Genomic DNA, 55,621 nt, shown 5'->3' on the forward strand with positions numbered 1-55,621 from the left:
AACTAGCCTATAACACAGGTTCTCTGGCTGCAGGGACAAAATTTTCTCCAAATGAGGGGAAGGAAAACTGGGCATAAATGTAGAAAGAAAAACCAGAGATCTTCAGACAGCTGCAGGAGCCACCTTAGAGATTCACTAGGCAAAGGGCCACTGTGGGCAGAAGGGAATATTTAGAGATGAAGTCATCTAATCACAGTCATTTTACAAAAGAGAAATCTGGCTTGCCCTAGGCAGCTAGAAAAGCCCTATGCAGTGAAGAGTCTAGGACTGCCTGGCAGGAGACCTGAGTTCTGGCCTCTTGTGCCACTAAGCTTCAGACCAACCCACTTAGACATTAACCTACAGACATTTGAAATTGGATGTCCCACAAGCGTTTCAAATTCAAGTCCAAAATTATTTCCCTCCCACACCAATCATCCACCTCCTCCATCTCCAGTGGTGATCATTCAATAAAGGGCCCAGAGCAGGATCCTGGGAATCATTCCTCTCTCTCCCCCATGCCCTCTCAGTTATACCAAATTCTGCTACGAATCTTCATATCCACCACTACCTCCTGCCTGTTTCTTCTGCCACTGTCTAAGCTCAGGCCCTCACTATCACTGCCTGGGTTCATTTACTACAGTTGTCTAACAGGTCTCCTGGCTTCCACTCTTGCCCTGTTTCAACCCATCTGCCACACTACCTGCCACCACAAAGAGCTTTCTAAAACAGAAATTGTCTGTCACTACTCTTTCCACCACCAACTAAATGGAGCCTAAAGTTCCAAGCAGGACACCCCAGTCTATTTGTGATCTGGCCTCTGCCTTTTTCTCTCACTTCATTTATCACCACTTAAAACATCAGCCAAGTTTTGCAGTTCCTTCAATGTCACCTTTGGCTTTGACACTAATGGTTCACTCTTCCTGGAAGTCTCCCCCTTCCCCTACCCATTGCCTGGCTAAAATTAGCTCAGCCTTCTAGACTCAGCTTAGGTTGAAATTTTCCTGGCACCCCTTTAAATGTCCCTTTAATACTACCATAGCATCTTGTGCAAACAAAAGTGTCACTACTTACCTTGAACTGTGTTTGCTCACACATCTGTGTCCCTCACTAAACCCTGAGCTGTGGGATGGCATTCTATTCAGTGTTTGGTACTGAATATTCATCCAACAAATATTTGAGGAACAACTTTATGCCAAATGTTGTAATGGATACAGCAGTGAACAAAGTAAAGATACCCTTTGCTATCAAGTGACAATCAACATCATAAATAAACAAATGAAGAAATTTTTAAAAAGCAAAAGAATAGGAGAGTGGAAAGTGCTATGCAGAGAATTAAAACAAATCATGTGATGTGAAAGTGACTACTTTAGATTGGGTATACCAAGAAGTTCCCTTTGAGGAAGTGACATTTAAGCTGGTAAGTAAATGCCAGCATGCCAGGTATTCAGAGAGAAGAGCACTCCAGCAGGGAGGTCTACCGGTACAAAGGCCGGAAGAACCAAACGCGGCTCACGTGGCTTAAAGCAAGCGTGGGAAAGTAGTGAAGATGGGGTAAGAGAAGAAGGCAGGGACCACATTATGTAAACTTTGCCGGCCAGAGTAGAGTTTTGATGTTGTTCTAAGTGTGGTTGGGAGTGACATGGTCTGATTTACATTTTCAAAAAGATCTGTAGTACAGGTACGTGAGTAATGGGCTGTGGGTAGTGGAGACCGAGACCAGTTTGGAAGAGAAACATCGATGGCCTGGACAGCTGTTTTGGAGAAGGTGGGCGGATGTGAGATACAAGTGTGAGAGTGGCTAGGACTGCTGATGAGCAGATGAGTAAGACTCAGGGCACGAAGATTTTTGACTTGGGAACAGAACAGGCGCTCCGCGGCTAATAGGAAGAAGGCCATGAAAAAGCCCCTCTTCGGATTCAGGGACCGTTCAGGTCAGGCAGCTGGAGACAGACACGCCCAGCCCCGCCGCGGGTGGCCCGCCAGCTCCGGGACGCTGCGAGAGCCCGGCTGGCGGCGCGCGCGGACCCGGACTCCACGTGCCCCGTGGGGATTTCCGTGTCCTCCGGGCGGGGCCGGAAGAGGAAGTTCGCGCTGCAGCGGCGGCTCCAGCAGCCGCGGCGGCCCCATCCCAGCCCCGCACCCGCCCCTGTCCGGCCCGGCCACCGAGGCAGCGCTGCCACGGGACCCGGAGCCTCCCCCGCCGAGCCTCGCCGCGCCGCGCAGCCGGGCTCCCACCAGTCCGATGGGGCCGCAGCGGGCGCTGCCCACCGCCGCCGCCGCCCTGCTCTGGGGCTTCCTGCTCCCGCTGGTAAGGGGGGCGGGCGGGCGCTCGGGCCTCCCCGGGGCGGGGCCGGGGCCCCTTCCCCCACCCCCTCCTAGTCAACCCTGGGCTCCCGCCGGACCCCCCACGGCCCGCGCCTGTGCGGCCTGCTCTGGTGTTTCGCCTTCATCCCTCTCCCCTTCCCTTTACTCCCTTTCCTTCCAGCCCGCATTCCCGTCCTTTGAAGTCCCCGAGTACCTTACCCCCAAGAAAGCTACCTGCGGAGACCTCAACACTACTTTGACCTTGGCGCTTCTCTATAGTTTTTCACTGTTCCGGGCGTTGTTAATTGACCTCTGAGTTTTAATGTTCAGCTTTTCTCACCGCTTCTTAACCGGCACTATCCCCACCCTAACCCTGAAAGAAGACGAAAAAAGTATACATGATCCCAGGATACTTAGCGGTTCAGGGACTGCGCTTTAGTTTAATTGCTCTCATACAGATATTTTCCCCCTTCCTCCTCTGTAGTTCATGCTTCGCCTTAGGGCTTGTTTGATTTCTTTCTCTTTTCTTTTCTTTTCTTTTCTTTTCTTTTCTTTTCTTTTCTTTTCTTTTCTTTTCTTTTCTTTTCTTTTTTCTTTTTCTTAGTGGTAGTAGTAGTAGTAGTAACAGTTTAAAATACTTTTTTAAAGAACGCACCAAAAATGTAATACTTTTAGTGGTTTTCAGTTCTCTGCCTAGTTTAAATGGGAGGAGAGTCGGTTAAGTAACAGTAACAAATATGTGTTCACAAGTTTCTTTTTATGAGTAGAAAAAAGTAATGATGTCTTAAAATTCAACACCGAACAGTTGGAGCTTCAGTGGGTGGGGGTCAGGACGCCAGTGTTCAGTGTTTCAGTTTTTGTTTCTTGTGAATTTCACTTAGGGAGTTTCAGATTGGAAACTTTCATGAGCTTTATTTATACAGAATTGGTATGCTGTATGCCTGTCTAGTTCCATTTCCATTAGAATGTGTAACTTCTCTGAAAGCGAATATTTTGCTTACTCTCCCGTTTAAAGGATTACTACTAGTGAATGTATTCAATATGAAAGTGTCTTTAACATTTACTGAGAAACCAGAATTGAAGCTTGAAGTGGTTAGTGCCTTTGGTGTATTCATAACTTGCTAGACAGCATTAGGGACATGAATAGGGGACTGTATCTAAAAATTTCTTGGAGTTGGGGGAGTAGGATGTAAAGAGAATAACAGTAGCAGTGTTGGTCTGAATCTTTGAGGTGCTGTTTACCTTGTAATCAGACATGTCCAAAAGATAACAATTCGGATAGTATTTAAATGCACATAAAACTATGAGGTAGATATGAAATTTGTTTGAGTGTTTTTGCACTCATTTTCGTTTGAACATTTTAAGGTAATTGTAAGAATATGCATGTGTGTATAAGTTCCTACTTATCCTTTTTCAACACAAATTAATAATTAACCTAATAATACATCAATTACTCATAAACTCATGTTGAAATTCATATTAAAACCTCTGAATCCCCTCACTAAAAAATGTAAGCAGAATTTTTGTGTAATTTCAAGGGCTCCACAAATCTAAAGTTTGTCCCTATTCTAAACTGTAGCTAGCCTGTCTCTCCCACATTCTAAATGTTATTCTTTTTATATTGCATGCATGCATTTTGTTGCATTTCACCACGTTAATCTTGAATTCTGTACTCCTCAGATGCATGGTTATTGTGGGGACTTAGTAACATTCTTTCACTCTACAAATACTTAGTATATATCTCTTATATGCCAGGAGTTGTGCTGGTAACTGTGAAAAAACTGACAGGATCTTTTTAAATTGTAAAGATGTTTTTCTGTGCCAACTAGTATTATTGACTGATTGTTTCTTGTTGGTTTCCCAGTAGATTTGTTTTTTTCTTCACTCTTCCTTTATTTTCTTGAAATGGTCTCTTTCTCATTCCTTTCCTTTTCTGAGGAACTCTAATAAATCTGACATCCTTTTCCTCAGCAGGAGCTCTCACTCTCTCCTTCCTTCTGCTTACTGGATATCTAGTTCCTTTCCTCCAACACAGTTTATTGTTGTTTTAGTGCAGCTTCTCCCTGGAGCCCGTGAACTCAAGCTACAGCACTTCTGGATGTCTTAATGACTTCTAACCCCATTAGGCATTTAAATCTAGAAATAAAAAGTGCCTGGCAGGTAGTTAATTCTCTCTTGGCTTTGCCATAATTACATATCACACTTGTCCTTTCCCAGTCCAACCCCTACCCCAGACCCAACAGTTAGACCTTTATTTCACAGTGTTATTTGGACTCGGTCACAGAGTTGCTTCAAAGAGAATGAGTGAAGCTTAGCCTGGATCTGATTTTACAAAAGTTCTGTTCAACTTTTCATTACTTCAAAGAATCTTAAGTGCTGTATAGCCACATCTTGGACAGTGAAGTGATAAGCAGGGTCCCCAGGAGAATAATCTTTTGCTAAAATCTACATTCCTTTGTACACTACACCAGCTCAAAAAATATTCTTTAGTTCCTTCTCTTCTGCCCTTCTCTCTCAACCTTTTGGAGAAACTAGGTGTCTGCTACCCAACCTATCAGAGACAGGCCTAGCTACCATGCTGTGGACTGTATTATGTCCTTCCAAAATTCATATGTTGAAGAACTAACCCCTCAATGTTGATGGTGTTTGGAGATGGGGCCTTTGGGAGATAATTAGATTTAGATGAGGTCAGAAGGTAGATCCCTTGTGATGGGATTGATGCCCTTATAAGAAAAGATACCAGAGGGCTTGCTCTCTCTCCCTGCCCAACCCCCTTCCTCTGGTATTTTGTTATGCAGCACAATCTAACTAAGACAGATTTTGGTACCAGGAGTGGGCTTCTGCTGCAACACATGCAATACACATGTGGAAACAGTTTTGTAATTGGGTAGAGGCTAGAAGAGGTTTGAGATACATGCTAGAAATATGAACATTAAAGGTGATTCTGTTGAGGTGTCAAATGGAAATGAGGAACGTGTTATTGGAAACTAGAGGAAAGGCAGTCCTCGTTATAAAATGACAAAGAACCTGGCTGAACTATGGTCTAGTGTTGTGTGGAAGGAAGAACTGTAAGCAGTGAAATCAGATATTTAGCTGAGGAGATTTCTAAGCAAAATGTTGAAGGAACAGCTTGGTCCTTCCTGACTGCTTATAGTAAAATGCAAAGGAGAGAGAAGAATTGAAGGCATCATTAAGCAGAAAGGAACCAAAATTTGAAGATTTGGAAAATTCTTTTCTATCCATATTGAAAAAAAAAAGTTTGTTCTGGAAAGAACACTTTACACTGTGGCTGAACAGTCACTTGATAAGGAGCTTATGGGATTATATGAGCAGAAACACTACCACTTTGAACGGTTGGGGATGGAAATGGGACAAAATGAAGAAAGGCTGTTGGACTTCTTGGATCTGCCAGGACCGGGTGATAGAGCTATTTGGCTGTGAATGTGCATTATTCTTCACGAAGAGGGAGAAATACCTCCCCAAAGTATTTCAGAGATCATCAAGGCTACCACATCAGTTTCCACAAGCCTTATGGTCTATGCCAGGAGCCTTTGGGGTGGGACCCCACATAGCCCTGGGGGTGACATTTCTACCCCAGTCGGCCTGGAAGACGGAACGTAGAGCCAAAAAGGATACTTCTCAAGTCTTAAGAGCTAATGGAATCTGTCTTGCTAGGCTTTGGACTTCCTTGGGTCCTCTCACCCGTTTCTTCCTTCTGATTTCTCCCTTATGGAATGGGAATGTCTACCCTATGCCTGGAATTTTGGAAGCACATGACTTGTCTGGTTTTACAAGCTCACAGCTGCAGAGGAATTTTGCCTTGTGATGAAATCTTTGAGTCTCACCATGTCAGATTTAGGTGATGTTTAGATGAGATTTTGGACTTTAGAGTTGATGGTGCAATGAGATAAGACTTTGGGGGCTGTTGGTATGGAATGAATGTATTTCGCATGTGAGAAGGATATGACTTTGGGGGCCAGGGGAGGAATACTGTGGATTAAATTGTTGTTTAAGCCACCTAGGCTGTGGTGTATGTCTAAGCCCACACTTTGACAAGCTAGTTTTATCACATTCCTCCTTTAACTTTTATATTCTTCACAATTTTTCTTTTCCCTTCTCTCCTCTCAGCTGTCTTTGTGAATTCTGCATCTCATTGTACAATTTTTAAGTCACTGATGGCTGTCTTATCTCCTTCCCAAAATGTAACGCCTACATGTACATTTCCTTAGAACCTCAAAATAATCCTGAGAGAAGTTTCAGGAAGATTATGACTTGTCCTAGATCATATAGAAACTCATCAAAAGGGGACTTGAACCCAGTGTTTTTAGACATTTCTTTATACCTTTCCACTAAGCTGTGCAATAATGATTTTTCTTTTTCTTTTTTTTTTTTGTGGTTTAGAGATAGAACACAAGACTGATCAGATAAATTTATACATTTATACATTTGCTTTCATTAAAAAAGTTCTAAGGATTGAAGACATGTTTATTATATATTTAATAATTTGTTTTTGTTAAAAATTTACCTGAAATTGGGTCTTTTAACAGCAATCTAGACCATAAAGACTCCAGGTATGGGCTGTTATCCTAAGATACTTTTTTTTTTTTTTCAATTTGATTACCTTTAGGCCACAATTCGCCAAACATCACCATGTCCTGTGGTCTTGAATCAACTCTAATTTACCTGTCTGGCCTTTCAGGCATTTGAGTTTGTGAATTCGAGTGTAAATAATAAATTCTGTAGTAGTTAAGTGGTAATATTTCTTAAGAAAAACCAGGAAGAAGGCTGGATCTAGGTAACAAATAGCATGTAAGCCCCATGAAGGAAAAACTCTTACTGACTCATTCTCTGCTGTCCTCCATAGAACTTCATAGACTGCAGAGTATTGAATGAATGAATGGTTACCTTGTCTCCAGTACCTCTTAGCCTGTACATTACATGTCCCCAGATTCTCCAAGTGCAAGGAATGATCCTAGCTCTACATTCCCCATGGCCCACACACTGTTCTGATCCCTGTACATCCTTGTTCTATGCCCTAACTCCCAATGAGCCACTAATTAAGAAATTAAAGATTACACTTAATCTCTGTGGGTCTGGGTCTAGTCACTTTTCAGTGCATCATTTCCATAAACCTTGCATACTGAAAGTAGGAGTGGAAAGAACATAGATTGTCTTAATTATATAACTTATTAAGGAGGGAAAAGGCATAGAAAATATAGAGAATGATCAGAAAGTTATTTTGGCCTGACTTTGGAACATGTCATTCAAACACACAACCCCAGTTCTGCCTTTCCTGTAGAGGCCCCTTTCAACTCTTACTGAATTGCTGTTGACTTAAAACTCATATCTGTATAAAGAGAAAGATGTTTGTGAAGAAAAGGACACCTTCTACATTGCTGTGATGTAAAGGTAATGGTAGGTGGCTGCTGCTCCTCAGCGTTTACCATTCAGTGATTACATTGTAACTTTTTTCTTCTGGTTTAGTAGTAAACTGATTTTTTTTTTTTTTTGCTAGTTATCATTTTAAATAAATTCTATTTATTAGCAAAACTTGTCCCAAATCCCCAGGCCTTATATTTGGTATCTAAAAATAGAGGAATAGTTTAATTTGTAGATTTTATGAAGAGAGATTGCAGTGAGAGGCAGGGGGTTAATTGGAGAGAGAGTTAGTCAAATTCACATACTGCCCCTTGACACAGAAGGTTTAAGTATGTCTAATGAATAACAATACAAATAACATGGCCCACGTTTAACAGACAGACTGTGGAGGCTAGTGGGGAAGCTGGGACCCAGTGATGCATATGCTGAAGAGTTTTCAATGAAATTATGGTTGAAATGAGGGAACTGCTGGCCAAAACATGAATGATGCTATATCAGCATACTGCAGGTACAATGTGACTTTCACCTCTTAAGAAAATTCCTAGGAGGACCTCAGTAATGTCTAGAAGCCTGGTGAGTTTCACTGCTAATCATGATAAAGTCTGTAACTGTGTAATCTTTATACCAGCTTCAGAGCATCACCTGGAAGCTTGTTAGAAATGCATAGTCATAGGCCCCTCCTAAGAACAGCTAGATCAGAATCTGATTTTAACAAGAACATTAAAGTTTAAGAAGCATTTATCTATAATAAAGGGTAAGAAATTGCTGCCCACACAATTTATAATAGCCAAGACATGTATGCAACCTAAATGTCTATCAACAGGTGAATGGATAAAGATGTGGTATATATACACAATGGAATGCTACTCAGCCATAAAAATGAATGAACTAATGCCATTTGCAGCAACATGGATTGACCTAGAGATTGTCATACTAAGTGAAGTTAAGTCAGATGGAGAAAGACAAATACCATATGATACCAATAATATGTAAAATAAAATATGACACAAGTGAACTTATTTACAAAACAGAAACAGACTCACAGACATAAAAAACAAACTTATGATTACCAAAGGAGAACAGGGGGAGCGCAGCGGAGGGATAAATTAGGAGTTTGGAATTAGCAGGTACAAACTACTATATATAAAATAAACAACAAGGTCCTACTGTGTAGCATAGGGAACTATATTCAATATCCTGTAATAAACCATAATGGAAAAGAAAAAAAAAAGAAATTACTGCCAAAATTACTGAGCATAATCTCTAGGGAAAAAGAACCATGCTTGACTAATCTGTTAAGGTTTTTTAAGGAAATATATACATGGGTAAAGATTAACATTGCATTATGCAGAGCTCAATCTTGATCAGGTAAAAATGGACCAAGATACAGAATCCTGGTAGACTCAAAGGATGGCATGGATACAGAGTAGAGGATAGTATGTTAGGTAAAATTTTATCTAGAGAATTGTTATTTTCAGAAGGAATATGTGAAGAACTTACATTTGGAAAGTAGATCCAATATTAGCAGATACCTTTTGAAGGAGAAAGAAGGGTAGAATACAGACAAACCAAATATGTGAACCAAGGAAGAATATGCTAACTGTACTATTAGCTTGGACAGGAGTAGAAAGGCCTGTTTCCTAGGTTAATGTTAGGCTGGTGAGTCAGCATCAGGAGGCTATTTGAACAGAGGCCAGGAATTCAAATACCCATGATTGGAACTACCAGAGGACTGGAGTATAAAGCAGGGATGTAGCCCCAAGAGATAGGGACATGAAGGTCGGTGCAGGACTGTTACGGTGTGAGCAGGCTGATGAAATAAAGCTTTTTACATGTCCCTTTGTTTAAGGGCTGATTGGTCTGGGAAAATGGGGAGATGGTACACCTGCAAGGATGTGAGTATAGTGTACATCATTATAGTTCTTTTTCAGACTTTTCACTCATCATTTAACACTTGTCATACTGCAAAGTATATAGGAGAAAAATGATCAAAGGAATAGGCAACTATAACATTAAGATAAACTTAAACATCAATATTAATGGGATTATATGGAATATGATTGAAGTCAGGTGATCTGAATAAGGTAAATTAGGAAATGTTCATTAACAACAGGCATCCCATGAAGTTTTATGTGAGGTAAATTTGAATCAGAAAAAAAAGAAGTGCTGCTTCACACCTTGGGCTAGTAAACTTGCTTCCCTTGTATGTGAGGATCAAGTAAGATGCAGAATATGAAGGCACTGGTGTGAGGCTGATGATTTGATGGTTGTGGAGAACGCTTGATTTCCCTACCAGTGGTTATTGGGACTGTCGTTAAGAGGAAGAATTTGGGATGAGCAATAAGGAGCAGTCATCATAAGGAAAGGAAGTCCATGAAGCTCTAGAGTCCTAGAAGTGGGGGTATTTAGAAGAGTATAAGGAAAGGACTTAGAGTTTGTGGTATTAAGAATGTGGGAGGAACTAATGGTTATTAGAGGAATTTGAGTGGTGGTAGGAGACGCATGCCCAGTATCATAGAGAAGGAGTTAGCAGCTAATGTAGAGCTATATGTGACTAGTATTAAAACTGGAGGGGGATGGTTGGGTACTAAGAGGTGCTTGGGGTGTCCAGCTGCATGAAGGAACTTGAAATGATAGCAGATTTGAAAGATTGCTGGTCTGGGTTTTAGAGAGCTCAATTCTAATTCTGGCCCCTGAGACCACTTCATTGTGATCATTTTGGACCTGACTGAGCTGTAGAATGAAGGGACTAGATTATGTTATCCCCAAATCCCTTCATGTTCTTGATACTAAGCTTCTTACTAAGAGAAAATATTTTCATTATTGGTTGAAAATATAAACAGATACAATGAGGTGTCTCCTCACACCAGTTAGAAGGGCCATCATCAAAATGTCTACAAATAATAAATGCTAGAGAGGATGTGGAGAAAAAGGAACCTTCCTACGCTGTTGGGAGTTTAAATTGGTGCAGCCACTACGGAAAACAGTGTGGAGTTTTCTTAAAAAACTAAAAATAAAACTACCATATGATCCAGCAATTCCACTCCTCAGTATATATTTGGAAAAAGTGAAAACTAATTCAAAAAGATACATGCACCCCAGCAGCACTATTACATATTTATATGTAATAGCAGCATATAGCATAGCAGCACTATTTACAATTGCCAAGACATGTTAGGAACCTAAGCATCCATCAACAGATGACTGGATAAAGAAGATGTGGTATGTGTCTATATATATAGACACACACACAGAGAGAGGAATACTACTCAGCCATAAAAAAGAATGAAATAGTACGATTTGTAGCAACATGGATGGACCTAGAGATTGTCATCCTAAGTGAAGTAAATCAAAGACAAATATCATATATCACTTATATGTGGAATCTAAAAACCAGTACAAATGAACTTATTTACAAAGCAGAAATACACTCATAGACATAGTAAACAAGCTTATGATTACTGAAGAGGAAGGGAGGGGTAAGTTGGAAGGATGGGATTAACAGATGCACACTGCCATATATAAAACTGATAGGATTTATTATTTAGCACAGGGAACTATATTCAGTATCTCAAAATAAACTATAATGGGAAAGAATTTTTAAAAAAGAATGTAGGTATATACATATGTAGAACCCAATCACTTTGCTGTACACCTGAAACTAACACAATATTGTAAATCAATTATATTTTAATAAAAATAAATAAACTACCCAGAGTTTCTGATTCAGTAGGTCTGGAATAGAGCCCAAGAATTTGCATTTCTAACACCCTAGAAACTACTAAAGTTTTTACTAGAGACTCTGACTTTAATCATATTCTGTTTGTGAGTATCTATTTCATGTTTGTTTTTAATCTTCCCAGTAAGACTATAACTTCTTGTTTAGTGTTTCTTTGGGGAGGACAGCTTTGTTGAGGTATAATTCACATAACATAAAATTCACCCATTTAAAGTGTACAATTCAGTGGCTTTTAGTATATTTACAGATATCTGCAGCCATTACTACAGTCAATTTTAAAACATTTACATCACCTCAAAAAGAAACCAAATAGGTAGAACACAGAGGATTTTTAGGGCAATAAAACTATTTCGTATTCCATGTGATACTGTAATGGTGGATACATGTCATTATACATTTGTCAGAACTTATAAAATGTGCAATACCAGGAGTGAATTCTAAATGTAAACTGTAGACTTTGGGTGGTAGTGAATTGTCAGTGTAGCTTCATTGATTGTAACAAAGGTTAACAGTGGAGACTGGGGGAGGTTATGCATGTGTGTGATAAGGGGATATGTGGGAACTCTACTTTCTGCTGTTTTGCTGCTATGTCTCTCTCCACATCCTTCTTCAAGTTCATGTAAATATACAGCTACAGATAGGAAGCTTTGAGGGTTGGTCTTTTTTTTTTTTTAATAAAAATAGGATACACTATAAATATCTTTCTGGGACTTGCTTTTCTCACTATGAACATCTGTTTCTACAGGTAGATCTAGTTCTTTCTTTGTAATTGCTGGGTACTATGTGTACCATAATGTAATGGATCCGTATCTGTGGAAGATGTTGATTTTTTTTGTTGCTATAATAATATTGGATAATATTACAGTGAATATCCCTGTACATTTATCTTTGTGCATTTGTGTAATACATCTGTAGGATATGAATCAGAGGATTATTTGTATTAAAAAGCTTGATTGATATTGCCAGTTGTCTATTATAAAGGTTGTATCACTTCAGCAGCAGTGTGCATGGTTAAAACCCAAATCCTGATCTAAATACATTCCTCTCCAAAAGGAGCTTAGTAGATTGATGGATTCCAATCTGTGGCAGGTAAAGGGTAAAGTCAGCCTAGAGACAAGGAAATCCTCAAAGACTAATGAGGTCTTGTCAAAAGGATACAAAGAGCAAGCTGGAAGAGGTTCTCCTGGCCAAATTTGGGACAGTTTGAACCTCATAAAAATAATGGTAATTGCAACTATGTTGAATTTTTAAAAATCAGTGGATCTCTAGTAATACTAAACAAAAGGTGGAAGAGGGAGAGAGTAAATCTCTTTTTTAAAGAATACTAGCTGATAAATGTAGAGGATTGACAGTATGAAGAAACATTCACCAGTTCACAACCCCCAACATAATCTGTAAAATTAAATTCAGGTATGGGTCATCAGCATCATCAGTCATGAAATACTAGGTGAGAGGTTGTTGAACTGTTCACATGATGCTACAGATTACTCACCAATCACAAGGGGAAAATATATTTATTTAACTTTACACTGGAGGAATCCTGCAGTTACTGTGTTAACCAAATAATCAAACTCAGCATCACTAAGGCAGGACATCCTGATAATGTGCCATTTCATTGGATGCAGTAAGAAGTACCCAACTCACTTACAAAGTATTCTTTCAAAAATGTTTGGCCTAAATCTAATCAACCCTCGCAATTATCCACAGGATTCCCTTCTGTAGTTAGAACTGTGGGTGTTATACTATATGACCTAGGTAGGTTATATTAGTGACTTCTCTGAGTCTCAGAGCCCTCATTTGTAAAATGGTGATAATGAATCAGATAAATGTATGGTGGTAGCCTAAATGTACTTTGTTGAATTTGTATAGTTTGTTTATAACATAAAAATAGTTTGGTGTACAGTAAAAATTTAACATATTCGTTCACATCTGCTGTCAGAATCCATTCACAGCCACCAAGTATATAGCTAAATGAAGACTACATTTCTTTTTTTCTACAGATAATTTCCTTATGTAACTATTTTCTGTAATCTGATGGCATGTTTCGAGAATCCCCTACACTTGCCTAGGTGCATAAGCTCATGAAGCCCCAAGTATGCCAGAAAGCCTTCTAGTGAAATATTCAAGGGAGATTTTAAGTAAGAGAGCATGAATTAGAACATTTCTGTACTCTTTAGACATTTAGATTGACTTGTCTGAAATTTTATAGTTCAAAAATGGTCAAATAACAGCAATTTCATGTGCCTCAGCCTAATGCATGCGTTGTGGTAGAGGCTTAGTACACTACCTTTATCTGCCAAGCAATCCTTTTTCCCCCTTATGTTGTAGTGCAAGATTTTCTCAGAGGAGGAGAGAGGAAGGAGCTGGATTGATCCAAGTCTGAGGGGAACTGTGATGTGGAGTGGTTTTCTAATTATCTTAGAATGTTTCATTTCCTAGGCTCCACTCCCACCTCCCACCCCCTTTTCTTTCCAGGTAGTGGGGAATGAGGCACAAGGAAAGGACAGTTTTCTAGTTCTTCTTTTTCCTGACTTTAAATTCTGGATTGGTCTATTTGAATAAGCAGTTGCAGGGTCTTAAAAACTTGAGATTTCCGGTTTCTGTGGTTTTTTTCCAAAGAGAGCACTTAGAAATACTGGTGTACCTTTTATTTATTTACTTACTTACCCTAGTTACTCATAGAATATGGAAGGAAGACAGGTTGAGGGATTTCAGGGGCATTTTCTTTTATAGAATATAAGCAATAGAGTAATAACTGATAAGAGATTGGGAAGTTTCAGGCTGTAAAGGGAGTACTGCAGTTGTCACATCATGCAAGATTCCTCCCTGGGATATGGCCCTTATAACAAGGGTCTGTAAGAGAGTGATTTATCTTCCTTACAGTTCCGGGCAAATGCGTATAGTTTCAGTATTTCCTCAAACAAGAAGAAATTAATTCATTGGAAGACCTTCCTCCTTAAGGAAATGTGGTCAAACCTTTATATAAATAGCTTTATTAAAATCCTTAGTTCTTGGCAAGCCAAGTTATTGTCACTGTGAAAATGATTGTTCACGCCCTAGGCAGCTGCTCAGGAAGCAATTCTGCATGCGTCTGGAAATGGCAGGCCTTCACCATCTAAGGACTACTGCATGCTGTATAACCCTCACTGGACAGCTCTTCCAAGTACCCTAGAAAATGCAGTAAGTAAACCACAGCTTCTATTCTAAAAATGGAATGATTTGTAAACATAAAAATATTGAATAATGAGAATGAGTATTTTTCTGTGTAAACTAGTTGTAATATATTGTGATTAATACATAATAATTTTATTCCTCTTGCTTAAGTAGTTTTCTCTCCGTGGGAAAAACAAGTTAGTGGATTTTTAAAAAATACTTCCTCAAAACCTGATTGTCATAAAATATTTCTAATTTGAAAGAACGTTGTATTAAACCAGTGTTAATACTTCATTACTGAATGTATTTAGGGTGACATATGATATTTATCATGTTAAAGGCATTTCTTCTTTCCAGTCTTCCATTAGTTTGATGAATCTGACTACCACAACACTGTGCAACCTTTCTGATATTCCTCCTGATGGAATAAAGAATAAAGCAGTTGTGGTACAGTGGGGAACCTGCCATTTTCTTGAAAAAGCCAGAATTGCACAAACAGGAGGTGCTGAAGCTTTGTTGGTTGCCAATAACAGTGTCCTAGTAAGTTATAAAATTATGATTACTTCTTTTGAGTTCAGGGTATCAAATTTTAGAGGAATTAAACTATTCTCTGTGTGTGGTTTAGGGGCTGAATTTTGAATAATCTGATAGTAGGATTCTTTTCAAATAAACATTCTGGTTATGTTGAGCATTTAATTGGAAATTTTTGTTGTTTCTTTTTCATTCCTAAAGTAGACAAGACTATGTTAGGAACAATGTGTGTGTGTGTGTGTGTGTGTGTGTGTGTGTGTGTTGCACATACATATATATGACATACCTCTGTTTGTGTATGTACGTAAAATATCAGTTTAAGTTTATGCTAAAATCATTCCAATTTGAGAATTTGTACTATAATAGTAAGAAAGAACCCATGAAACTTTGTTTTATAACTTAAATGTAACATTTATATTTAATGGAATTATTTATGTTTTATTTTATAAACACACTAGTCGTTCCTAAGTTTTCATAATATTTTTTTCTTTTAGTTTCCTCCCTCAGGGAACAAATCTGAATTTCAGGATGTGAAAATACTGATTGCTTTTATAAACCACAAAGACTTTAAAGATATGATGCAGGTAAATTAGTAATTATATATTTGACAAAGTTTATAAATAGTACAACTCTTTTAATCCTTGATATTTTATTTAGATTATATCTGCTTCATTTGCTAACAAGAAGTTATAAAAGCCTATCGTATCTTTATTTGGAAAGTATTCATCCCCCTCAACCTCCTCTCCCATTTAGCACAAAGTGTTTCAGAGCACTGACTTTAGAAAGGATAGTTCTGTTTGGATTCCTTTTAAAAATCTTTGTGTCATATCATTTATCTTAACTTTAAATCCCTGAACAAAATGTGATTGTGTTCAATGCTGCACTTTCAAGATCTAATAAACCAAAGCACAGCCTCATGATTTTGACAAGAGACCACAGTATCTTGTCAATAGTTCCAGTATTGTTGACTGTCTTGTGTATAGTGTCCATTCCAGAATGACATTGGAATATTGCTGCCATATGCTGTAGTAAAAAGAAAACACTGTATTTACTATTATTTTGCTTTTCAGACTCTCGGAGATAATGTTACTGTGAAAATGTATTCTCCTTCGTGGCCTAACTTTGACTATACTATGGTGGTAATTTTTGTGATTTCTGTGTTCACTGTGGCATTAGGAGGATATTGGAGTGGACTAATTGAATTGTAAGTTTAATTAAACTGTAGTGTTTTTAAGAAAAATGGGTAAAAAATTATTGTTTGGTAATCATTTTATCATGTAACTACATTTAAAATTCTAATTGTTTCCGGAATATAGTGCTGATTAGATTAGATTGCAAGTTTGTCCTCATATCGGTCATTTAACTCCTCATTGAGAAGAAGCGAGTCATAGGCTCCTCCAGTTCTGCTGGCGCGGAAACGGTGAAATTCCATCAAAGACTCTCTTAAATTAAACTGTTTAATTATCTCTCTCAGAAAATGTGAAGGTAACTAACATCCTAATGTGCCTATTTATTTGAATTGGAAGAAAATAAACAAGAGAAGCTGGGGAGTCTTTCAGCTCCTCCTGAATTGAGTCATTACAGTGTGACCTCACCATTCTGTTTAATGCTTTAGGAATTCTAAGGATATTAATTAAGCATGTCCATATTTTAATTTAAATATAGAAATTCCAACTGTACATAAAATTTGGGTTTCTCTATTTAATAGCAACCTAAACCCAATCTTTTTACAGTTATGTACCTTTGGCTTTAGATTACAATGGGCAATATAGTTTAAAAGGATCAGTTCACATTTATAACTCTGAGTGAAAAATCATACTCAGAGCATATTATTTTATGTGTAAAAAAAATGTATTCACTTTATAAATTGATCTGTAGGTTCCATTAAAAGGGGCTTATTTGAAGCTAAATGAAGATAATAAGCTTATTTCTAATTTCTTAAAATACTAAAATTTGATTGGCTTATATTAAGAGAGAAATCTTACGGTTTGACAAGCGTTAAACCTGGAGTATTGAGCTTTAAATGTTTTACAAATTTGGAAAACACATTTCAACATGCATTAGGCACATGTTTTCACATGAGTAAGCATTGTTTTTCCTTCATTATTAATCTTTATGAAACATAGTATCTTAGATCTCCAAAATCATTTTCTAGATTTTATGGTGAAACTTTATAAATAAATTTCCCCAAAACTACTGACTCATTGAAAACATTTTCCCATTTAATATAGATTCTCACTATACTTCCATTACTATGTAAATTGTTTCTTCTGTAGAGTAATGCTTCCCAAACTGTCAGGTGCATACAAACCGAAATCTCATTAAAATGAAAATTCAGTTTTAGCAGTCTTGGGATGGGTGCCCAGATTCTGCATTTTGAACAAGCTCCTGAGTGATTTTTCTGGCCCATGTTTGACACTTTGAGTTAGCATGGCAAGCGTCACATGCACGTCAGGGCAGGCTCTTCTTCAGGAAAGTTGAAGATGAGAACATATAAGTTATTTTGTTCATAAAACATGGTGATGGGCAAAAACAGTATGTTGCCATCAGTAACCAATTGGGAGAGTAGATGTCCTTTACATGAGGGATTGTGGATTTTGAAATTGAGGTGACTGATTATCTAAAGACAGAAATAACTAAGTGTTTGTATGTATTTGGGGATGAGGCGGGTGACAGTATAGAGAAAGAGAGTGATGATAATCAGTGATAAAATGGAAAAAGTTTCATAAAAAGTAGAATTATTGAGAACATAAAAACCACTTGCAACAACGTGGCTGGATTTTGATGGCATTATACTAAGTGAAATAAGTCAGACAAATACCAAATGATCTCATTTATGTGTGAAATCTAAAAAAAAAACCAGACTCATACATACAGAGAATAGATTGGTGGTTACCAGAGGTAGGAAGGTGGAATGTGAGCAAAATGGGTGAAGGTGCTCAAAAGGCACAAAATTCCAATTATAAATAAGTCCTGGTAATGTAATGAAATATGGTGATAATAGTTAATAATTCTGTAGTGTATATTTGAAAGTTGCTAAAAGAATAGATCTTAAAAGTTCTCGTCACAAGAAAAAAAATTGTTTAGCTGTGTGGCAGTAGATGTGAACTAGACTTATTGCAGTGATCATTTTGTGGTATGTACAAATAGCAAATCATTGTGTTGTACACCTGAAACTAATACAGTGTTATATGTCAGTTATATCTAATTAAACAAAAATAACACAAGGACTTATTTAGCAAGTAAAGAGAGACTGAAAGAGAAGGGAAAAGAGAGTAAGACTTAGGGGAGGGAAAATTTGCCAGAACAGGACCTCATAACCCAGAATTATCTGCCAAATGAACAATGTACTATGTGCAAAAGGGAAAAATGCTTTGGTTCCATATAAAGACTTTCCAGTGGAGAGTTAAAATCTTATTATAACGAGATCGCTGGTCCTCAAGCTTCAGAAATTCAAGATGGCATGAAAGAAAGCTTAGCTTCCTGTTGCATATGGCTATTGAGCTGATTTAAGAGTACAGTTTTTTTAAAAGATGAATTGTATTATTTTAACATGAAGTAAGTCTGATACATGTTTCCCCTCAAGAAATTATCTGATGCTTTTTAGTACACTTAATATGAATATGTAACTTTTTTATTATCATGACTTTATGTGTGCTATGATGAAAATGTCTTTAAATGTATCTGTTTGCAATGATAGATACCAAATGTTGGCACATTTTCCCACTCAGATACCACTTTCATGAAACTTCTGTTAATGCCCTGTCATCCAGCTCCACATGTCAGGGAGGTACTGTGTGTCTCTCCTCAAACTCTCTCCCTGCTCTTTTCCCAGGCAGCCTCCCTAGAGTCGCAGATGCCTAGAATAGTGATCATCCCAATCAGCAGTTTTCTAATAAGAAAGTAGCAGGTTGGTAAATAAGAAGTTTGGCGAATGTACAGTTTGATAGAAATAAGTCTTTTTTTAACCTAAAGTTTGTATTGAGCCCAGACCTGGTAAAAAAAAGGGTCAGGATATAAAAAAAGGGAACAGAGTTTGGTAGACCAGAGTTGAGGAGACTGGAACCAGAAAAGTATCAAGTGGATTCTGTGTAACTGGGAGAGAAAACAAGGTGAAAGAACAAAGACTGCTCCACAGAGGACACTTGTGACTCTTTCCTCTTCAACTTCTGTGTTTGCCTTTTATTAGCTGGGTAACCCAGCATGGGTTGTTAGGAGAAATAGAAACAATGTTTTGCTATCTTAAATCAAGGGAGGACAAAGCTATGTGTTGAAGTTCTTTTGAATCCTTCATAATACATTGATGGGCACCAAACAGATATGTAGTAAATTCTTGGCTGTTTGGTAGAAGAATTTAATGTTTACATTTAGAAGAAGCTAATTTCAAAAGTACTTTACTATCTGTAAGTTGGTAACATTAAGTGTGAAAAAGAATTGGTTATCATTTGAAACTTATTATGTCAGTATAGTTTCCAAATTAGATAATATAAACATCCATAAACATTAATTTATTTATATAGTAAATGTCATCTGTTTTAACAGTTCCGCTTCCAGGAAAAAAAATGCTGTTTCAAAAGTTAGTGGTTAATAACAGATCAACTCTGGAGACTAGAACTATAGGGAGTTTCCAGATTAAAAAATTATTTTTGGTATGCAGTTTTTTTTTAAAGTATATTACTTTGTAATAAACTAATTTAAGTCAGTGTTAGAGATAGATTTTTAAAAAACTGTACTTGGCAGAGTTTTGCTTAACTTCCTGTGTATATTTATGCAGGGAAAGCATGAAGGCAGTGATGAACACTGAAGACAGAGAAATGAAGAGAAAGAAGGAAGAATATTTTACTTTTAGTCCTCTAACAGTTATAATATTTGTGGTCATCTGCTGTATTATGATGGTCTTACTTTATTTCTTCTACAAATGGTTGGGTAAGAAATCATATTTTGTATTTGCTCCTTTTAGCATACAGTCTTTTCATTTACTTTGCCAGATTTTTTTTTTTCCTTTAAGACATTCTACCTGGAAAACTTAAGTGAATAATTAAAAAGTGATGTTAACTTTTTAAACTATCAGAAGTATTAGGTTCCCATTACTCTGGGGTAAAAAAATATTCTGATTAAAAATATAGTGTGTCTTTAGATAAGAACACTTCTTCATGGATGACTTGAAAGAATTGCTGTTGTCCCTAAGTTCCCCTCTTTGCAGATAAAGCATGATAGCCCAGTATCTAGGCAGCAGTCTAAGGACTTCTTGGTGGCTATATTTAGTTACATGAAATGGAAGATTATTCACATTACTAATTTATTGTTTCTGCTTACCCCCAGAGTGTGGTTTGTCCTTTTTGTCAGTTTGCAATTCAAGGTTTTGTACTGCTTAAATTTTATGTTGCTTGTATAAACAGTTAAGACCACACTACATCTGAAGACACACAGGTACTTGTCTGTGGTCTAGAGAATAACTGATCATTTTTCCTTTAAGAAGGTAAAGATAATGGCTTGCCCATCCCTTGGACAGTCTTCTTAGTGGTCTAATAGGATGGAAATTTGCCATCTGTGGCCAACGCTCAGCAAAAAGAGGAGGGAGACCAGGGAAAAGGAGAGTGTGCCTGGTGAGAACTAGCAAAAACCCTTCGTAAGAACTACCACAGGCTACAGTGCTTATTTAGAGAATATTAGTATAATTTTCTGGACTAGAAAACTGAGGCCCTAAGGTTCGTTTTAGCTTATTGTTCAACTTCTCCTGTCCTATGGCAGCAATTTTAAAACTATACCTGTGGCATATATTTTCAATTAGGAAAAAATTATTCTTTGAGTATCACTCATATTTTGGTCTGTTGCTGGGAGGGTTGACACTAGGGTGATTTTGTATTATGTCGTCATTGCGCAGCTAGTTTTTCTGATTTAATTCTCAGCCTTCATTTATTTGTGTCTGACCCCTAGTTGATATATTTCATGGCCTTTGATAGAAAAAAGAGATTTTTGTTCTTTACTCTTAAAGCATGTTTTGGTAAGAAATTTCCTTAAACTCATTGCTATTTAAAAAGTTGACCCTGTTTATAATTTTCAATGTAAAAGGAAGATCATCAAACCTCATGGTTATCCCAGGACATGGGATCTAATTGTGACTCTGACAACGGTGTATAAATTGCAAGATCTAGTGTACCTTCAAATGGTTGCTTATGGTTAAATTGCTGCCATTTCTTAATGTATCTAACTTACTAAATTACTAAGTTTCTCCTTACCACTTTAGGCTAAGTCATACTCAAAAAACTACCTAAGGATAGTTATATTAACCAAATTATCATGCCTAATCATTTTCTTTGATATAGCCTGACATTGAATGAGACACCTTAAAACTCTGTTAGGGCCTCCTGAGCATGATTTCCACTAGAATTTTAAAACTTGGGTTGGAAGCTGTTGGTAGATGACTCCCCAAACTCAATTTGGCAATCTTTGACTGTCTATCTTACTACTCAGATTACATATATATATATCCAATAATAAAAATAACAAATAATAAGCTAGTGAAAAAGTAATTTGTCCAAGCTCACCAATTAGGAAGTGACTATCCCTGATTTACTATTTCCGTTTACTCTCTTTTCTCACCTGAAGAACAGAGTTACAGTTTTCTGAAATCTAGTGGAATTTGCAAAATTCAGGTAAAATTTGTATTTCCATTGTGATATTTTGAGAAAGTTCAGAAAACAAATACTTTTATTTTAGAGTACAATAAAGAGTACAATAATTTCTCCCCCTTTTTAACAACAGAGAGATCAAATGTTTTTAATTTTAAATAATTCTCAAATAAGTATAGGTAATATAGAAAAACATTTGTGAATTTTAACTACCTTAGTCTATCTTGACAAAGAGATTTGTTTAAATGGATTTGGTTTTGCCACAAGTCAAGTTATTAGAGACAAATTCCACCATAGGAAAATATAGATAACATGGTTAACATAGGTGTTAGTTTTCATCTGTAAGCTGCATTTTACAAAGCATTTATAATGGTTTACTAATTCTTCCACTTGCTACATTTAAATTAAATACTCACAGATGTCTATAGCTCACTTCATAGACATCTTTCATAAACATGTGAGTTTGAATCACTGAATTATTGAAAATGTAGAGCCAGGTTTAGCCCCTTAAGCAATCCTATCAGTATGTAAGGGAACTAAAGCAACACATAAAATACCCACTCTTAAAACTCAAGATCTGAGTATTTTCAGCTTAGTAACCAGTTCAGATTAGAGTCTGGTAGTTGCATTGAAAATATAATCCCATAAGAAAGCCAAATAATTAATATTGATCTTATAAATATTTTCTTATCATATTTCCTTTTGTTCTCATATAATTTAGTGTCTTGTTTTTTTCTAGTTTATGTTATGATAGCAATTTTCTGCATAGCATCAGCGATGAGTCTGTACAACTGTCTTGCTGCCCTAATTCGTAAGATACCATGTGGACAATGCACGTATGTATCTCTTATGAGGAAGCCTACAATGTTGGTATTTGTAACTTAAAACAACACAAGGAGAAGTAGGAGTGTTATTTTAAACCTGCGCAGAGCAATATACACATTGCTATTTAAATTTAAATTAATTTTAAAAGTAAATAAAATTAAAAATTCATTTGCTCAGTGTCATTAGCCACATTTCAAGTGCCAAATAACCACATGTGGCTAGTGACCACTGTATTGGACAGCATAGGTATAGAGCATTTTTATCATCATGGTTCTACTGATTAATCTAACTGATAAATATTTTATTGTCTATCACTTGTTGTACTTAAAATCAAGACTTTTAAATTGGTATTTCAATAGCTTTCTTGTAACTTTGTTCATTTGTCATATTAAGTGAACACTGTATTTCATCTATAGGGTAAATTAACCTATTTCAATCTGTTTTTTAGGATAGTGTGTCGTGGCAAAAGCATTGAAGTGAGACTTATTTTTCTCTCTGGACTATGCATAGCAATAGCTGTTGTTTGGGCTGTATTTCGAAATGAAGATAGGTATGAGTACTCATTGTATTTGCTTTTAGATTAGACAAAGGGTGGATTATTTTATATCTTGCCTTGCTAATTATTCATTATGATTATGATGGATTTTTTTACTTTTTCCCAAAACACCATAGTCTTGAAACAAGCTAAATAAATTCTTAAATAAACAGATCTTGTGCTCATGGATTTGAGGTTGTCTAAAGAAGGAAATATGAATTAAGATTTAAACATCTAAGCTGAAATAGGCTTCAGAAATGTACTTAATTGTGGTATGGCTACACGGAGGAGTGCAATGCAGCTGTTAAGAATGAAGAAGAGCCTCTCTCTCTCTGTGAATTAATATGCAGTGACTTCCAGGATATATTTTTAAGTGAAAATAGCAAAGTGTAGAAGAATATCTAAAGTATGCTATCTTTCATAGAAGAAGAAGGAAATATAGGAAAATATACAGGAATCTGTCCATTTGTAGGAAGGAGAACCAGAAAAAAAATTTAACAGTTTCTTAATAAAATTATTAAAACCCAGAAGGGTTTAATGGCCTAAAGTTTGGGAGCAAAGTTCATATAATTTTAGGCTGCTTCAGGTATGATAATCAATTGATAATTATTCATGTCAGTTTCTTATAGTTCTCATTTCTTTATGCTTTAACTGTCTAGATGTATATTAACAATAATATCCTTTGTTATGAGCTACCTTTCTAAAAAGAGACATATATAAATCCAAAGATTAAGGATAAATGATGCACTTGCGTCTGACGTATGTTCTTCTGAGGTAGCCTTTCAGCATTTTCTTGGCAGAGTGGTATTTGTTTTTCTACTAGGACAGTAAATTACTAAATATGGGGAGTATGAGAGGTTTTTTTGGTTGTCATAATTGCTGCTTAATAATTGATTAAGTTATTTAAATCTTAACAATTGAACAGAGTTACTTTAGTGATCTGTTTCTTTTGAAAAGTTCCATCTAAAAATAACAGAGTAAAGCAATAGAGTAACTTCTTTTGATTTTAGGTGGGCTTGGATTTTGCAGGATATCTTGGGGATTGCTTTCTGTTTGAATTTAATTAAAACATTGAAGTTACCCAACTTCAAGGTAAAGTATACTACGCTAGCTAAAATAATTTTTTCGCTTCTTTTTTCTTAAATTGAAGTATAGTTGATTTGTAATACGTTAGTTAATTTTTTCTTTTTAAAACAACTTTATTAAGGTATAACTTACATATAATAAAATATACCCATTTTAAATGTACAGATTATTGAAATTTTATAAATATATAACTTTGTAACCACCATCTCAATTATAGAATATTTCTTATCTCTTCAAAAACTCTATCGTACCCTTTAGCAATCAGTCCTAAACCCCAGACCCAGGCAACCCCCGATTTGCTAGCTAAAGTATTCTTAGTCATTTATATAATATGCCAAATTCATAAAATCCATACGAGACTAGATATCAGGGAAGAACATTTCTTTGATTCAGTGATTTTTTTTTAAAAGAATGGGTTAAAGGAGATAAGTTTTAATATGACTTGTAGAATAAAACTACAAATAGTAATAAACATTAAATCCCTTAAAAATAGTTTTTAAATGTATGTTCACGTATTTATTTGTACTTATAAAATAATGTCTCTTAATTTAGATATAGGAAGTTTGACCTTTAAATTTGTTTCTTCCTTCAACAGTCATGTGTGATACTTCTAGGCCTTCTCCTCCTCTATGATGTATTTTTTGTTTTCATAACACCATTCATCACAAAGGTATGATATTTTTGAAATCCGTGAGAAACATGCTAAAAGATGAAGCTCTTAAACATGCTCTTAGAGTTCTGGTTTTACAAATATTTACCATTGAGTGAGTTCTAATTCTCTTAAGAGAATTGTCATTGAAATTGGCCTTTTAATAGGGGATATTTTCAAGCCTTTAGGCCATTCTGCTAAATAAAAAATATCTCCTGATTGATGTAAACATGAGAATGTCTATAAATCTTCTTGCTACCCATTTTAAAGTAACTTTTCTTATTATAGAGTAATAAATATTTGCTGTAGACAGTATAGACAGCAAAAAGAATAGAAATGTGTTATTGCTACTTTTATTTCTGTAACCATAGTTTGAGACTAAAAAAGAGCACCACACTGAAAATCTGAAGACCTAAAGTGTAGCTCTCTAACCTTGCAACCCTGGGCTTAGTCACTTGGCCCTCAGTTTCCTAATCAGCTGAGTGATTGCTGGCATTCCATTCTCCCTTTCCATCAGTAGAATTCTTTTGGTTGCAACTGCCAGCACCCAACCTACCCTTTCTATATGAAAGAGGACCCATCTATCCAGTATATGTGCAAAGGCCAGGGGGGGCCTGGCCTCAGGAGAACCTAGACCCAGGGACATGTGCTCTCACTTTCCGCTTCTGTCCATCTGTTCATTGTCTCAGAGTGGGTTTTTCCATAAGGTTAAAATAATAGCAACTGGAAGCTCCCAGATCATCTCTTCCCCGCGGTGCCACTAGCTCCTCAGTAAAATCATGGTGCTGTTCTTAGAGTAAGGGAGAAGTGCTGGACGAGTGTAGTAGTCCTTCATTATTTGCCCAGTTTTTCTACTTTGTCCCTGTTCCTGTCTCATGAATATATTATTATTGCTTGATTCTTCAACTTTCCCCACTCTGAGTCTTGCTTTGTTAACTGTGTATCATTTCCTTATCCTTTGTCACTCTATATTTAATTTGATATTATAATCACTGCTTTTCCCCCCAGTAGTTCTTTATTCTTTAGCCCCTACTATCTGTGAAATCTCTGCATTTCTGGTATTTGCCGTAATGGCGTAAGAGAAACATGTACCCCATGGGGGAGCTAACATTGCAACTAGGTAACAAATGTAGTTAGTTAGTTAGTTGTCCCAAATTACAGCCACCCGAACCATTTTACTAGCACCTTTCTGTGCTTTAATGATGAGCCATCTGGCTCACTGACTTCATTTGTACTAGTAACCTAAAAAAAGCATGGTAGTAGTATTGTGGACTCTAACAGAAAAAGTTAATTTACTATAGCATTTTTTAAAGTTATATCTAAAGCTGTTCTAGCTTGTATCAATTTATTTGGTTCAGAAAAATGTCTCTATAAGTTGTTCCATCAGAGATCTCATAATGAAAGCATCTCTAAAAGCCACATGTAGTCATAGCATATGACACACATATTACACAGTGGATATAGCTTTAAACTATAACTAAGCTCTTTTAAAATATAATTCTTCCATTCTGTTTTAATACTAGTATCACTTTATAAATGCCAAACATGTCTGCCAGCAAACTGTTTCCATTCCCTACACATAAAAAGTTTCAGAATTTTAAAGTATGTATGGTAATAATAAAAGATGTCTTTGAGTCCTCTTTCTTCTGTGCTTAGGAAATTTTTCATCTTCTTTTTTTCTGTCTTAGTTCCCACTGACTAGGAATGTGATTTCTAGTAATTTGATCCAGTGGAAAAGATTGAAGTGCTCTTTGGAGTTCACTGTTGTAGATTTATTTTAACACCTTCTTCTCAGTCTGATTTGTTTTTTGTTTTTTTTTTTTTAAGCTATAGATCTTACTTTGGTAGGTAACTCAAAATGAAAATCAGATATTACATGATTTATGAATTTTTGTTTTTCACTGAAAATTTCAAAGATTAAATATTGTACATTCTAAACATGTTCTTGATCTTGGTATTAGTAAACGTTTAATGAGTGAGCAGGGCAGGTGGCTATAGAAGTAGAAGTACAGGGAATAAGAGCTTGTCTTCATTTTTTTTCATCCATCACCGTATTTTGTGTAGTATCTTGCAAATAGTAGTTACTCAGAAATCTTTGAATGTATGAAAGGATGTCAGTGATGATCTTCAGTTAAATGTTTTAAATAACAATTAGAAACTGAACCAAAATGAACTCTTTATCTGGAAATTGAATCTTATTATGGGAAGTTGCTGTAAGGAACTATATTTAATATTAGTTTATTTTCATAAACTCCTGTGATTTAACCTTTCTGTAACCTGAAGCTTAACATGAGGAAAAGATTTCTGTAGCTAGGGATTTTATCCTTCTTTCTGCTCAGCTCAGGTATCAGTGAAGTCCTCTTAAAAATACTCAAGTAATTTCTCCAATGTACCCCACCCACATGGAAAATATTAATAATTAATCAATCAAGTCTTTCTAAAATTCAGGTTGTGTTTAGCTTCCTGCCACCTGTCTGGGGCATATATTTATCATCACATGACACGTAAGATGGGTGCTCATGCTGTCTTAGCTTGCTACGTCAAAATGTTTCTCCCTCCTCAACAGACGAGGCTATCAGGAAAGAACTTTTTAATGAACTTCTCACGTAGTCCATATAAAAACACCTTAGGCATACACAAGGAAAAGTTCAGCTAAGGTTAATGTTTTGATTGGGGCATAAAAAGCAGGCAGGGCTGAAATTGGACAAGAATCAGGCTAGAGAAGCTTCTCAGGTTCTTTAGGGCTGGGCTTTTTTCAAGTTTGTCTTCATTGTTATTGTGGTGAGTGGCCAGAAGGTCAGATGTTTATTTATTCAAATAAAGTTACCAATATTTATTACAAATCTCAATATAAAAAATTTTCAATACTTCTTGTGTCCCTATTCACTGTTATTGCTAAAAAATGATTACAGACACATAGTATAAGACATAAGTGAAAGCACTTAAAATTTGTAGCCCATTAGAAATGCTAGGTATTAGTTGTCAGTACAAATCAGTGCTCGAACCTTCAGCTGAATAACCTTTGTGTGATCTATCTGTCATTTTCTGATAATTGTTGAGCTCTGATGAAGTGGAGCAGCTAGGTGCTAGGTGAAATTGGTTTGAGGTGACTCCAACTTTTGTTATCTACAGAGATTGTTTTAGGAAAAAAGCAGTCTATAGTCCATTTTTCATCAGCTTACTGTAGGTCATAAGCCATGGGGTCAAATAATTCTTAAATACTGGCAGATTGTTCCCTCTAACTAACTGAAGAATTTCTTTCACCTTTCTTCTCAATTTTAGAATGGCGAGAGTATCATGGTTGAACTTGCAGCTGGACCCTTTGGAAATAATGAAAAGGTAGGGGTGGCAGTCAAATACAAACGGCTGCCGGTGTTTATATGTGTGTCCGGTTAATAATTTTGCTTTCCTGTGTAATTCATTGGTCATGTAGTGCATGTTAAGGTATTGTAAAACTTTATTTCTCACAAAATAATAGCCCTTTTATTAGTTATTCTAAATTATTAAATACCTATTGACTTGGGTTTCATCCTAGAATGATGGAAACTTGGTGGAAGCCACTGCTCAACCCTCAGCTCCCCATGAGAAAGTAAGGATTGTATTTCAGATACGTTCATTGGACTTTAAATCATACCCTCTGAGACAAGATTCTTCTTTGGGGGAAAGACTCCAGATTTCAAAAACAAAACAAAACAAAAAACTATTTCAAGGCCTGAGTCCTATTTTTGGTAAAATGGGGAAAACAAAGGTTAGATGTGGGGATACTGGGTTAGTACTGTTAACCCTACATGTGTGCTGGGTTTTGTTTTTCCAAAACTACATATCTATTTCTTTCAGGCTTTCTACGCATTGAGTATATATATATACATATATATATGTCTAATTTATGGTCTCTGATTTCAAGCTCTTCTAAAGTGTTGATTTTATAACATTAAAACAATAACTCTAATATCGGTTCTTTCCTTTCTAAGGATATGCGTAAAGATGCCTAACAGGTTCATTGGTGGCCTCCTTTTTTTTTTTTTTTTTTTTTATAATTACAGTTACCAGTGGTCATCAGGGTACCAAAGCTGGCCTATTTCTCAGTAATGAGTGTGTGCCTCATGCCAGTTTCTATATTGGGTTTTGGAGACATCATTGTACCAGGTAAGCAATTGTTTGTAACAGTTTGAGTAAAAATATAATGATGGTTTAAAATTGTCAAATGTATAGTATCTTTGTTAAAAGTTCCCTACTCTGTACTAAGTATTTCTGGCTATTGTGCAAGAGCTGGGATGTGAGACAAAGACAAAGAAAAGTGTTCTGAGTGGTAGAAGATAAAGCCCAAGTGGTAGCAACCAAAGTATATCTCCCATGGTCAACAGGGGTCTTAGAGGAAGTAACAGATTAGTTTGACCTTCTTCCCTAGGAAAGTATGTAACAAAACCCTTTTTAAAAGTTGAATTTAGTAATACCTAATATATTGCAGTTTCTATTATTTGTATTTTAAAATAATAGTTATATTCTAGGAAAAGTGGTCAGGAATACTAAGCAAGGCATGATCAAGAGGAGAAACAGTGGAACACCAGCTTGTTGGGGCCCTATGATACAAAAAACCCAGCGTGTGGTGGAGTAGATCACCTTCTCCTAACACATCTCCTCTGACAGTTATTGCAGTCCTGCATTATTTTCCTCATTGGGCTATCTGTAGAATAAATTTAATTCCAGACCAGGAATAATATAGTTTAGAAGTAACTAATAATATTTTTTAGTCGGCCGAGTTTGTCTTTCCTCGCTTTTCTTACAGTCTCCTTATGTACTGCCTGCCTATGGTAGGATAGAGTACCGGCTCTTCTGAAAAAGCCCTTTCATTGACATAGTAAAGCTGGGTAGAGAGAGAGAAGCAGTGTTGCCAGGTAAGCTGGATGGCAAAGTCCAGTGTAGCAGCTCTCTTAGTTCAGTGAGTCTCCATCCACATAACTGATAAAGTAGAGGAAGCATTTTACTGAGTAACCTTAAGGTTTCTTGAATATCTTTAAACTTATTTTACCAGTTCCACACCAAGTGCCATAAAAAGCTTGGATATAGCACATAGCACAGAACTGGCAAAAATAGTATGTAAATACTGCATTCTTAAAATAAATGTCAAAGGTCGCTAACAGAAATACTTCCCCCAAAGGTCGCTAACAGAAATATTTGACAATATGTGACTTAATTCTAAAAGCTAAATTCTGATTTGCAGATAGGGCTGTACCACTGTTTCTAACATATGGAAATGTGATTAAACAGCAAATATAGTCAAAATAATAAGAAACTACGAAGAAACTTACTTGATTAATTATGTAGGAACCAAAACTAATTAATTGAAAAAATCTATAAAGATAGTAAAAATATTTTATGATTTTTAAGCAGTTAAATGTCATTCTTACTGTTTCATAACAGTGTTAAATAAATACAATCTGAGATTTTTTCTTTGGAGAGGTTCAACAAATTTCTTAAATGGATAGTAAAATGGGTTGTTTCTGCATACTTGCATGCTTACAAATGAGAACTTAAGTTTCATTGTTATTTGAACTCTTTGTATTAAAATTCCAAATTATCTTATTTTACTAGGAAGGGAGATTCCTTTGATCACAATTTGAAGTTACCTTCCTTGACACTCCTTAAGTACATTTTTTTGATGACACATTTAAAAAGTTTTCTCAACAGAGACCAAATGGACTTTAACAGATATATATGGAACATTTCATACAATAACAGCAGAATACACATATTTCTGAAGTGCACATGGAATGTTTTCTAGGATAAATCATATGTTAGGCCACAAAACAAATCTTAGCAAATTTAAAAAGATTGAAATCATACTGAGTGTATTTTCTGAACACAGTGGCGTGAAATGAGCAATCAATAACAGGAGGAAAACTGGAAAATTCACAAACAAATGGAAATTAACACACTGTAAACAATTAATGGATCAAAGAAAAAATTAAAAGAAAAATGAAAACATATGAGATAAATGAAAAGAGAAGCACAACATTTCAAAACTTATGGGAAGCAACAAAAGCGGTTAACAAAGGGAAATTTATAGTGATAAGCATTTCAAGAAAATAGAAAGATCTCATACAACCTTACTTTGCACCTACAGAAACTAGAAAAAGAAGAAAAAACTAAGCCCAAAGTGAGCATAAGGAAGGAAACAATAACGATGAGAGCAGATAAATCAAATACAGAACAGGAAAATAATAGAAAAGGTTAACAAAACTAAAAGTTGGATCTTTAAAAAGATAAACAAAATTGACAACCTTTAGCTAAACTAACCAAGAAAAAGAGAGAAGGCCCAAATCAATAAAATTATAAGTGAAAGAGGAGACATTACAACTGATACCTCAGAAATATTTTTTTTAAAATTCTCCATGACATGGAATCTTAAGCAGCTAATAAAAATCATGTTTTTAAAGACTGTTTAATGGCTTGGCAAAATGTTTATTATATGGTACTAAGTGGGGAAAAAAAAAGCATATAAAGTTGTGACCAGATTTTGAAGTGCTTTAATATTCTCATGATGCAAAAATGAAGGTTAAATACAGTACAACATGTACTGTTGCCGTAGTTAACAGCTGAATCTGTGTTGCTGTTATTTTAAGAAAATCACGTGCAATATTTTTTTTTAGGCCTGTTGATTGCATACTGTAGAAGATTTGATGTTCAGAATGGTTCTTCTATATACTATATTTCCTCCACAATTGGTAAAATTTTGTTCTTTTATTTTGTCAGTTGTGTTGTCTGTAGAAAAAGGTGTGAAAATAAGGAGTCCTGGATTCTAATGCTCCACCATTAATTAATAGGACATGCTTTTTCCATCAAAAAGAGATAATTATACTTTATTACCTATATCACAAGGTTTTTGAGGTTTAAAAAGAAAATTACACGCGAAAGAAAAACATTAGGTTCTATATATAAAATGCTTACTAGAGCACATGACACATAAGTAGTCAATAAATTATACTATGCTAGATTTTAAAAAATATTGTATGATAATTGTGTATTAATATAATAAATTTATGACACAGTAACATCTCATCTGGGACAGCAGAATTAGTCACTTAGCCCTTTATTTCTAAATTACCAACAACAGTAAGCCAAAAAATACTACTTTTGAACATATCAAATAAATATCTCAAAGCTCACACACCAAAATTCTTTAATTCTTTGGTGAATGGCTTGCAGCAAAGCAATTCAGATACTGTTCTGGCAAATTTTTCAATTCTGCTAGAATTAAATCTAGTAAATTAAAACTATACATTAGCAGTAGAGAAGGGTGTTGCTAGAACTAGTTACCCTAACAGGAATAAAGAACAGCTAAATAGGTAAAAAGATGTAAAAGGGGGAAAAATTATAAAATAAGAAAAGCAGTCTGAGGCCATTAAGTCTGGTACTCTCTAAAGACATTAACATATTAGAGTCTGGCACCAGTCAGTGTGGTAGAGTAAAAGAACACTCAGTGAAAAGACAGATAATAGGACTGTCAGTCCTGCTGTGTAACTCTGGACAACTCCCTTAACTTTGCTGGCCCTCCACTGCCGCATCTGTAAAATGAGAAGGGGACTACATTGTCTGTAAAGGCCCTTCTAACTCCAGTACTCTGAGATCTTATGTTCATAATGAGACCCTGAGTCACTAGTAAAAGATCAAATGATGTTTGGTATGCACTTTTTGTTGAAGAAGACCAGGAGGTATATAATCAATATTAAGAAGATTTTTTAAAGCAACCTTTAGTACCTACAGGCACAGATGTTAGTTATCTAAAATATGGAACAACTCCACATCCTTAATAGTGACAGATGATTGAGACTTTCTTGAATTATTACCTTTATCAATGATTGATGATTAGGGTAATTATAATTGAAATACAAACCAGTTTCCAAATTTTTCAAAAGCTCTGTGGAATGTCTCTCCTAACTACTGTCTGGGAAAATAACGAAAAAGAAGTCACAGGGCAAAAACATCCTCAGAAATATTTGAAAACCAGTACTTCAGTGAGGAAATTAAAACCCACCTTTGATATCATGTAGAAATGACTGATACTTGGTATTCTTCTTGCAGCCTATGCTGTTGGCATGATACTTACATTTGTTGTTCTGGTGCTGATGAAAAAGGGGCAACCTGCTCTCCTCTATTTAGTACCTTGCACACTTATTACTGCCTCAGTTGTTGCTTGGAGACGTAAGGAAATGAAAAAGTTCTGGAAAGGTAGCGGCTACCAGGTATGTGCATGTATTTTGGTTGCTAAGTTACCTTATGACACTGCCTAACTTTGGCTGGGAACTGCCTATATATATCAGAGCTTTTACACGCCAAAAGTTGCCTTGGATCTGTCAGGATATCCTAAGTGTTTTCCACTACTACCCTCTGACTGTTCATCTGCTGCGTCATCAGTTCTCATCCCCACTGCAATCTGATGCCAAAATTCTGGTGACTCAAGATAAAACTACCAAGAAGCAGTGGGAGGGCATCAGGGAAAATCAAAACAGCATTTCACCATGAGTTTTCAAAATCCACACAAAAGTCGACTTCATGAAAGATAAAACTCTATATTTAAGTACTGAATGTTGATACTGACATTAGCTATTTATAGGAAGAGTCCTGAGGTTTTACAGATAAAAAATAAACTCTCTGAAATGAGGACACTCATTTCAGATTTAAATAGGTCAAGACTGACCTTTCTGTAAAATTCCTAGAACAGAGAAAACCGTGATACCAGAATCTGTCATGTTTGAGTTGTGTCTTCATGTGAAGTTAAACACCTTTCTTTTCCTAAATGTTGTCGGTATTCCAGTAAAGTTTGTTTGTTTGCATGGAAAAAGGGTTGGGACACCCTAACCTGCTGAGGTCAGGGCCATGGCATTGATCCCTTCATGAGGCAGTTAGCTCTGCTTTGCCCTGTTATAGCAAACTGCCCTCCATCATCCACCCTCATGCATTCATGTCAGCGGTCACATGAACAAAAACAGAGATACTTTGGGTGGATGGCTGCAATTCTGTTAGTAAACAGTTCAAAGTTCATATCCATCTTGTAGTTGGTTGTAGTGTCATCTTTATTTAACCAGAGGTGACTAACACATTAAGTTAGACTACTATAATTGGAAAAAATACTGACCTAGAATTCTTTGGGGTAAATCTTGTAATTTCTTTGAGATTAGGATAAAATAATAATACCTGCCTTTCCTACCTCACAGTGTCATTGTCTCAACTTGTATTTACACACATAGAATTAGTTTATGGCCGCAAGGGCCTTGACTAAACTAGTAAAATATCTTGTAACTTTTCCATGAATAGGATACCCACACAGAGTTTTTTATTTTATAGATTTTTTTAAGTATGTCCCACAGCACACACTCTAATACTAGTTTTTGAAAGTCACATCCCAAAAAGTGCTCTTTGTCATCAATTTTAAAAAGTTTTGTATTTATTTAGCAATGTTTATTGAGCAGTTCTGAGCCAGTTACTATTTTAGGGTTGCTGATAAAAGATGAACAAGTTAGAAACAGGCCTACTCTAACGGCCTCTTGAAAGTTAGAGTCTAGTGGAGGATACAGATAGAGTCACTAACAATAAAGTGTGATAAATGTATTGGTTACGGCAGGGTGCCATGAAAGCTGGAAGTCAGACACCCAGTGCTTATGGGTTCGAGACAGTCAAAGGTGATTTGGGGAAAGAAGACCTCTTAAAGAATGTTAAATTTACGTTGGGACTTTAAGACTGAACCATGTGTTCCATAATGAGAGAACCATGACTTCAGAAACTCAGAAGGAAGAGCATGACACATTCCAGGAACCAAATGAAGTTTAATATATATTGAGTAAGAGTAGGGGAGCTGTGGAAAGTGAAAACCGGAGAAGGAAGCAAGGGAAAGAGCCTGTAGGGTCTTGTAAGCCATGTTAAAGAGCTTGGATTCTAAGAGCACTGGAGACCATTTAAGGGTTTTCAGAAAAATCTAGAAAATAGATTGAATGAGGGAGCAAAACTTGAGGCAGCTATTACAATTAGAAGCAATAGTAGCCAGAGTTAGCACGGTAGTGAGATTGAGAGAGGTGAGCAAAGTCAAGAGAAATTTAGAGGCATAATTAATACGATCTGGTGATAGATTCAGCACAGGGAGAGGAGAAGGAAGGGGAGTCCGAGTCAATGTTGGACATGAATTCAGCACTGGACATTTCAAAATACCGATGGGACCTCCAGGAAGAGAGAAATAATAGGCAGTTGAATTAACATCTCCTGATAGCAGGAGACAGACCTGGCTAGAGACAGGAATTTGGAAGTGTCATTAGCATACTCAATGCGTAAGTGAGAATGTAGAATTAGAAGGAAAGACTCAGAACAGATCTGGGACCAAGAGGTCTCTACTTTTAGGGGCATTTATCCTGTTAACTGATTATGAGGACAAGGAAGACAACCAACATAGGGAAACTTTGTTTAGAGTTGGCATTAAGTCTTTATTTAAATTAGAATTTAAATTTGAGATTGTTTAGTGAGAGCACATGGTACTATCTTACAGAAGGAAGTATGTTTGTTATTATTTTCATCACCTGCATTTTCCTTTTACTTACAATTTTTTCCTTCCTCTTTAACATAGCTTTAAGGGTGGGTGGTTTATTATAACACTTTTTCTCCTTTCTCTCTCCATGATGTTTATTGAGGAGAAAGGGGATGGTAGGTAAGGATGGAGTTCAATGAAGTGATGCATTTATATTCCCTGTGAATAAATGCTCTGCCCTAGTCCATCTAAGTTTCATTCTTTAAAATCATGATCCTGAAAAAAATGATGATTCTGCTTCATAGCAGCTGCCTGTAAAGGAAAGGATCATTGCAGCTGGACACAAAGCCATAGTAAATAGCCCTGAAAGAGCAGACCACATGACAGAAGCTAAATAAGGCAGTGGACTGTAGAAAAATACATTTAAAAGTGTCTGAAAAGATAGGACAATTTTGGTTATACACTTCCCACTTTTATAGTATCGTGTCATAATTTTATTAAGTAAACACATTCAGAATATAAAATACCACATAGTAATAAAAAGCACCGAGTCTGCTGCCAGACTGTGTAAGTTTGAATTCTGATTTTGTTAATTATTAGCCACGTGACCTTAGGCAAGTTACTTAGCTTCTTGGTGCCTTGGTTTCCTCCGGAGTAAAATGGGATAATAATCAACCTGCTTCAGAGGATTGTTGCAGGATATACAAATTGCTTAATATAGTACCTGGCACATCGTTAGCACTGTAAACGTATTTGCTATTATTACTTGTAGGAATTGGGTGTTTTGTTTTGGTTTACTTGTTGATTTGGTGGTTATTTTTCAATTCATTAACTAGATTTCCATTTTCCTGGTTTAGATATTAAAAGTTTGGGTTTTGTTAAATCTGGTTCCTTTAAGTTATTTGTAGAAGGTTTTGATAGCCATCGCAAACCTCAGAAAAAAGATTTTTTAAAACATGGTCAATCTTCCCATAGTGCACTAAATTTTAAAATATTAAGAATGGACATTAAAAAATTATAGATTGTGATGCCTTCTGTTAATGAAAAAAGAAAATCTCTTACTCCTTTTGTCCAGCCTTTAAAGTCCAAGTTAACTTAGCCTGAATGTTGTCATTTGTGGGAGACAGTGTATTACAGGCTTTGGCATCAGTTCTGGCAAGTTACTTCTCTGGCAAGGAGAAGGCTCTGTCTCCTTGTCCATAAGATGAGGTTGCATCTTCAGGCAGGCAGGAGAATTCGTATTCTATAGTGGTGGGTTAGCCCAAGACTGAGTGAGGCAAGTAGATGTTAAAATCAGATAAGGCTAGGCAGAGATTTTGAAATTAAAACAGGGAACTTCAACAAACCTGATAAAAAAGAGGGAGACTAGATATGGACCCAGTGAACAAGAGGCCTGAGCATCAACCCTGAAGACAGCTCTCAGGCAGTTACTGGCTCATCTCTTTGGCTGTGTAGTAATTCTTTCCCTCTTCTCCCACTACCTCCGTTATCTGTTTCCAGAATACCCCTTCTATAACTCCCTACTCAAAATCTGCCTTCCTGAATCAGATATCCAAGAATTCTCCAGTTGAAATTAGGTTCATCTTCCCCATATTTTTTTTTTATATTTTGTACTTTAAATACCTATTAACAACTTTCTTATAGTGTAGATATTTATGTATACCTTCCTCACTTAAGGTATTAGCTCCTAGGTGTTAGGAACCCACAGTGTTTTATACACTGTAAATTCTCAGTCTTTGTTACTGAAATTCTTCATGCAAAGCAATTATAATGTTCAGTCCTTAATCCACTGATGTTTAGTCACTTTTGTGTGTGTGTGTTTAAGCTTCCTGATTGTGTTTTAACAGCCCTCATAAAATTACCAAAATTTTTATAAGGTATTGTAAAAGTGAGGCACTTTTAAAACATTAAACTAGAATCTCTACAGTCTACATATAACCAGTTTTTGCAAAGTGCCAAAAGTTTTTGCTATTGTTTTGAAAGAATCAAATATAAAACAAGTAATACAAATTAGAATCTAGGGTGACAGCACATTTATTTATGCTGTTATCATTTGGTTCATTCTGATGCCTGATATTGGAGTTGAATGTAAGGGTAGTGGAAAGCAGAACTTTCCACTGGAGGTTTTTAAAAGTCATGGGTAGTACTTGCTTCGGCAGCACATATACTAAAATTGGAACGATACAGAGAAGATTAGCATGGTCCCTGTGCAAGGATGACACACAAGTTCATAAAGCATTCCATATTTTTTGTACTGTATAGCACAGGGAAATATATTCAAGATCTTATAGTAGCTCACAGTGAAAAAGAATATGAAAATGAATACATGTATGTTTATGTATGACTGAAAAATTGTGCTGTGCACCAGAAATTGACACAACATTGTAAACTGACTATAACTCAATTTTAAAAAAGTTAAAAGTTTAATAAATAAATAAATGAAAGTCATGGGTAGCCTGGACATCCTTTTTATGCTGTTTTCAGAGGGCAAATTATACCTCATTTATTACTGGAACTCAGAGACTTCATAGAATACGTTAGTGTTTTCTTTGGAGTCTTTCAGCTCTTCCATGAATTTCTCTGATCAAAGGAAGTAATTTTTCTATAAGATTTCACTAAAATAATACAAATTTGGAAATCTTAATTGTATATTCTTTGGCTCAAAGCTACATACACCATATTTTTATGAACTTTTTCTGGAATGCTTCAAGAGCTACAGTATTCAGTTTCATTTATTTGATTTTACTCAAAATCTTGCTTGTAATGAGTGTAGAGAAAGTTAAGGTGGTTTTTCTCTAGAGAGAAAAATTAAGCAGTGGCGTGATTACTTTGGCATATAGAACAATTAATAGAAATCTTCCTTTTGGGGGAATTTTTTTTTGTTTCTAATCCTTAATCAGTGGAGTTAGACTTACGCAGCAACCCCCAAATGGGCTGTTTTACTGTGGGTGGGAAGTAAGTTTTCAGTTTGTTAATATTCAGTAAACAGTGAGTTTGTCTCTGTTAAATGTCACTAGTGCTTCTAATTATTTTTAGAAGTCACAAGCTGTAACTGACAAGTCAGAATACAGAGATACTTAGAACAACTCTGCTGTAGTATCAACAACTCCAGTTACCACACTTAAAGAGCATTTTATTAGACTGTTTTTGGAGATTGGTTCAGAACTATCAGTAAATGCCAGGTTAGTTGACCCAGTTTCAGAGGACATCTTTCCAAATTGAGCTTGCCTTTTACAAATACTATGAAAAACAGTTTATACCAATTTTTCCAGTTAATTTTATTATCTATGTTAATGTTTGTTGTATTTTAAAAAAACCTATGTATGTTTCTGTGTTTTATTGAAAAGTCAGCAAAGAAAAGTAATTATGAAGTAGAGATGTTACCTCTCAGTAAGTTGATTTTGCAAGTTTTTTTTTAACTAATGTATTTCTATAGTTAGGGGTTAGATTACAGTGCCAATGAGGCACCAGAAGATTAGGAAAGAAGAAGCACATTATAACTTAAGAGTATGTAGGCTGTTATTTCATTAGGTTGCAGTTGCCAGGATCGCAGGTCTTGGGGAAGAAAGAGGGTTTCCCCACCACCCATTCTTCTGATGTGGCTGCAGTTCTCTCTCCCCACAGCTTCAACCTCTTACACCCAGAGAGTCTAAATTGCTAGAAGAAAAGGGACCTAAATATATCTTAAACATGCCTTTCCTTTCCCTCCCCCATTTAAATTGTAACTAAAATCAGCTCTTCAACATCTTCATCTTACGTGTTACGTGTCTTGATTTGGCTTTTATCCCCCCCACCCCCAGAAGTGCTATGAACATTCAACTACCTTAATCTAGGGGGTATCTTTGGCAAATAGAGGACCTCAAAACTGATTGTTTAAGTTAGTGGTTACCAGTGGAGTGGGCAGGGTCAGGGGTAGGGGGAAAGGGAGAAATACAGGAGTTGGAGACTGGGAAGTACAAACTGTTGGGTGTAAGATAGGCTCAACAATATATTGTACAATGTAAGGAATATAGCCAATACTTTGTAATAACTTTAAATGGAAAGTAAGCTTTAAAATTTGTATAAAAAATTAAAAATTTTAAGGGGTAGAGGGTGTAGCTCAAGTGTTGGAGCACATGCTTAACATGTACTAGGTCCTGGGTACAATCCTCAGTACCTCCATCAAAAAATAAGTAAATAAATAGACCTAATGATATCCTCCCCCCAAAAACACCAAATAAATAAATTTAATTAAATTAATTTTTAAAAATTAAAAAAAAAAACTGATTGTTTAGGGGACTTGAGTACAAATGAGTATCAGCAGGTTGTTTTTTTTTAGGTATGTTTTTGGTTTGTTTTAATCAAAGTACAGTCAGTTACAACGTGTCAGTTTCTGGTGTACAGCACAATGTCCCAGTCATGCATATACATACATATATTTGTTTTCATATTCTTTTTCATTAAAGGTTATTACAAGATACTGAACATAGTTCCCTGTGCTATACAGGAGAAAATTTTTTATATCTATTTTTATATATAGCGCCTAACATTTGTAAATCTCAAACTCCCAAATTTATCCCTTCCCACCCCCTTTCCTGGGTAACCATAAGATTGTTTATTATGTCTGTGAGTCTGTTTCTGTTTTGTAGATGAGTTCATAGTTTTCTTTTTTTTTCTTTTTCTTTTTAGATTCCACAAATGAGTGATATCATACAGTATTTGTCTTTCTCTTTCTGGCTTGCTTCACTTAGAATGATGATCTCTAGGTCCATCCATGTTGCTGCAAATGGCATTTTATTCTTTTTTTACAGCTGAGTAGTATTCCATTGTATAAATATACCACAACTTCTTTATGCAGTCATCTGTTGATGGACATTTAGGTTGTTTCCATGTCTTGGCTGTTGTAAATAGTGCTGCTGTGAACATTGAGGTGCATGTATCTTTTTGAATTAAAGCAGGTTTGGGTTTTATAAGCAGTCTCTATCACTTGAGAGTTGTCAACTGAAAGCCTCAGCTCATGTTGTATCCTTCTTTGTCTGGCAAGCCCACAAACCCCATTTGGTTAATATTCCTCTCTCTGCTTCCTCATCCAAAAACACTAAAGCTTTTAGAATCAGTTTACAAAAATAAGAACATTTATCTTGCTGGTCTTCTACTTTTTGATAAAGGAGAAGGAATAAAGTACATCACAATACTGAAAATTAATCACTAATCTAAAAATCTTTAACAGTCTTCAAAAAAACATTCAGTACTTTTTCTACTTTTAAGGAGTTTTAACTGAAGAACAGGGTAAAAACACTGAAAACATTTAAATGGATTCTTCCTTCATTCCCAAATACGAAAAGATTTTTATGGGAATATGAGAAGAGCTGAAGTGATCATTTGAAAACAGTTTTAACTAGTAATTCCTCTAAAATAGTCTATAACAAATATATTCTTGATCTTTAAGTACCTTTCATTTCTTTGTTTTTAGTAGAAGTTTTTTTGTTATTCACTCTTTTCAGAATTTCAGGTATTGTTAAATGATCCAAAGGCCAACTCAAGGTGTCCAGCCAAGAGGGGAGGGTTATAGCTTAGGGGCAGAGCACATGCTTAGCATGCACAAGGTCCTGGGTTCAGTACCTCCATTAATAAACAAACAAACAAACAAACCTAGTTACCTGCCCCGCCCCCCAAAAGACTAGGTGTCAGCCAGGTTACACAGTCCCTGAACCAGCAAGTATTCTCACAGTGATTTGTGGAGCCATTTTTAGTTTTTCCACCTGTAGGAGTGGACACTCCTTGGATTAGTGTCCTGGAGTAAGCATCAGGAATATCTTGTAATACAGTTCCCACTGCCATGAGGGGCAGTATTCATATTGGAAGATGGAAATAGTGGAAGATCCAGAGAAAGCACTCATTAGATTGGCCTGGAGTGAAAAGATTAGTCTTCCTGAAAGATTCATTGTCACCCTGAGCATGTCCTTAGGAGCATGGATGTTGCTCCAAAAGGAATGCCTGGTTCCATGGAGTACTCTGTCTTTTTTTAAAAACTGGGAATGTTTTTGCCCAATTAGTGAATATTGGGGGCAGGTTGAAAACTTGCATTTCCTAACATTTTTTATCTGTGCCTAGATGATGGACCATCTGGACTCTGCAACAAATGAAGAAAACCCTGTGACTGCTGGCGAACAGATTGTCCAGCAATAATATTATGTGGGCCTGCAATAATGTGTCAATTGATTTTCTACAAATAGAGTTTTTTTTTAATTGACTTTTGAATTGACAATCTGAAAGAGATGTCAATGATATGCTTGCAAATAATGTATTTTTAAGAGCTGGTACTGACAGTTACATCATAAATAATTAAAATACATTTGCTTTTAACTATGTTAAAGTTGTGCCTTCACATTAAATAAAAGCATATGGTCTGTGTAATTTTCAAGATGTATTATATACAGTATATTTTTCTAAAAAAAAGTCTTGACCCACCCCTGTACTTTTCTTACTGAAATCTGTTTTTTTCAACTCTAATGATAGATAAAAGTATCTGTCAGAGTGAGATTCTGAGCAGATTTTACTGTTAAGAATTATGCAGATTTTATGCTCTATAAAAATAACTGTTTAAGGCCATGTTAGAAGGCAGTTCAACAATGAAATTTTGAATCTTTTATTACTGCAGAGGTTAGAAATATATAATTTGGGAATATATGTGTATTTTTATAGCATAAGTTTAAAAAATTCCCCAATCCTTTTTTAAACTCAAGAACCTAAATCACTTCAGACTGAATATGTATTATATTAGAATATTTTTCCAGATACAGAGAAGCATAATATATAGAAGTAGTCATTGAAAGTACACAAAAACTGATACCCACAGTTTTCAGTGGTCTGCTGTTTCCTCGAAGATGTAGCTTAAGTTTCTACATTAATATGCAATTTCACTATGGTATTTCTGATCTCTGAAGTTTGGTTCTGCTGTTAAGGCTTGATATTTTATAAAAATTATTTTTCTTACCAAATTATATGCATATGGCTCATTGTTTGGGTGTTAACATCCCTAAGAATCCCCTCTCCTACCTTTTTTTTTTTTTTTTTCCAGATTCTCACTCCTTACCCCATAGGAAACCACTGTTAACCTTTTAAAATTTTGGTGGAGGATGGTTTACTAATATGCAAAGTGTGTTTCAAAGAAAGAATTGGAGACAAAAACAGGACACTGGGTGTTAGTCTCAATTTAATTACAAGAGTTTGAGTAAATTGTATTAGCCCAAAACAATTGTACCTCAGTTTTCTTATCTGCAAAATGAGTATGTTGGACTAATTAATCACTCTGACCTTCCAACTTGAAAAAAATCTTTCTCAGTCTTTGCTAAATCTCAGATGTGGACTTGAACATTATCCTGGGAGTCAGAGGTCAAATTATCTTTCCATTTTAAAAACTTTTCTCTAAAAAATTCCCAAATGACAAGTGATTGCAAAGACAGTAGGATTTTGTATTTCTCTGTAAATAATGTACAAGATATATGAACAAATCTGTGATTTTTTTCATTTTAAGTCTAGTTTAACTGATTAAAAGCTAAAACTAATGCCTTTTAAATGGATCATTTTAAATAAATTTACCATTTGAGGGAATTAGATCCTTTTCATTAATTATGAACTTGCTGGGTAATTTCCGGATAGAGAAGCTCCCTTGACAGTCAGCCCTTCTTTCCACTTAATACATTTATGGGCCCTTTGGTTTATGGCCAATGACAAGTAAGTATCTGACAAGGAAGAGTTCACCTTAATTTTGCCTCCGTAGTATCAAGTTTGAATTTTTTCCAAAGAATCTAATCTATTTGGCAGATTCTGGTAGAGAGAACAGATTAAGTGCCATGTTAAAGCTCCAACTATATTTTCATTTATAATATCAATAAAATGGTTCACAAAATGCAGCTTTTTAAAGTAAAATTACCTGTACACCTTTCCCAGCTTTATGATATTCAAAAACCTCAACCACATTTTATGAAGAATGTTACAATTTTACATCTAGAAATCAGGAATCTTAGTTTTTTTGTAGAAATTATATGTTATCCAACCATTAGTTATCAAGAAGGTAAAACCTTGTTCTAGTTTGCTATTTAAATCCTACTGATTAAATAGAAATAAAAAATGAAATTCCTTAAGTTTCTCCATCCTCAGTGTCAACTTTATATCGTACTTAATCCTTCTAACAACTAAATTGACAATATTTATAGAAATGGTGATAAAGTGGAAAAATATTTAAGGGATCAAAACATGAACAAAGGGTAGGGGAGATGAAAATGTGGCTTCAGAAGCCTGCATCATTTCTTCTTCTCTTGCCCTCCCACCACCAATAACTTGAAGGGAAAGAGAAATTTGAGTTTTTTCCTAAATATGTCTTAAAATCAGTAAGATATATTAGACTACTTACTACAAAAAAAAATTACTTCTCAGAAATTCCCCATGAATATTTTTGTAGCTTGTCAAACAGAAATCATTAAATATCTTAAACTGTAAACATAGATGATTTTTACTTCAGTTTAGTTTAGCAAGGATAAATATGAGGTTTGTGGGGAAAAAAACTTTGATATTCTAATACATTTTGTTTTCTTCTAGCTTGTAGTTTTTTTTTTAAGATTAGCAATATCTTATTAGTAGATTTAGCAATTTATTTCTCTTTTGAAAGAAGAAAATTTTAACCCATCTGCTGTTGGCATTCATTGATTTTACTTACATGTTCATAGAAATATAGGTAAAATGCTACATTTATAGTAAATACTGATGAGCTTTCCAGTTTTCCTTTGCTCTTAATCTCTACCTTAGGTATAAGCAAAAATTATTTTTATGTTTGACTAAAAAATATTCAAATTAATTTATTTAAGCTTGGCCTCTAAAATTTCAACCTGATCTCAGCCTGTGAGAGTTCAAAAATAGGAACTGCTTTTCATAGTGGATTGAACTAGTTTAGAAGGCTTTATATTTTCCCATTAGCAAGGAAAATTTGAATTTATTCAAGATAATGCCAAATAACCAATTTTATAGTTAAAAAATTATATTTTCAGTGCTTTATTTACCTCAGAGGTAATTCTAGAGGGTAGGGAAGGGTAATGAAAATGAAATCAAAGTACTGTGTAAAAATCACTGTCTGCTTCCTGGAAGAAAGATATTCTGTAAATTCAAGACATCTGAGTCAAATTACTCAACCTTTTGAAATTTGAAAGAAATTGTGTAGGTACTTAACGGTTTGGATTACTGAATTTTCAAAGTAAACAAAATAATTGACAAAAGTAATATATACACCATATTACAGTGAAGATTATCTATGTAAATTTCCTTGTTTAATATTTCTGTACTTGAGGACAGCTTTTGTAATCTATGAAAATGTTCATTGGGGGAAATTTTTTTAAACTAAATTTTTACAGTAGTCCCACATTATTGGCAATTAAGGGGCAACTAAAAGAAAAAAAACTAGAATATTTAATGTCATCATGTGTTTTGTGATTAGGCATGAAAAATATTGTAAACAACTTCTTTTCCTTTGGAGTACAGATTTTTTATATATATATATATATCTAAAATTTATCTGGTTAGCCTGCAGAATTTCCCAGTAGGACAAGTCAATGTAAACTAGATGGGTTTTGCCTATTTTATACCTTCTGTTGCATTTTCAAATGAGAACCTTTTTAAAAATACATGATTGAATTTTTACTTCATAATTGAAGGTTTGAGTGTGGAATTCTTCTTTTTTAACACTTTGATGTGCTAGTGTAAATTAGTACTTTTATAACACTACTAGGTTTTATTTTTTTATGGAACATGATTTAAAATTAAAAATTTTTGAAGTGTTAATTTGGCAGTGCTTTAAAACTATTATGTGCAAATACAAGAAAAGCAATTTTTTAATGTATTGAATGCACTGTGGTATTCAATAAATTCTATTTTAAAATAAAATTTGAATTTGTTTCATTTTGAATGGTGAAAAATAATTGAAAATGAACTAAAAGTCTACTAGATCATGTTCACATAAGGTACAAATGATAATAATCACTTAGGAAATTGTGTAATTATTTTAGCTCTGATAAATTATCCATAAAACCTAGATTCCGTAAGTGTCAGTTACTGGAAATCTATATTGATTCATAATAGCCCTTAATAAATATTTATTGAGTTAATGTATGTATAGACTTTTTTTAAACCAAGAAATTACCCTACCACTTGGCATTTGCAGCTTTGCTGATGTTGTTCTCACACATTACTAAGATCCTTGCTGCCACTGTACTGTCTTTTTAGCTCAGATGTAGATGACCCAGATATGTATCTGTAGTATGTTTATCTTGACCACATGTTGAGGAAGTCCTGGTCCCTCTGTGCCCTGTTGCAGAGGAACTTTGTCTCATCCCACAGGCCCATATGCCTGGAAAGATGCACAAGAAACTGGAAAGAGTGGCTGTCTCTAGGAAGAGAGGGAGTAAGATTGCTAAAGCACAGGAGTGAGAACGAGACTTACTTTTCGCTATATACTCTTGTACCTTTTACATCTTCTGTCTTATGCTTTTATTAAGATTCAAAATAAAATATAAAAATCTTTTGAATTATTTTCTTAATAGGTATTCATACTAACAGGTGGCTAACTAGCAAATTATTCATATCATTTTCTCTAGATAGTAAACCTTGTAAACAGTCTTGTGTATAGTGGGAGTAAAGGAAGAAATATTTAACCAACTGTCAAGTTTTTTGCCTTTAAATATAATTATGTTCTCTAAAAATTGTATTTATTAGTTGAAACTCACTTTGTTTTGCTAGAAAATAGGACTAGGACTAAATTTTATTAGATTATTTCTGTAATCCCATGAAGACTCTAGATCAGAAGTTCTCAAGTTTATATGTCTTGTGGCTCTTACCCAAATGACCCACAAGAAATTAAAAATAAAGCAAAAGTTTGAACCAGCTCCTAGAGTAATGGAAATAAAAGCAAAAAAACAAATGGGATCTAATTAAAAGCTTTTGCACAGCTAGGGATACCATCAACAGAATGAAAAGACAACCTACAGAATGGGAGAAGATATTTGCAAATGATGCAGCCAACAAGGGACTAATTTCCAAAATACACAAACAGCTCATACAGCTTAATATAAAAAAAAAAAAGCAACCCAGTCAAAAAATGGGCGGAAGACCTAAATAGTCATCTCTCCAAAGAAGACATCCAGATTGCCAAGAAGCACATGAAAAGATGCTCAACATCACTAATCGTTAGAGAAATGCAAATCAAAACTACAATGAGTTACCACCTCACACCAGTCAGAATGGCCATCATTCAAGAGTCCACAAATGACAAATGCTGGAGAGGGTGTGGAGGCAGGAAGGTTAACTGGTGCAGCCACTGCTGAAGACAGTATGGACATTCCTCAAAAAACTAAAAATAGACACCATATGGTTCAGCAATCCTACTCCTGGACAAATATCCAGAAGAAAACATAATTCAAAAAGACAGATGTACCCCAATGTTCACAGCAGCACTATTTACAAAAGCCAAGACATGGAAACAACCCAAATGTTGATTGACAGATGACTGGATAAAGAATATATACATGCACACATGCACACACAATGGAATACTACTCAGCCATAAAAAGAATAAAATAATGCCATTTGCAGCAACATAGATGGACCTGGAGATTGTCATTCTAAGTGAAGTAAGTAAGACAAATACGATATCGCTTAAATATGGAATCTAAAAAAAAAAAAAGGACACAAATGAACCTATTTACAAAACAGAACAAACTTACAGTTATCAGGGGAAAAGGGATGCGAAGGGATAAATTGGGATTTGAAATTTGCACCTCTTGGGGAGTGATGGAAATATTAGCTATCTTGATTGTGGTGGTGGTTTCATTGGTATACACATCTATCAAAAGTCATCAAATTGTACATCTGAAATTTGTGTAGTTTACTGTACAGGAATCATAGCATAATAAATGTGTTAAAAAATAAAGCAAAAGTAAAAATAATGTATCACTGAAGAGCATTCACAATTGAAAATAATGACCAATTCTAGAAACACTAATGATAACAAAGTGTCCTTCCTAAAAATTTGGGAAATTTCAACTACCTGCATATGAGCTCTTAGAAAAGACACTTTGCACTTGGCAGCAATAGCCATACTTAGCAGAATTCTGGAGAGAGAGCTTTGTAAACTGTAATAAGGCACTATTTTTTTTCCTTTTTAGACATTGTTTTATTTAAGGCACTAATTCTTAATAGCTCTTCTAGGAGTTTATGAATAAATCGTTCTTACTCTTAGCTGAAAGTGAAAATCTGGTTTGGCATGTCATTCTGTTAAAAACAACTTTCCAATTTAGATCATAAGGTCATTTCTCTAGATAAGTGGGAAAGGTACCAAATGGATCTTAATTAATAGTTACCTATTAATAAGGTCTGCTAGCTATGGATGGCAAGTTTTTTTTTAACAAGTGAAAAAGTGCTTCACCCAAAAATTTATTATATGTGTTAAGAACACTTTTCATTTGAAGCCTCATGTATTATTTTGTCTACAAAATCTACTCCAGCCCCTTTCAGTGCAGAGAAATAAAGGAGGCAAATACGATTGCCAAGTCCTCTCCATACTCTCTTCCAAATGTCTCTCAAAGAATCCTTGTACTCACCATCCCTACTACCACTAACTCAATTTAATTCATCTGTACTGTGACAGACTTTTAATTGGTCTCCCAGATGCGAATTCCACTATCAATCTCCCTTCCACATTGTAGCCAGTGATCTTTCCACAATAGAAATCTGATCATGCAATTTAAGTGCGTTAAAAAATCTTTAATAGCACCAAATTTGTCTAAGAATAGTCTAAATTCCTTAATGTGCTTTTTAAGGTCTGGTGACTAGTCTAATCCCGGTTCCCTTCCAATTTAATCTCCCATTATTTTCCTCATCCTAAGAAGATCTTCTGTGCACAGTCCCATGTCCCACACCCAGCCATCCCCTCTAGACCCTTCAAATCTCAGTTTAGATATCACTGTTTGGAATGGGAAGAGACAAATGTGGAAAGAACAAGTACAATTCCTTTATGGAGTTCTATTATAAAAGGAAGGAAAAAAATAGGATCAATAAATCAATTTAGAATAAGGGTGAGGGTCTTGACAGCGGAAGAAATAACAGCATGTTTGAATGTTGATGGGGCTCCAGGAAAAGGAGACATTTTGATGATGTAGGAAAGAGATTGGAGAGTTAACTAAATTTACTTCCTTAAGTAGACCAGGGGTGATGGGATCTAGTGCCCAAGTTGAAGGGCTTGCATTAAATAGGAATAGTGAGGGTTTGTCTCCAGTAACTGGAGATAGGTAGTATATGAGTATGGATGCAAAATAGGGAGGTAGACGTAATAGGTGGGAGCATGGGAAGTTGTATTCTTTTTTTTTAATTTTATTTTTTATTGAAGTAGTTGATTTACAATATTAGTTTCAAGTGTACAGCAAAGCAGTTCAGTTATACATACACACGTACATGTATTTTCATTTTTCAGATTCTTTTCCATTATGTTATTACAAAAAATTGAATAAGTTCCCTGTGCTATACAGTAGGTCCTCGGTGTGTATCTATTTTACGTATAGCAGTGTGTATCTGTTAATCCCAAACTTCTAATTTATCCCTCCTTGCCTTCCCCTTTGGTACCCATAGTTTGTTTCCTATGTCTGTGAGTCTATTTCTGGTTTATAAATAAAATTTGTATCTTTTTTTAGATTCCACATATAAGTGATGTCATATGATATTTGTCTTTGTCTGACTTACTTCACTTAATATGATCATACACATAAACATACATATATACTTAGCGTAATTCAATTTTAATGCTATTTTAACTTGCATTTTAGGACCTACTTTAGATACCCTTAGATTGTTAAAATCTTAATAAATTGCTATTAAATTGGGAGATATATATTAGCAATGTTAGTATGTGGTAGAAATAATGGTATTCAGTGTCAGAAAGTCAGATCTTTTTTGAGATCCTTTTTTTTCAATTGCTACCAATATCCTATGTAAATAAAACCTTTTTTTTTTTTAGCGATTCAGAATAATTATCAAAGTTTAAGTGTCAAACTAGATAATCAAGTTTAAACAGACTTATCTTTTTATACATCTTACTACTTGGATTTGCTCAAAAATATTGATGTGCCAGTGGAAACGAATAACAATTCACAACTAGAACCAATTAATTAATTTAAAAACTGACTGTGAAAATTAAAATCTATAGCACAAACTCATGATTCCTAATATTCAAAAATCACTTATGTGTACAATTTAATTTTTCATCCCTCAGTTTTATGTGATTGTCTCTGCCTTATACTGAAATTTAGAGATTAGTTTTTTACATAAACTTCATTAGTTTTTTTTTTCTTTTCACTTTTTTAGGAAATTGAATCAAATGATTTAGGGATAGCTATACCATCAAAATTATTTTTAGAAAATTATCATCTTTACATAGTTTTCTGTGTTTAGTCTTAGACCCCTCTAAATGCTCTGTCCAGCCAAAGTAATTCATTCATTATATGCTCACATATGCTTCGGATAAATTCTTGTAGTCCCAGAAATTACATTCTTCCTCAACACAAATGTTTTGCTAAATTCAAAGGGAAATTTCTCTCTATGGTTACTGGTAATTTGTTCTAGCTTTTGCCCGAATCTAGTCACTTAGGGCAGAGTTTTAAAACCTTAGGGAGAAATTTTTTTTTCCATTCAAAATAAACTAAGCCCAAAGAAAAAAATTTATAAAAATATTTATTACTTGTATGTTGTGTAATTGGGTAGCATATTTGTGTACAGTATAATTGAAGAGGTCTGATTTTCATTCTCTCAATTATTTAAGAACTATTTATTGAATACCTAGGTATGTTAGGCACTGTGCTAAGCTATTGGGGTTAGAGATTAGTATTTGAAACATTCCAGATATTTTTGGTGCCATTTTATAAGCTTTTCTCTTGCAAACCGGGTTAAATCTTTTGAAAGAATGCCTAAGAAAGAAAATCCATTAATCCTCAGTCCAAAGTACAGCAAAATTTGTTGGAACTGGTTTAATCACTGTGCTTATACAAACAAAGGATTTGCCAAACATTTATGAGGGTCTAATTTTAAGAGACAGGGACATTTTACATAAAATAGACATTTAACATACTGGCTTTCTTTTCAATTGTTTGATGTTTTCATCGATTTTAATTGTTTTACTATTGCCAGTGTTCTGAGTCATGTCTCTTCAGTTTTGAGATACAGTGCCCCTTTCTCAGTTGTCCAGGGACTTAACACTAGTGGCAAATCCTTTCAGGGAGAAGTCAGAGCATGATTAATGTGGAAACAATCATATAAGTCAAATATTTGGATGTAAGTGAAGTAAACAAAGATTCTTGATTAGCTGATTAAATAGTATGAGGAAAAGATTTTATGAAAGACTGAATCATATATAATCTGTTCTCTATTATTAGTGACAGATTTCTCAGTTGTGTTTCACTGTCACAAGAGGTATTATAGAATAAGGGTTAAGGATATAAACTCTGGAATTAGCCTGTCTTGGTTGAAACCCTCTGCCTCAGTTTCCTCCTCTGTCCAGTAGGGATGATAATAATAGTATCTCGTTCATAGAGCTGAGAGAACTTAATATATGTTGAATGAGTGGAACACTACCTGGCAAATAGAAATAATTCAATAAATGCAAACTATTCGATGTAAGGAAGGAAGGACTCTGATGCATTTCAATTGTTTTACTATGGAGTCTGCTTTTACTTATCTGAATGTAAATGCATATCTCTGTGCATATTTGTGTGCATGTCGAGGTTTGTAAAACATGTTTTAAATAATTGTGGGAAGCCATAAAACCTGGCTAGTGTCAGAGATAGTCATCATTCATAAATTGTACTACTTGCTGGTTGCTTTAGATATAACTTACAATAAACTTACAGCATTCCAAAAATATATTTTCTAGGTTAAAATTAAGCCTCTTTATTATTAAATGCCCTAAAACCACAGAGAATCTGTTAATGTTTAAACTGATTGCTTTACAATCGCTATATCCCTACTGCAGCTGTTGATGAGTTCAAATCAAGAAAATGTGCTTCTGAAAGTTTTTAAATTAAATGCAACACCAAGTATTGTGTATATTTGTTAACAAATTTAAGTTACAAAAACAAAGAAGAAATTGTGGGCTAATTACTGACATTTTTTGGAATGACTGAATTTTTGTTTTAATCCATTTCTCTTCTCTACAGTTTGGGAGTTATATAATCTATTTCTATTCTCATGGTTCTTAATCTTAATTTTTCTAATGTGCTTATGAAACTTAAAGTCTAAACACTGTGGCTATCTCTACCTTTTTCCAAAACAATGAAAGGAACTTGGAATAATGGTCTTCAAATATTTTTGTTCGCATACCACTTAAAATACTTTTGAGAAACTGCTACAGATGGATGGATGCTAACTAGATTTATTGTGGTGAATATTCTGTACTTTATACATATATTAAATCGTTATGTTGTACACCTGAAACTAATATGTTACATGTCAATTGTATCTCAATAAAACACATATCAGTGTAAAAAAACCCACTATGTAACTTGTGCATATTTTATCATAATTTTAAATATTTGCAATAAATGTAATTAACAGAATATTGCAAATTTAGAAATTTTTAAATATAAATTTTATTGCTTAGATTTTAAATGTGATTTGATATTCATCATTATTCATTTAAGAAGGTTAACAAACTCTTCAAAAATAGGAAATTTTAAATTATTCTTTTTTTGTCCTTAACTTGTGTTTCTATTCTACTTTTCCCATATGGTTTTTAAAGAATTAATAGACTTTATTTTCAGAATAGTTTTAGAATTACAGAAAAGTTTAATAGGAAAGTGCAGAAAGTTCCCATATATCCCCTTCATAACTGCCCCCTTCCTCGTTTCCCCTATTATTAACATCTTGCTCTAGTGTGGTACATTAGCCACAATTGATAAGCCAATATTGATACATCATTATTAATTAAAGTTTATGATTTATTTTGGGATGTACTCTTTGTGTTGTATATTCTGTGGGTTTTGACAAATGTAAAATGACATGTATCCACATTACAGTATCATATAGAATAGTTTCACTTCCCTAAAAATACCTTGTGCTCCACCTATCCATCCCTCCCTCCAGCCACGTCCAAACTTTTTACTGTCTCCATAGTTTTGCCTTTTCCAGAATGTCAGATACTTGGAATCATATCAGTTTGTAGCCTTTCAGATTGGTTTCTTTCCCTTAGAAATATGTCTCTGATATTCCTCCATGTCTACGCATGGCATGACAATTCATTTCTTTTTATCACCATATAATATTCCATTATGTGGATGTCCTATAGTTACTTTATCTATCACTTACTGAAGGACATCTTGGTTGCTCTGAATATTTGGCAGTTATGAATAAGGCTGCTTTGAACATTGGTTTGCAGGTTTGTATGTAGAAAGAAGTTTTCTCCTCATTTGGGTAAATATCGAAGAGCACGATTGCTGGATCCTATCATAAGAATATGTTTAGTTTTTGTCATACTATCTTCCAAAGTATCAGTACCATTTTGCATTCCCACCAGCAACGAATGAGAGTTCCTGTTGCTCCATATTCTTTCCAGCAAGTTGGTATCAGCTGTTGGGAGGTCTCAGTTCCTTGACACATGTACCTCTTCATAGGGCTGCTTGAGTGTCTTCATGACTTGAAGAATGAGTGATCTAAAAGAGCAAGGTAGAAGCCAAAATGTCTTTTATGATCAAGCCTTAGAAGTTACACATTATCATTTCCACAACATCCCATTGATTACACAGGTCAGCCCTATTCATTGTGAGAGGAGACCACACAAAGGTGAGACTACCAGGAAGTGAGGAACATTGAAGGCCCTATTGGAGGTTGACTAACACAACAATTAAAACACTTATCTTCAGTATGAGGTAGGTTTGTATCTATCTCTGTCCCACTAGACCAGTGTTTCTCACCTTTTCCTCATTATCACTCCACTATGGAGTCTTTTTAGACATATTTTTCCTAATCACATGCCCCTTTCATAAAACTTTAATGTTTATTTATGTACTGTGTGTATATCTGTGCTTTATATATACAAAGAAGTATTTTTTACACCACTCCCCCAAGAATCAATGTTCACTTCCTTGAAGGAGGTGATATTCCCTCTGAGGTTGAGAATGCATGCACTAGACTGAAAGCTAAAAATCCAAGAGTTGATACAGTACCATGCCTTTTCGTCTTTTTATTCCTCATAGCACTTCATTTACTGTTTTAAACAGAGTACAGCGGTAAATGTTTGTTTAATTGTGGCAAATAACTGGGCAAGGACAGGAAGGAGAATGAGTATGCTATCCAGTGAGAATGGAAAACAGATGCCATTGACCAAAGTGGAAACAGAGTCCCTGTGAGAAAGAAGAGACAGGAAAAGAGAGCATTTAATGAACATTTTCTGAAACACTAAATTTATCCATCTTGTTCATCACTGAACATTAAATAGGACTGTTTTTGGTATATTCTTAGGAAATATGGTATTTTTTTTTTGAATGAATAAATTCATCCTCCAGGATCACTTGCTCACTGAAAGTCAGCATATGTGATCTTCAGGGCTGTCTGATCACCTGTAAATTAAAGCATTTGTTTTCAATAATTCAATTCAGATGTTGGCTGAAATGAAGGAATATCCTATAAGTTCAGAATTATGTTTTATTTGAGGACATGACTGAGGACCATAGCATGGAAATAGCTTCTCAGACATCTGTGAGAAACTGTTCCAAAGAGGTAAGGGGAAATTCAGAATATATAGGAGTTTTTGCTGGGGAAAAAACATGTAGTCAAATATCAAAAGACTACGGCTAATCAAAAAAACCAGACATCTCAAGTTAATGGTTTTAGTGCTTTTCTAAGTATGGGAAGATGCAAGAGTCTGCGCTCACTGAAATTACTCCTTTGATATGCATCTTAACTATCGTGGCCCAGTATCCTGTTTTTCTCCATTCCCCTCAGAGCACATAGTGGCAGAAGCTGATGGGTCATGGTGGGCAGCATTCATTGTTTACTGAAATCACAGACAACATTTCTAACTCTATACTAAATGCTCCAATTTACCAAAGAGTTCTGGAGATCCAAGTGTCATGAAGCTGTTCTTGTTTCCTTCCTACATCATCCAAATAAGGGATGAGGTACTTGTTACGGGTACAAAACAAGTGTTGGGTTTTGTGTTTGGGTCAGAGACACAAAGGCCAAGGAGAACAAAGCACTTTTACCTCGTTGTATTTTGATTTTCTAGTTTGTCTCCCCTTTCTAGATTATAAACTCCCTACAGGCAGGAAATGTGTAGGCCCAGCCGAGATCTAGAAAATAAACATTTATTGAATGTATGCATAAATTAGCCAAGATCCCTGCCCCAAGGGGCTGATAATCTTGTAGGAAAGGTATGACACATGTATTAAAACATTTTTTTAACCTTGGTTCTGCTGGACCTACCAGAGGGGGAAGAAATGCTCAATACAGGCATAACTTGTTTAATTGCCCTTCACTTTATCACACCTCGGAGACATGGCATTTTGTTTTGTTTTGTTTGTATGAAACGAAGTTTTCTGGCAACAATGTGTTGTCAGATGATGGTTAACATTTTTTAAGAAATGAAATATTTTAAAATAAATGTATGTACTTTTTTTAAGACATAAAGCTATTGTACACTCAAGAGACTATAATATAACGTAAACATAACTTCTATATGCCCTGGGAAACCAAAAAATTTGTCTGACTCACTTTATTGCAATATTCACTTTATTGCAATGGTCCGGAACTATCTCCAGGGGTTACCTGTACCTGAAGACTGTTCACAAGCATGGCCAAAGCCTGTTAGGGAAAACAAAGGGTGGATCAGTTTTGCTGAAGAGAGGATCCCACTTCAGTGAACTGTATTTAAAACGTTTAAAAGGTTACGTCTATGCTGAGTGAAGGAAGCCAACCCCCTCCTCCAAAAAAAGGGTACCTGAAGTATGACTCCATTACCCAAAACTCTCAAATGTACAAACTGATCTACAGTGACTAAGGCAGATCAGTAGTTGCTCAGGGATGCGGGGCAGGATGTGGACAGGATGGAGGAATTATAAACGGCAGGAGGAAACTTGGGGGTAATAAATATGTCCGCTGTCTTGAATGTAATGTTTCATGGATGTATACATATGTCAATACTTGTCAAGTTGTACATTTAAATTTGCGTAGCTATGCAGGTCAATCATTCCTCAATAAAGCTGTTTTCAAAAAAGAGACAAGACAGAGT

At 35.3% G+C, this 55,621-nt stretch overlaps 1 protein-coding gene and 1 non-coding gene across 3 annotated transcripts; both read left to right on the forward strand.

Moving 5' to 3' along the window:
- The first annotated feature begins 1,390 nt into the window (after positions 1-1,390).
- On the forward strand, positions 1,391-45,243 carry SPPL2A (signal peptide peptidase like 2A). 2 transcript variants are annotated; one of them, XM_064485606.1, is made up of 16 exons: positions 1,391-1,533; positions 14,465-14,584; positions 14,915-15,097; positions 15,583-15,672; positions 16,159-16,292; positions 19,863-20,014; positions 22,460-22,556; positions 22,994-23,095; positions 24,091-24,172; positions 24,762-24,836; positions 28,098-28,154; positions 28,351-28,404; positions 28,859-28,961; positions 31,466-31,540; positions 32,898-33,058; positions 41,422-45,243. In XM_064485606.1, exons 1-16 carry the CDS (start codon positions 1,408-1,410, stop codon positions 41,494-41,496), a joined length of 1,686 nt encoding a protein of 561 aa, XP_064341676.1. In that variant the 5' UTR covers positions 1,391-1,407; the 3' UTR covers positions 41,497-45,243. The 2 variants fall into 2 exon arrangements, with proteins under 2 accessions (XP_064341676.1, XP_031308929.2); XM_031453069.2 differs by lacking the exons at positions 1,391-1,533; positions 28,351-28,404 and adding an exon at positions 1,862-2,290.
- LOC116153780 (U6 spliceosomal RNA) lies at positions 37,472-37,578 on the forward strand. The gene has a single exon (XR_004137658.1). It is a non-coding gene; the product is annotated as a U6 spliceosomal RNA (small nuclear RNA).
- Positions 45,244-55,621: the final 10,378 nt, after the last annotated feature.

The sequence above is a fragment of the Camelus dromedarius genome, chromosome 5 (genome assembly GCF_036321535.1).
Source record: "Camelus dromedarius isolate mCamDro1 chromosome 5, mCamDro1.pat, whole genome shotgun sequence".
NCBI lineage: Eukaryota > Metazoa > Chordata > Mammalia > Artiodactyla > Camelidae > Camelus > Camelus dromedarius.

What these genes read in the sequence shown, in the direction of transcription:
- SPPL2A (XM_031453069.2), top strand. Translation starts at nt 1,877, where the DNA reads ATGAAAAAGCCCCTCTTCGGATTCAGGGACCGTTCAGGTCAGGCAGCT. An exon ending in ACTTTAAAGATATGATGCAG is followed by an intron (nt 15,673 to 16,158) that starts GTAAATTAGTAA and finishes TTTGCTTTTCAG; the next exon opens with ACTCTCGGAGATAATGTTAC. An exon ending in CCTTTGGAAATAATGAAAAG is followed by an intron (nt 28,155 to 28,858) that starts GTAGGGGTGGCA and finishes TTATAATTACAG; the next exon opens with TTACCAGTGGTCATCAGGGT.